The following is a 72,089-nucleotide window of genomic DNA, read 5'->3' as shown; positions in this document are numbered from 1 at the left end:
TTCCATATTCATACAGATCGCGGTGTAGATATTTCCATGTTCATCTAGATGGCTGAGTAGACATATCCATGTTCATACAGAGGGCGGTGAAGGTATTTCCATGTTCATACAGATAGCGGTGTAGATATTTCCATGTTCAAACCGATAGTGGTGTAGATATTTCCATGTTCATTCAGATAGAGGAGTAGATATTTCCATGTTCATACAGATAGCGGTGTAGATATTTCCATGTTCATACAGATAGCGGTGTAGATATTTCCAAGTTTATACAGACAGCGGTGAAGATGTATGAATATTTCAACAGATAGCGTTGTGGAGATTTCCAAGTTCATCCAGAGGGCTGTGTAGATATATCCATGTTCATACAGATAGCGGTGTAGATGTTTCCATGTTCATACAGATAGCGGTGTAGTTATTTCCATGTGCAAAGAGATAGCTGTGTAGATATTTACATGTATATGCAGATAGCTGTGTAGATATTTCCATTGTCATGCAGATAGCTGTTTAGATATTTCCATGTTTATACAGATAGCGGTGAAGATATTTCCTTGTTTATACAGATAGCGGTGTAGATATTTCCATGTTTATGCAGATAGCGGTGTAGATATCTCCATCTCAATACAGATGGCGGTGTAGATTTTTATATGTTCATACAGATGGCGGTGCAGATATTTCCATGTTCATACAGATGGCGGTGTAGATATTTCCATGTTCTTACAGATAGCGGTGTAGTTATTTCCATGTGTAAAGAGATAGCTGTGTAGATATTTCCATGTATATGCAGATAGCAGTGTAGATAATTCCATTTTCAAGCAGATAGCGGTGTAGATACTTCCATGTTCAAACAGATAGCGGTGTAGATATTTCCATGTTCATACAGATAGCGGTATAGATATCTCCATGTTCATACAGATAGCGGTGTAGATATTTCCATGTTTATACAGACTGCGGTGAAGATGTATGCATGTTTACCCAGATAGCGGTGTAGATATTTCCATGTTCATACAGGTAGCGGTGAAGATATTTCCATGTTCATACAGATAGCGGTGCTGATATTTCCATGTTTATACAGGCAGCGGTGTAGATATTTCCATGTTTATACAGATAGCGGTGTAGATATCTCCATCTTAATTCAGATGGCGGTGTAGATATTTATATGTTCATACATATGGCGTTGCGGATATTTCCATGTTCATACAGATGGCAGTGTAGATATTTCCATGTTTATAGATATAGCGGTGTAGTTATTTCCATGTGTAAAGAGATGGCTGTGTAGATATTTCCATGTATATGCAGATAGCTTTGTAGATATTTCCATTTTCATGCAGATAGCGTTGTAGATATTTACATGTTCAAACAGATAGCGGTGTAGAAATTTCCATGTTCATTCAGATATCTTTGTAGATATTTCCATGTTCATACAGATAGCGGTGTAGATATTTCCATGTTCATACAGATAGCGGTGTAGATATTTCCATGTTCATACAGATAGCGGTGTTGATATTTCCAAGTTTATACAGGTAGCGGTGTAGATATTTCCATGTTTATACAGATAGTGGTGTAGATATTTCCATGTTTATACGGATAGTAGTGTAGACATTTATATGTTTTTTCAGATAGCGGTGTAGATATCTCCATCTTAATACAGATGGCGGTGTAGATATTTATATGTTCATACAGATGGCGGTGCAGATAATTCCATGTTCATACAGATAGCGGTGTAGATATTTCAATGTTTATAAAGATAGCGGTGAGGTTATATCCATGTGTAAAGACATAGCTGTGTAGATATTTCCATGTATATGCAGATAGCTGTTTAGATATTTCCATTTTCATGCAGACAGCGGTGTAGATATTTCGATGTTCAAACAGATAGCGGTGTAGATATTTCCATGTTCATACATATAGCGGTGTAGATATTTCCATGTTCATACAGATAGCGGTGTAGATATTTCCATGTTCATACAGATAGCGGTGTAGATATTTCCATGTTCATACAGATAGCGGTGCTGTTATTTCCCTGTTTATACAGGTAGCGGTGTAGATATTTCCATGTTTATACAGATAGAGGTGTAGATATGTCCATGTTTATACAGATAGCGGTGTAGATATTTCCATGTTTATACAGATAGCGGTGTAGAAATCTCCATGTTAATACAGATGGCGGAGTAGATATTTATATGTTTATACAGATGGCGGTGCAGATATTTCCATGTTCCTACAGATAGCGGTGTAGCTATTTCCATGTTCATACAGATAGCGGTGTAGATATTTCCATGTTCATCCAGATGGCTGCGTAGACATATCCATGTTCATACAGATGGCAGTGAAGATAATTCCACGTTTATACATCTAGCGGTGTAGCTATTTCCATGTTCATACAGATAGTGGTGTAGATATATCCATGTTCATACAGATAGTGGTGCTGATATTTCCATGTTTATACAGGTAGCGGTGCTGTTATTTCCATGTTTATACAGATAGCGGTGTAGATATTTCCATGTTTCTACAGATAGCGGTGTAGATATTTCCATGTTTATACAGGTAGCGCTGTAGATATTTCCATGTTTATACAGATAGCGGTGTAGATATCTCCATCTTAATACAGATGGCGGTGGAGATATTTATATGTTCATACAGATTGCCGTGCAGATATTTCCATGTTCATACAGATAGCGGTGTAGTTATTTCCATGTGTAAAGGGATAGCTGTGTAGATATTTCCATGTATATGCAGATAGCTGTGTAGATATTTCCATTTTCATGCAGATAGCGGTTTAGATATTTCCATGTTCAAACAGATAGCGGTGTAGATATTTCCATGTTCATACAGATAGTGGTGTAGATATTTCCATGTTCATACAGATAGCGGTATAGCTATTTCCATGTTCATACAGATAGCGGTGTAGATATTTCCATGTTCATCCAGATGGCTGTGTAGATATATCCACGTTCAAACAGATGGCGTTGTAGATATTTCCATGTTCATACGGATAGCGGTGTAGATATTTCCAGGTTCATACAGATAGCGGTGTAGGTATTTCCATGTTCATACAGATAGAGGGGCTGATATTTCCATGTTCATACAGATAGCGGTGGTGATATTTCCATGTTTATACAGGTAGCGGTGTAGATATTTCCATGTTTATACAGATAGCGGTGTAGTTATTTCCATGTTTATACAGATAGCGGTGTAGACATTTCCATGTTTATACTGATAGCGGTGTAGATATCTCCATCTTAATACAGATGGCCGTGTAGATATTTATATGTTCATAAAGATGGCGGTGCAGATATTTCCATGTTCATACAGATGGCGGTGTAGATATTTCCATGTTCATACAGATAGCGGTGTAGTTATTTCCATGTGTAAAGAGATAGCTGTGTAGATATTTCCATGTATATGCAGATAGCTCTGTAGATATTTCCATTTTCATGCAGATAGCGGTGTAGATATTTCCATGTTCAAACAGATAGCGGTGTAGATATTTCCATGTTCATACAGATAGCGGTGAAGATGTATGCATGTTTACACACATAGTGGTGTAGATATTTCCATGTTCATACAGATAGCGGTGTAGATATTTCCATGTTCATCCAGATGGCTGTGTAGATATATCCATGTTCATACAGATAGCGGTGTAGATATTTCCATGTTCATACAGATAGTGGTGTAGATATTTCCATGTTCATACAGATAGCGGTGTAGCTATTTCCATGTTCATACAGATAGCGGTGTAGATATTTCCATCTTCGTACACATAGCGGTGTAGATATTTCCATGTTCATACAGATAGCGGTGTAGATATTTGCATGTTCATACAGATGGCTGTGTAGATATATCCATGTTCATACAGATGGCGGTGAATATATTTCCATGTTCATACAGATAGCGGTGTAGATATTTCCATGTTCATACAGATAGCGGTGCAGATATTTCCATGTTCATACAGATAGCGGTGCTGATATTTCCATGTTTATACAGATAGCGATGTAGATATTTCCATGTTTATACAGATAGCGGTGTAGATATCTCCTTCTTAATACAGATGGCGGTGTACATATTTATATGTTCATACAGATGGCTGTGAAGATATTTCCATGTTCATTCAGATGGCGGTGTAGATATTTCCATGTTTATAGAGATAGCGGTGTAGTTATTTCCATGTGTAAAGAGATAGCTGTGTAGATATTTCCATGTATATGCAGATAGCTGTGTAGATATTTCCATTTTCATGCAGACAGCGGTGTAGATATTTCCATGTTCAAACAGATAGCGGTGTAGATATTTCCATGTTCATACAGATTGTGGTGTATATATATCCATGTTCATACAGATAGCGGTGTAGATATTTCCATGTTAATACAGATTGCGGTGTAGATATTTCCATGTTCATACAGATAGCGGTGCTGATATTTCCAAGTTTATACAGGTAGCGGTGTAGATATTTCCATGTTTATACAAATAGCGGTGTAGATTTTCCATGTTTATACAGATAGCGTTGTAGATATGTCCATGTTTATACAGATAGCGGTGTAGATATCTCCATCTTAATACAGATGGCGGAGTAGATATTTCTATGTACTTACAGATGGCGGTGCAGATATTTCCATGTTCATACAGATAGCGGTGTAGTTATTTCCATGTGTAAAGAGATAGCTGTGTAGATATTTCCATGTATATGCAGATAGCTGTGTAGATATTTCCATTTTCATGCAGATAGCGGTTTAGATATTTCCATGTTCAAACAGATATCGGTGTAGATATTTCCATGTTCATACAGATAGCGGTGTAGATATTTCCATGTTTATACAGGTAGCGCTGAAGATGTATGCATGTTTACACAGATAGCGGTGTAGATATTTCCATGTTCATACAGATAGCGGTGTAGATATTTCCATGTTCATCCAGATGGCTGTGTAGATATATCCATGTTCATACAGATAGCGGTGTAGTTATTTCCATATTCGTACAGATAGTGGTGTAGATATTTCCATGTTCATACAGATAGCGGTGTAGCTATTTCCATGTTCATACAGATAGCAGTGTAGATATTTCCATGTTCGTACAGATAGCGGTGTATATATTTCCATGTTCATACAGATAGCTGTGCTGATATTTCCATGTTTATACAGGTAGCGGTGTAGATATTTCCATCTTTATACAGATAGCGGTGTAGATATTTCCATGTTTATACAGATAGCGGTGTAGATATTTCCAGGTTTATACAGATAGAGGTGTAGATATCTGCTTCTTAATACAGATGGCGGTGTAGATATTTATATGTTCATACAGATGGCGGTGCAGATATTTCCATGTTCATACAGATAGCGGTGTAGATATTTCCATGTTTATAGAGATAGCGGTGAGGTTATATCCATGTGTAAAGAGATAGCTGTGTAGATATTTCCATGTATATGCAGATAGCTGTGTAGATATTTCCATTTTCATGCAGACAGCGATGTAGATATTTCCATGTTCATACAGATGGCGGTGAAGATGTATGCATGTTTACACACATAGTGGTGTAGGTATTTCCATGTTCATACAGATAGCGGTGTAGATATTTCCATGTTCATCCAGATGGCTGTGTAGATATATCCATGTTCATACAGATAGCGGTGTAGATATATCCATGTTCGTACAGATAGTGGTGTAGATATTTCCATGTTCAAACAGATAGCGGTGTAGCTATTTCCATGTTCATACAGATAGCGGTGTAGATATTTCCATCTTCGTACACATAGCGGTGTAGATATTTCCATGTTCATACAGATAGCTGTGCTGATATTTCCAGGTCTATACAGGTAGCGGTGTAGATATTTCCATGTTCATACAGATAGCTGTGTAGCTATTTCCATGTTCATACAGATAGTGGTGTAGATATTTCCATGTTCATTCAGATGGCTGTACAGATATATCCATGTTCATACAGATGGCGGTGAAGATAATTCCATGTTCATACAGATAGCGGTGTAGATATTTCCATGTTCATACAGATAGTGGTGTAGATATTTCCATGTTCATACAGATAGCGGTGTAGCTATTTCCATGTTCATACAGATAGTGGTGTAGATATTTCCATGTTCATCCAGAAGGCTGTGTAGATATATCCATGTTCAAACAGATGGTTTTGTAGATATTTCCATGTTCATACGTATAGCAGTGTAGATATTTCCATGTTCATACATATAGCGGTGTAGGTATTTCCATGTTCATACAGATAGAGGGGCTGATATTTCCATGTTCATACAGATAGCGGTGCTGATATTTCCATGTTTATACAGGTAGCGGTGTAGATATTTCCATGTTAATACAGATAGCGGTGTATTTATTTCCATGTTTATGCAGATAGCGGTGTAGATATTTCCATGTTTATACTGATAGCGGTGTAGATATCTCCATCTTAATACAGATGGCGGTGTAGATATTTATATGTTCATACAGATGGCGGTGCAGATATTTCCATGTTCATACAGATGGCGGTGTAGATATTTCCATGTTCATACAGATAGCGGTGTAGTTATTTCCATGTGTAAAGAGATATCTGTGTAGATATTTCCATGTATATGCAGATAGCTCTGTAGATATTTCCATTTTCATGCAGATAGCGGTGTATATATTTCCATGTTCAAACAGATAGCGGTGTAGACATTTCCATGTTCATTCAGATAGCGGTGAAGATATTTCCATGTTTATACAGATTGCGGTGAAGATGTATGCATATTTACACAGATAGCGGTGTAGATATTTCCATGTTCATACAGATAGCGTTGTAGATATTTCCATGTTCATCCAGATGGCTGTGTAGACATATCCATGTTCATACAGATAGCGCTGTAGATATTTCCATGTTCATACAGATAGAGGTGTAGATATTTCCATGTTCGTACAGATAGCGGTGTGGCTATTTCCATGTTCATGCAGATAGCGGTGTAGATAATTCCATGTTCATAGAGATAGCGGTGTAGATATTTCCATGTTCATACAGATAGCGGTGCTGATATTTCCATGTTTATACAGGTAGCGGTGTAGATATTTCCATGTTTATACAGATAGCGGTTTAGATATTTCCAGGTTTATAAAGATAGCGGTGTAGATATTTCCAAGTTTATACAGATAGCAGTGAAGATATCTCCATCTTAATACAGATGGCGGTGTAGATATTTATATGTTCATACAGATGGCAGTGCAGATATTTCCATGTTTATACAGATGGCGGTGTACATATTTCCATGTTTATAGAGATAGCGGTGTAGTTATTTCCATGTGTAAAGAGATAGGTTTGTAGATATTTCCATGTATATGCTGATAGCTGTGTAGATATTTCTATTTTCATGCATTTAGTGGTTTAGATATTTCCATGTTCAAACAGATAGCGGTGTAGATATTTCCATGTTCATACAGATAGCGGTGTAGATATTTCCATGTTTATACAGATAGCGGTGAAACGTATGCATGTTTACACAGATAGCGGTGTAGATTTTTCCATGTTCATCCAGATGACTGTGTAGACATATCCATGTTCATACAGATGGCGGTGAAGGTATTTCCATGTTCATACAGATAGCGGTGTAGATATTTCCATGTTCATACAGATAGCGGTGTAGATATTTCCATGTTCATCCAGATGGCTGTGTAGATATATCCATGTTCATACAGATGGCGGTGAAGAAATTTCCATGTCCATACAGATAGCAGTGTAGCTATTTCCATGTCCATACAGACAGCGGTGTATGTATTTCCAAGTTCATACAGATAGCGGTGTAGATATTTCCATGTTCATACAGATAGCGGTGTAGATATTTCCATGTTCATCCAGATGGCTGTGTAGATATATCCATGTTCATACAGATGGCGGTGTAGATATTTCCATGTTCATAGAGATAGCGGTGTAGATATTTCCATGTTCATACAGATAGAGGGGCTGATATTTCCATGTTCATACAGATAGCGGTGCTGATATTTCCATGTTTATACAGGTAGTGGTGTAGATATTTCCATGTTTATACATGTAGCCGTGTAGATATTTCCATGTTTATACAGATAGCGGTGTGGATATTTCCATGTTTATACAGATAGCGGTGTAGATATCTCCATCTTAATACAGAAGGCGGTGTAGATAATTATATGTTCATTCAGATGGCGGTGCAGATATTTCCATGTTCATACAGATGGCGGTGTAGATATTTCCATGTTCATACAGATAGCGGTGTAGTTATTTCCATGTGTAAAGAGATAGCTGTGTAGGTATTTCCATGTATATGCAGATAGCTGTGTAGATATTTCTATTTTCATGCTGATAGCGGTTTAGATATTTCCATGTTAAAACATATAGCAGTGTAGATATTTCCATGTTCATACAGATAACGTTGTAGATATTTCCATGCTTATACAGATTGCAGTGAAGATGTATGCATGTTTACACAGATAGCGGTGTAGATATTTCCATGTTCAGGCAGATAGCGCTGTAGATATTTCCATGTTCCTCCAGATGGCTGTGTAGATATATCCATGTTCATACAGATAGCGGTGTAGATATTTCCATGTTCATACAGATAGAAGTGTAGATATTTCCATGTTCGTACAGATAGCGGTGTAGCTATTTCCATGTTCATGGAGATAGCGGTGTAGATACTTCCATGTTCATAGAGATAGCGGTGTAGATATTTCCATGTTCATACAGATAGCGGTGCTGATATTTCCATGTTTATACAGGTAGCGGTGTAGATATTTCCATGTTTATGCAGATAGCGGTGTAGATATTTCCAGGTTTATAAAGATAGCGGTGTAGATATTTCCAAGTTTATACAGATAGCAGTGAAGATATCTCCATCTTAATACAGATGGCGGTGTAGATATTTATATGCTCATACAGATGGCAGTGCAGATATTTCCATGTTCATACAGATGGCGGTGCAGATATTTCCATGTCTATAGAGATAGCGGTTTAGTTATTTCCATGTGTAAAGAGATAGGTTTGTAGATATTTCCATGTATATGCAGATAGCTGTGTAGATATTTCTATTTTCATGCAGATAGCGGTTTAGATATTTCCATGTTCATACAGATAGCGGTGTAGATATTTCCATGTTTATACAGATAGCGGTGAAACGTATGCAAGTTTACACAGATAGCGGTGTAGATATTTCCATGTTCATACAGATCGCGGTGTAGATATTTCCATGTTCATCCAGATGGCTGTGTAGACATATCCATGTTCATACAGATGGCGGTGAAGATATTTCCATGATCATACAGATAGCGGTGTAGATATTTCCTTGTTCATACAGATAGCGGTGTAGATATTTCCATGTTCATACAGATGGCTGTGTAGATATATCCATGTTAACACAGATGGCGGTGAATATATTTCCATGTTCATACAGGTAGCGTTGTAGATATTTCCATGTTCATACAGATAGCGGTGCAGATATTTCCATGTTCATACAGATAGCGGTGCTGATATTTCCATGTTTATACAGATAGCGCTGTAGATATTTCAATGTTTATACAGATAGCGGTGTAGATATCTCCTTAATACAGATGGCGGTGTACATATTTATATGTTCATACAGATGGCTCTGAAGATATTTCCATTTTCATACAGATGGCGGTGTAGATATTTCCATGTTCATACAGATAGCGGTGTAGTTATTTCCATGTGTAAAGAGATAGCTGTGTAGATATTTCCATGTATATGCAGATAGCTGTGTAGATATTTCCATTTTCATGCAGACAGCGGTGTAGATATTTCCATGTTCAAACAGATAGCGGTGTAGATATTTCCATGTTCATACAGATCGTGGTGTATATATATCCATGTTCATACAGATAGCGGTGTAGATATTTCCATGTTAATACAGATTGCGGTGTAGATATTTCCATGTTCATACAGATAGCGGTGCTGATATTTCCAAGTTTATACAGGTAGCGGTGTAGATATTTCCATGTTTATACAAATAGCGGTGTAGATATTTCCATGTTTATACAGATAGCGTTGTAGATATTTCCATGTTTATACAGATAGCGGTGTAGATATCTCCATCTTAATACAGATGGCGGAGTAGATATTTCTATGTACTTACAGATGGCGGTGCAGATATTTCATTGTTCATACAGATAGCGGTGTAGTTATTTCCATGTGTAAAGTGATAGCTGTGTAGATATTTCCATGTATATGCAGATAGCTGTGTAGATATTTCCATTTTCATGCAGATAGCGGTTTAGATATTTCCATGTTCATACAGATAGTGGTGTAGATATTTCCATGTTCATACAGATAGCCGTGTAGCTATTTCTATGTTCAAACAGATAGCGGTGTAGATATTTCCATGTTCATACAGATAGCGGTGTAGATATTTCCATGTTTATACAGGTAGCGCTGAAGATGTATGCATGTTTACACAGATAGCGGTGTAGATATTTCCATGTTCATACAGATAGCGGTGTAGATATTTCCATGTTCATACAGATAGTGGTGTAGATATTTCCATGTTCATACAGATAGCCGTGTAGCTATTTCTATGTTCAAACAGATAGCGGTGTAGATATTTCTATCTTCATACACATAGCGGTGTAGATATTTCCATGTTCATACAGATAGCTGTGCTGATATTTCCATGTTTATACAGGTAGCGGTGTAGATATTTCCATGTTCATACAGATAGCTGTGTAGCTATTTCCATGTTCATACAGATAGTGGTGTAGATATTTCCATGTTCATCCAGATGGCTGTACAGATATATCCTTGTTCATACAGATGGCGGTGAAGATAATTCCATGTTCATACAGATAGCGGTGTAGATATTTCCATGTTCATACAGATAGTGGTGTAGATATTTCCATGTTCATACAGATAGCGGTGTAGCTATTTCCATGTTCATACAGATAGTGGTGTAGATATTTCCATGTTCATCCAGATGGCTGTGTAGATATATCCATGTTCAAACAGATGGCGTTGTAGATATTTCCATGTTCATACGGATAGCGGTGTAGATATTTCCATGTTCATACATATAGCGGTGTAGGTATTTCCATGTTCATACAGATAGAGGGGCTGATATTTCCATGTTCATACAGATAGCGGTGCTGATATTTCCATGTTTATACAGGTAGCGGTGTAGATATTTCCATGTTTATACAGATAGCGGTGTAGTTATTTCCATGTTTATACAGATAGCGGTGTAGATATTTCCACGTTTATACTGATAGCGGTGTAGATATCTCCATCTTAATACAGATGGCCGTGTAGATATTTATATGTTCATACAGATGGCGGTGCAGATATTTCCATGTTCATACAGATGGCGGTGTAGATATTTCCATGTTCATACAGATAGCGGTGTAGTTATTTCCATGTGTAAAGAGATAGCTGTGTAGATATTTCCATGTATATGCAGATAGCTCTGTAGATATTTCCATTTTCATGCAGATAGTGGTGTAGATATTTCCATGTTCAAGCACATAGCGGTGTAGACATTTCCATGTTCATTCAGATAGCGGTGAAGATATTTCCATGTTTATACAGATTGCGGTGAAGATGTATGCATATTTACACAGATAGCGGTGTAGATATTTCCATGTTCATACAGATAGCGGTGTAGATATTTCCATGGTCATCCAGATGGCTGTGTAGATATATCCATGTTCATACAGATAGCGGTGTAGATATCTCCATGTTCATACAGGTAGTGGTGTAGATATTTCCATGTTCATACAGATAGCGGTGTAGCTATTTCCATGTTCATACAGATAGCGGTGTAGATATTTCCATGTTCATAGAGATAGCGGTGTAGATATTTCCGTGTTCATACAGATAGCGGTGCTGATATTTCCGTGTTTATACAGGTAGCGGTGTAGATATTTCCATGTTTATACAGATAGCGGTGTAGATATTTCCATGTTTATACAGATAGCGGTGTAGATATTTCTATGTTTACACATATAGCGGTGTAGATATCTCCATCTTAATATAGATTGGAGTGTAGATATTTATATCTTCATACAGATGTCGGTGCAGATATTTCAATGTTCATACAGATGGCAGTGTAGATATTTGCATGTATATAGAGATAGCGCTGTAGTTATTTCCATGTGTAAAGAGATAGCTTTGTAGATATTTCCATGTATATGCAGATCGCTGTGTAGATATTTCCATTTTCATGCAGATAGCAGTGTAGATATTTCCATGTTCAGATAGCGGTGTAGATATTTCCATGTTCATTCAGGTAGCAGTGTAGATATTTCCATGTTTATACAGATAGCGGTGAAGATGTATGCATGTTTATACAGATAGCGGTGTAGATATTTCCATGTTCATCCAGATGGCTGTGTTGATATATCCATGTTCATACAGATGGCGGTGAAGATATTTCCATGTTCATACATATAGCGGTGTAGTTATTTCCGTGTGTAAAGAGATAGCTGTGTAGATATTTCCATGTATATGCAGATTGCTGTGTAGATATTTCCATTTTCATGCAGATAGCGTTTTAGATATTTCCATGTTCAAACAGATAGCGGTGTAGATATTTCCATGTTCATAGAGAGAGCGGTGTAGATATTTCCATGTTCATAGAGATAGCGCTGTAGATATTTCCATGTTTATACAGATAGTGGTGAAGATGTATGCATGTTTACACAGATAGCGGTGTAGATATTTCCATGTTCATACAGATAGCGGTGTAGATATTTCCATGTTCATCCAGATGGCTGTGTAGACATATCCATGTTCATACAGATGGCGGTGAAGATATGTCCATGTTCATACAGATAGCGGTGTAGATATTTCCATGTTCATCCAGATGGCTGTGTAGTTATATCCATGTTCATACAGATAGCGGTGTAGATATTTCCATGTTCATACAGATAGCGGTGTAGATATTTCCATGTTCATACAGATAGCGGTGTAGATAATTCCATGTTCATACAGATAGCGGTGTAGATATTTCCATGTTCATACAGGAAGCGGTGTATATATTTCCATGTTCATACAGATAGCGGTGCTGATATTTCCATGTTTATACAGGCAGCGGTGTAGATATTTCCATGATTATACAGATAGCAGTGTAGATATCTCCTTCTTAATACAGATGGCGGTGTAGATATTTATATGTTAATACAGATGGCGGTGCAGATACTTCCATGTTCATACAGATGGTGGTGTAGATATTTCCATGTTTATAAATATAGCGGTGTAGTTATTTCCGTGTGTAAAGAGATAGCTGTGTATATATTTCCATGTATATGCAGATAGCTTTGTAGATATTTCCATTTTCATGCAGTTAGCGGTGTAGATATTTACATGTTTAAACAGATAGCGGTGTAGGTATTTCCATGTTCATTCAGATAGCTTTGTAGATATTTCCATGTTCATACAGATAGCGGTGTAGATATTTCCATGTTCATACAGATATCGGTGTAGATATTTCCATGTTCATACAGATAGCGGTGCTGATATTTCCATGTTTATACAGGTAGCGGTGTAGATATTTCCATGTTTATACAGATAGCGGAGTAGATATTTCCATGTTTATACAGATAGCGGTGTAGATATTTCCATGTTTATTCAGATAGCGGTATAGATATCTCCATCTTAATGCAGATGTTGGTGTAGATATTTATATGTTCATACAGATGGCGGTGCAGATATTTCCATGTTCATACAGATGGCGGTGTAGGTATTTCCATGTTCAGATAGCGGTGTAGATATTTCCATGTTCATACAGATAGCGGTGTAGATATTTCCATGTTCATACAGGTAGCGGTGTAGATTTTTCTATGTTCATACAGATAGCGGTGTAGATATTTCCCTGTTCATACAGATAGCGGTGTAGTTATTTCCATGTGTAAAGAGATAGCTGTGCAGATATTTCCATGTATATGCAGATAGCTGTGTGGATATTTCCATTTTCATGCAGATAGCGGTTTAGATATTTCCATGTTCAAACAGATAGCGGTGTAGATATTTCCATGTTCATAGAGATAGCGGTGTAGATATTTCCATGTTCATACAGATAGAGGGGCTGATATTTCCATGTTCATACAGATAGCGGTGCAATTTCCATGTTTATACAGGTAGCGGTTTAGATATTTCCATGTTTATACAGGTAGCAGTGTAGATATTTCCATGTTTATACAGAGAGCGGTGTAGATATATCCATGTTTATACAGATAGCGGTGAAGATATCTCCTTCTTAATACAGATGGCGGTGTAGATATTTATATGTTCATACAGATGGCGGTGCAGGTATTTCCATGTTCATACAGATGGCTGTGTTGATATTTCCATGTTCATACAGATAGCGGTGTAGTTATTTCCATGTGTAAAGAGATAACTGTGTAGATATTTCCATGTATATGCAGATAGCGGTGTAGATATTTCCATTTTCATGCTGATAGCGGTTTAGATATTTCCATGATCAAACAGATAGCGGTGTAGATATTTCCATGTTCATTCAGATAGCGGTGTAGCTATTTCCATGCTTTTGCAGATTGCGGTGAAGATGTATGCATGTTTACACAAATAGCGGTGTAGATATTTCCATGTTCATGCAGATAGCGGTGTAGATATTTCCATGTTCATCCAGATGGCTTTGTAGATATATCCATGTTCATACAGATAGCGGTGTGGATATTTCCATGTTCATTGAGATTGCGGTGTAGATATTTCCATGTTCATACAGATAGCAGTGCTGATATTTCCATGTTTATACAGGTAGCGGTGTAGGTATTTCCATGTTTATACAGATAGCGGTGTAGATATTTCCAAGTTTATACAGATAGCGGGGAAGATATCTCCATCTTAATACAGATGGCGGTGTAGATATTTACATGTTCATACAGATGGCAGTGCAGATATTTCCATGTTCATACAGATGGCGGTGTAGATATTTCCATGTTCATACAGATGGCTGTGTAGACATATCCATGTTCATACAGATGGCGGTGAAGATATTTCCATGTTCATACAGATAGCGGTGTAGATATTTCCATGTTCATACATATAGCGGTGTAGATATTTCCATGATCATATAGATGGCTGTGTAGATATATCCATGTTCATACAGAGGGCGGTGAAGTTATTTCCATGTTCATACAGATAGCGGTGTAGATATTTCCATGTTCATACAGATAGCGGTGTAGATATTTCCATGTTCATACTGATAGCGGTGCTGTTATTTCCATGTTTATACAGGTAGCGGTGTAGATATTTCCATGTTTATACAGATAGCGGTGTAGATATTTCCATGTTTATACAGATAGCGGTGTAGATATTTCCATGTTTATACAGATAGCGGTGTAGATATCTCCTTCTTAATACAGATGGCGGTGCAGATATTTATATGTTCATACACATGGCGGTGCAGATATTTCCATGTTCATACAGATGGCGGTGTAGATATTTCCATGTTCATACAGATAGCGGTGTAGATATCTCCATGTTCACACAGATAGCGGTGTAGATATTTCCATGTTCATCCAGATGGCGGTGCAGAAATTTCCATGTTCATACTGATAGCGGTGCTGATATTTCCATTTTTATACAGATAGGGGTGTAGATATTTCCATGTTTATACAGATAGCGGTGTAGATATTTCCATGTTTATACAGATAGCGGTGTAGATATCTCCTTAATACAGATGGCGGTGTAGATATTTATATGTTCATACAGATGGCAGTGAAGATATTTCCATGTTAATACAGATGGCGGTGTAGATATTTCCATGTTTATAGATATAGCGGTGTAGCTATTTCCATGTGTAAAGAGATAGCTGTGTAGATATTTCCATGTATATGCAGATAGCTTTGTAGATATTTCCATTTTCATACAGATAGCGGTGTAGATATTTACATGTTCAAACAGATAGCGGTGTAGATATTTTCTTGTTCATACAGATAGCGGTGTAGATATTTCCATGTTCATACAGATAGCGGTGTAGATATTTCCATGTTCATACAGATAGCGGTGTAGATAATTCCATGTTCATACAGATAGCGGTGCTGATATTTCCATGTTTATGCAGATAGCGGTGCTGATGTTTCCATGTTTATACAGGTAGCAGTGTAGATATTTCCATGTTTATTCAGATAGCAGTGTAGATATCTCCATCTTAATACAGATGGCGGTGTAGATATTTATATGTTCATACAGATGGCGGTGCAGATATTTTCCATGTTCATACAGATGGCGGTGTAGATATTTCCATGTTCATACAGATAGCGGTGTAGTTATTTCCATGTGTAAAGAGATAGCTGTGTAGATATTTCCATGTATATGCAGATAGCTGTGTAGATATTTCTATTTTCATGCAGATAGTGGTGTATATATTTCCATCTTCAAACAGATAGCGGTGTAGATATTTCCATGTTCATACAGATAGCGGTGTAGATATTTCCAAGTGTATACAGACAGCGGTGAAGATGTATGCATGTTTACACAGATAGCGGTGTGGAGATTTCCATGTTCATACAGAGGGCTGTGTGGATATATCCATGTTCATACAGATAGCGGTGTAGATATTTCCATGCTCATACAGATATCGGTGTAGATATTTCCATGTTCATCCAGATGGCTGCGTAGATATATCCATGTTCATACCGATGGTGGTGAAGATATTTCCATGTCCATAGAGATAGCGCTGTAGATATTTCCATGTTCATACAGATAGCGGTGTAGCTATTTCCATGTTCATACAGATAGCGGTGTATGTATTTCCATGTTCATAAAGATAGCAGTGCAGATATTTCCATGTTCATACAGATAGCAGTGTAGATATTTCCATGTTCATCCAGGAGGCTGTGAAGATATATCCATGTTCATACAGATGGCGGTGAAGATATTTCCATGTTCATACAGATAGCAGTGTAGATATTTCCATGTTCATCCAGGAGGCTGTGAAGATATATCCATGTTCATACAGATGGCGGTGAAGGTATTTCCATGTTCATACAGATAGCGGTGTAGATATTTCCAAGTTCATGCAGATAGCAGTGTAGATATTTCCATGTTTATACAGATGGCGGTGAAGATGTATGCATGTTTACATAGATAGCGGAGTAGATATTTCCATGTTAATACAGATAGCGGTGTAGATATTACCATGTTCATCCAGATGGCTGTGTATATATATCCATGTTCATACAGATGGCGGTGAAGATATTTCCATGTTCATACATATAGCGGTGTAGTTATTTCCATGTGTAAAGAGATAGCTGTGTAGATATTTCCATATATATGCAGTTAGCTGTGTACATATTTCCATTTTCATGCAGATAGCGGTTTAGATATTTCCATGTTAATACAGATAGCGGTGTAGATATTTTCATGTTCATACAGATAGTGGTGTAGATATTTCCATATTCATACAGATAGCGGTGTAGCTATTTCCATGTTCATACAGATAGCGGTGTAGATATTTCCATGTTCACGCAGATGGCTGTGTAGATATATCCATGTTCATACAGATGGCGGTGAAGATATTTCCATGTTCATACGGATAACGGTGTAGATATTTCCATGTTCATACAGATAGCGGTGTAGATATTTCCATGTACATACAGATAGAGGAGCTGATATTTCCATGTTCATACAGGTAGCGGTGCAGATATTTCCATGTTTATACAGGTAGTGGTGTAGATATTTCCATGTTTATACAGGTAGCGGTGTAGATATTTCCATGTTTATACAGATAGCGGTGTAGATATTTCCATGTTTATACAGATAGCGGTGTAGATATCTCTATCTTAATACAGATGGCCGTGTAGTTATTTATAGGTTCATACAGATGGCGGTGCAGATATATCCATGTTCATACAGATGGCTGTGTAGATATTTCCATGTTCATACAGATAGCGGTGTAGTTATTTCCATGTGTAAAGACATAGCTGTGTAGATATTTAAATGTATATGCAGATAGCAGTGTAGATATTAACATTTTCATGCAGATAGCGGTGTAGATATTTCCATGTTCAAACAGATAGCGGTGTAGATATTTCCATGTTCATACAGATAGCGGTGTAGATATTTCCATGTTTATACAGATAGCGGTGTAGATATTTTCATGTTTATACAGATAGCAGTGTAGATATTTCCATGTTCATACAGATAGCGGTGTAGATATTTCCATGTTCATACAGATAGCGGTGCTGAAATTTCCATGTTTATGTAGGCAGCGGTGTAGATATTTCCATGTTTATACAGATAGCGGTTTAGATATTTCCTTCTTAATCCAGATGGCGGTGTAGATATTTATATGTTCATACAGATGGCGATGCAGATACTTCCATGTTCATACAGATGGCGGTGTAGATATTTCCATGTTTATAGATATAGCGGTGTAGTTATTTCCATCTGTAAGTAGATAGCTTTGTAGATATTTCCATGTATATGCAGATAGCTTTGTAGATAATTCCACCTTCATGCAGATAGCGGTGTAGATATTTACATGTTCAAACAGATAGCGGTGTAGATATTTCCATGTTCTTCCAGATGGCTGTGTAGGTATATCCAAGTTCATAGAGATAGAGGTGTAGATATTTCCATGTTAATACAGGTAGTGGTGTAGATGTTTCCATGTTCATACAGATAGCGGTGTAGCTATTTCCATGTTCATACAGATAGTGGTGTTGATATTTCCATGTTCATAGAGATAGCGGTGTAGATATTTCCATGTTCATACAGATAGCGGTGCTGATATTTAAATGTTTATACAGATAGCGGTGTAGATATTTCCATTTTCATACAGGTAGTGGTGTAGATATTTTCATGTTCATACAGATGGTTGTGTAGATATATCCATGTTCATACAGATAGCGGTGTAGATATTTCCATGTTCATACAGATAGCGGTGTAGATATTTCCATGTTCATACAGATAGCGGTGTAGATATTTCCATGTTTATACAGATAGCGGTGAAGATGTATGCATGTTTAAACAGATAGCGGTGTATATATTTCCATGTTCATACAGATAGCTGTGTAGATATTTCCATGTTCATACAGATGGCGGTGAAGATATTTCCATGTTCATACAGATAGCTGTGTAGATATTTCCATGTTCATACAGATGGCGGTGAAGATATTTCAATGTTTATACAGATAGCGGTGTAGATATTTCCATGTTTATACAGATAGCGGTGTAGATATTTCCATGTTTATACAGATAGCGGTGTAGATATTTCCATGTTTATACAAATACCGTTGTAGATATCTCCATCTTACTACAGATGGCGGTGTAGATATTTATATGTCCATACAGATGGCGGTGCAGATATTTCCATGTTCACACAGATGGCGGTGTAGATATTTCCATGTTCATACAGATAGCAGTGTAGATATTTCCATGTTTATACAGATAGCGGTGAAGATGTATGCATGTTTACACAGATAACGGTGTAGATATTTCCATGTTCAAACAGCGGTGTAGATATTTCCATGTTCATACAGATAGCGGTGTAGATATTTCCATGTTTATACAGATTGCGGTGAAGACGTATGCATATTTACAGAGATAGCGGTATAGATATTTCCATTTTCATACAGGTAGTGGTGTAGATATTTCCATGTTCAATCAGATGGTTGTGTAGATATATCCATGTTCATACAGATAGCGGTGTAGATATTTCCATGTTCATACAGATAGCGGTGTAGATATTTCCATGTTTATACAGATAGCGGTGAAGATGTATGCATGTTTACACAGATAGCGGTGTAGATATTTCCATGTTCATACAGATAGCTGTGTAGATATTTCCATGTTCCTCCAGATGGCTGTGTAGATATATCCATGTTCATACAGATGGCTGTGAAGATATTTCCATATTCATACAGATAGCAGTGTAGATATTTCCATGTTCATACAGATAGCGGTGTAGATATTTCCATGTTCATACAGATAGCTGTGTAGCTATTTCCATGTTCATACAGACAGCGGTTTAGATATTTCCATGTTCATCCAGATGGCTGTGTAGATATATCCATGTTCATACAGATGGCGGTGAAGATAATTCCATGTTCATACAGATAGCGGTGTAGATATTTCCATGTTCATACAGATAGTGGTGTAGATATTTCCATGTTCATACAGATTGCGGTGTAGCTATTTCCATGTTAATACAGATAGCGGTGTAGGTATTTCCATGTTCATCCAGAAGGCTGTGTAGATATATCCATGTTCATACAGATGGCGGTGAAGATATTTCCATGTTCATACAGATAGCCGTGTAGATATTGCCATGTTCATACCGATAGCGGTGCTGATACTTCCATGTTTATACAGGTAGCAGTGTACATATTTCCGTGTTTATACAGAGAGCGGTGTAGATATTTCCATGTTCATACAGATAGCGGTGTATATATTTCCATGTTTATACACATAGCGGTGTAGATACCTCCTTCTTTATACAGATGGCGGTGTAGATATTTCCACGTTCATACAGATGGCGGTGTAGATATTTCCATGTTTATAGAGATAGCGGTGTAGCTATTTCCATGTGCAAAGAGATAGCTGTGTAGATATTTCCATTTATATGCAGATAGTTGTGTATATATTTCCATTTTCATGCAGATAGCGGTGTAGGTATTTCCATGTTCAAACAGATAGCGGTGTAGATATTTCCATGTTCATACAGATAGCGGTGTAGATATTTCCATGTTTATACAGATAGCGGTGAAGATGTATGCATGTTTACACAGATAGCGGTGTAGATATTTCCATGTTCATACAGACGGCTGTGTAGACATATCCATGTTCATACAGATGGCGGTGAAGATATTTCCATGTTCATACAGATTGCTGTGTAGATATATCCATGTTCATACAGATGGCGGTGACGATATTTCCATGTTCATACAGACGGCGGTGTAGATATTTCCATGTTCATACAGATAGCGGTGCTGATAATTCCATGTTTATAAAGGTATTGGTGTAGATATTTCCATGTTTATACAGATAGCGGTGTAGATATTTCCATGTCCATCCAGATGGCTGTGTAGATATATCCATGCTCATACAGATGGCGGTGAAGACATTTCCATGTTCATACAGATAGCGGTGTAGATATTTCCATGTTCATACAGATAACCGTGTAGATATTGCATTGTTCCTACCGATAGCGGTGCTGATACTTCCATGTTTATACATGTAGCGGTGTAGATATTTCCATGTTTATACACATAGCGGTGTAGATATTTCCATGTTTATATAGATAGCGGTGTAGATATCTCCATCTTAATACAGATGGCGGTGTAGATATTTATATGCTCATACAGATGGCGGTGCAGATATTTCCATGTTCATACGGATGGCGGTGAAGATATTTCTATGTTCATACAGATGGCGGTGTAGAAACTTCCATGTTCATACTGATAGCGGTGCTGATATTTCCATGTTTATACAGGTAGCGGTGTAGATATTTCCATGTTTATACAGATAGCAGTGTAGATATTTCCATGTTTATACACATAGCGGTGTAGATATTTCCATGTTTATACAGATAGCGGTGTAGATATTTCCATGTTTATGCAGATAGTGGTGTAGATATCTCCATCTTAATACAGATGGCGGTGTAGATATTTAAATGTTCATACAGATGGCGGTGTAGTTATTTCCATGTGTAAAGAGATAGCTGTGTAGGTATTTCCATGTATAAGCAGATAGCTCTGTAGATATTTCCGTTTTCATTCAGATAGCGGTGTATATATTTCCCTCTTCAAACAGTTAGCGGTGTAGATATTTCCATGGTCATAAAGATAGCGGTGTAGATATTTCCATGTTTATACATATAGCGGTGTAGATATTTCCATGTTCATACAGATAGACGTGTAGATATTGCCATGTTCATACCGATAGCGGTGCTGATACTTCCATGTTTATACAGGTAGCGGTGTACATATTTCCGTGTTTATACAGATAGCGGTGTAGATATTTCCATGTTCATACAGATAGCGGTGTAGATATTTCCATGTTTATACAGATATCGGTGTAGATATCTCCTTCTTAGTTCTGATGGCGGTGTAGATATTTCCATGTTCATACAGATGGCGGTGTAGATATTTCCATGTTTATAGAGATAGCGGTGTAGTTATTTCCATGTGCAAAGTGATAGCTGAGTAGATATTCCCATTTATATGCAGTTAGTTGTGTAGATATTTCCTTTTTCATGCAGATAGCAGTGTAGATATTTCCATGTTCAAACAGATAGCGGTGTAGATATTTCCATGTTCATACAGATAGCGGTGTAGATATTTCCATGTTTAGACAGATAGCGGTGCAGATGTATGCATGTTTACACAGATAGCGTTGTAGATATTTCCATGTTCATCCAGACGGGTGTGTAGACATATCCATGTTCATACAGATGGCGGTGAAGATATTTCCATGTTCATACAGATGGCTGTGTAGATATATCCATGTTCATACAGATGGCGGTGACGATATTTCCATGTTCATACTGACGGCGGTGTAGATATTTCCAAGTTCATACAGATAGCTGTGTAGATATTTCCATGTTTATACAGGTAGCGGTGTAGATATTTCCATGTTTATACAGATAGCGGTGTAGATATTTCCATGTTTATACACATAGCAGTGTAGATATTTCCATGTTTATACAGATAGCGGTGTAGATATTTCCATGTTTATGAAGATAGTTGTGTAGATATATCCATCTTAATACAGATGGCGGTGTTGATATTTAAATGTTCATACAGATGGCTGTGTAGACATATCCATGTTCATACAGATGGCGGTGAAGGTATTTCCATGTTCATACAGATAGCGGTGTAGATATTTCCATGTTCACGCAGATGGCTGTGTAGATATATCCATGTTCATACAGATGGCGGTGAAGATATTTCCATGTTCATACAGATAGCGGTGTAGATATTTCCATGTACATACAGATAGAGGGGCTGATATTTCCATGTTCATACAGGTAGCGGTGCAGATATTTCCATGTTTATACAGGTAGTGGTGTAGATATTTCCATGTTTATACAGGTAGCGGTGTAGATATTTCCATGTTTATACAGATAGCGGTGTAGATATTTCCATGTTTATACAGATAGCGGTGTAGATATCTCTATCTTAATAAAGATGGCCGTGTAGTTATTTATAGGTTCATACAGATGGCGGTGCAGATATTTCCATGTTCATACAGATGGCTGTGTAGATATTTCCATGTTCATACAGATAGCGGTGTAGTTATTTCCATGTGTAAAGACATAGCTGTGTAGATATTTAAATGTATATGCAGATAGCAATGTAGATATTAACATTTTCATGCAGATAGCGGTGTAGATATTTCCATGTTCAAACAGATAGCGGTGTAGATATTTCCATGTTCATACAGATAGCGGTGTAGATATTTCCATGTTTATACAGATAGCGGTGTAGATATTTTCATGTTTATACAGATAGCAGTGTAGATATTTCCATGTTCATACAGATAGCGGTGTAGATATTTCCATGTTCATACAGATAGCGGTGCTGAAATTTCCATGTTTATGTAGGCAGCGGTGTAGATATTTCCATGTTTATACAGATAGCGGTTTAGATATTTCCTTCTTAATCCAGATGGCGGTGTAGATATTTATATGTTCATACATATGGCGATGCAGATACTTCCATGTTCATACAGATGGCGGTGTAGATATTTCCATGTTTATAGATATAGCGGTGTAGTTATTTCCATGTGTAAGTAGATAGCTTTGTAGATATTTCCATGTATATGCAGATAGCTTTGTAGATATTTCCACCTTCATGCAGATAGCGGTGTAGATATTTACATGTTCAAACAGATAGCGGTGTAGATATTTCCATGTTCTTCCAGATGGCTGTGTAGGTATATCCAAGTTCATAGAGATAGAGGTGTAGATATTTCCATGTTAATACAGGTAGTGATGTAGATGTTTCCATGTTCATACAGATAGCGGTGTAGCTATTTCCATGTTCATACAGATAGTGGTGTTGATATTTCCATGTTCATAGAGATAGCGGTGTAGATATTTCCATGTTCATACAGATAGCGGGGCTGATATTTAAATGTTTATACAGATAGCGGTGTAGATATTTCCATTTTCATACAGGTAGTGGTGTAGATATTTCCATGTTCATACAGATGGTTGTGTAGATATATCCATGTTCATACAGATAGCGGTGTAGATATTTCCATGTTCATACAGATAGCGGTGTAGATATTTCCATGTTCATACAGATAGCGGTGTAGATATTTCCATGTTTATACAGATAGCGGTGAAGATGTATGCATGTTTAAACAGATAGCGGTGTATATATTTCCATGTTCATACAGATAGCTGTGTAGATATTTCCATGTTCATACAGATGGCGGTGAAGATATTTCCATGTTCATACAGATAGCAGTGTAGATATTTCCATGTTCATACAGATAGCGGTGTAGATATTTCCATGTTCATACAGACAGCTGTGCAGCTATTTCCATGTTCATACAGATAGCGGTGTAGATATTTCCATGTTCATCCAGATGGCTGTGTAGATATATCCATGTTCATACAGATGGCGGTGAAGATAATTCCATGTTCATACAGATAGCGGTGTAGATATTTCCATGTTCATGCAGATAGTGGTGTAGATATTTCCATGTTCATACAGATAGCGGTGCTGATATTTCCATGTTTATACAGGTATCGGGGTAGATGTTTCCATGTTTATACAGATAGCGGTGTAGATATTTCCATGTTTATACAAATAGCGTTGTAGATATCTCCATCTTAATACAGATGGCGGTGTAGATATTTATATGTCCATACAGATGGCGGTGCAGATATTTCCATGTTCACACAGATGGCGGTGTAGATATTTCCATGTTCATACAGATAGCAGTGTAGATATTTCCATGTTTATACAGATAGCGGTGAAGATGTATGCATGTTTACACAGATAACGGTGTAGATATTTCCATGTTCAAACAGCTGTGTAGATATTTCCATGTTCATACAGATAGCGGTGTAGATATTTCCATGTTTATACAGATTGCGGTGAAGACGTATGCATATTTACAGAGATAGCGGTATAGATATTTCCATGTTCATACAGATAGTGGTGTAGATATTTCCATGTTCATCCAGATGGCTGTGTAGATATATCCATGTTCATACAGATAGCGGTGTAGATATTTCCATTTTCATACAGGTAGTGGTGTAGATATTTCCATGTTCAATCAGATGGTTGTGTACATATATCCATGTTCATACAGATAGCGGTGTAGATATTTCCATGTTCATACAGATAGCGGTGTAGATATTTCCATGTTTATACAGATAGCGGTGAAGATGTATGCATGTTTACACAGAGAGCGGTGTAGATATTTCCATGTTCATACAGATAGCTGTGTAGATATTTCCATGTTCCTCCAGATGGCTGTGTAGATATATCCATGTTCATACAGATGGCGGTGAAGATATTTCCATATTCATACAGATAGCAGTGTAGATATTTCCATGTTCATAGAGATAGCGGTGTAGATATTTCCATGTTCATACAGATAGCTGTGTAGCTATTTCCATGTTCATACAGACAGCGGTTTAGATATTTCCATGTTCATCCAGATGGCTGTGTAGATATATCCATGTTCATACAGATGGCGGTGAAGATAATTCCATGTTCATACAGATAGCGGTGTAGATATTTCCATGTTCATACAGATAGTGGTGTAGATATTTCCATGTTCATACAGATTGCGGTGTAGCTATTTCCATGTTAATACAGATAGCGGTGTAGGTATTTCCATGTTCATCCAGATGGCTGTGTAGATATATCCATGTTCATACAGATGGCGGTGAAGATATTTCCATGTTCATACAGATAGCCGTGTAGATATTGCCATGTTCATACTGATAGCGGTGCTGATACTTCCATGTTTATACAGGTAGCAGTGTACATATTTCCGTGTTTATACAGAGAGCGGTGTAGATATTTCCATGTTCATACAGATAGCGGTGTATATATTTCCATGTTTATACAGATAGCGGGGTAGATACCTCCTTCTTTATACAGATGGCGGTGTAGATATTTCCACGTTCATACAGACGGCGGTGTAGATATTTCCATGTTTATAGAGATAGCGGTGTAGCTATTTCCATGTGCAAAGAGATAGCTGTGTAGATATTTCCATTTATATGCAGATAGTTGTGTATATATTTCCATTTTCATGCAGATAGCGGTGTAGGTATTTCCATGTTCAAACAGATAGCGGTGTAGATATTTCCATGTTCATACAGATAGCGGTGTAGATATTTCCATGTTTATACAGATAGCGGTGAAGATGTATGCATGTTTACACAGATAGCGGTGTAGATATTTCCATGTTCATACAGACGGCTGTGTAGACATATCCATGTTCATACAGATGGCGGTGAAGATATTTCCATGTTCATACAGATTGCTGTGTAGATATATCCATGTTCATACAGATGGCGGTGACGATATTTCCATGTTCATACAGACGGCGGTGTAGATATTTCCATGTTCAAACAGATAGCGGTGCTGATAATTCCATGTTTATAAAGGTATTGGTGTAGATATTTCCATGTTTATACAGATAGCGGTGTAGATATCTCCATGTCCATCCAGATGGCTGTGTAGATATATCCATGCTCATACAGATGGCGGTGAAGACATTTCCATGTTCATACAGATAGCTGTGTTGATATTTCCATGTTCATACAGATAACCGTGTAGATATTGCATTGTTCCTACCGATAGCGGTGCTGATACTTCCATGTTTATACAGGTAGCGGTGTAGATATTTCCATGTTTATACACATAGCGGTGTAGATATTTCCATGTTTATACAGATAGCGGTGTAGATATCTCCATCTTAATACAGATGGCGGTGTAGATATTTATATGCTCATACAGATGGCGGTGCAGATATATCCATGTTCATACGGATGGCGGTGAAGATATTTCCATGTTCATACAGATGGCGGTGTAGAAACTTCCATGTTCATACTGATAGCGGTGCTGATATTTCCATGTTTATACAGGTAGCGGTGTAGATATTTCCATGTTTATACAGATAGCAGTGTAGATATTTCCATGTTTATACACATAGCGGTGTAGATATTTCCATGTTTATACAGATAGCGGTGTAGATATTTCCATGTTTATGCAGATAGTGGTGTAGATATCTCCATCTTAATACAGATGGCGGTGTAGATATTTAAATGTTCATACAGATGGCGGTGCAGATATTTCCATGTTCATACAGATGGCGGTGTAGTTATTTCCATGTGTAAAGAGATAGCTGTGTAGGTATTTCCATGTATAAGCAGATAGCTCTGTAGATATTTCCGTTTTCATGCAGATAGCGGTGTATATATTTCCCTCTTCAAACAGTTAGCGGTGTAGATATTTCCATGGTCATAAAGATAGCGGTGTAGATATTTCTATGTTTATACATATAGCGGTGTAGATATTTCCATGTTCATACAGATAGACGTGTAGATATTGCCATGTTCATACCGATAGCGGTGCTGATACTTCCATGTTTATACAGGTAGCGGTGTGCATATTTCCGTGTTTATACAGATAGCGGTGTAGATATTTCCATGTTCATACAGATAGCGGTGTAGATATTTCCATGTTTATACAGATAGCGGTGTAGATATCTCCTTCTTAATTCTGATGGCGGTGTAGATATTTCCATGTTCATACAGATGGCGGTGTAGATATTTCCATGTTTATAGAGATAGCGGTGTAGTTATTTCCATGTGCAAAAAGATAGCTGAGTAGATATTCCCATTTATATGCAGTTAGTTGTGTAGATATTTCCTTTTTCATGCAGATAGCAGTGTAGATATTTCCATGTTCAAACAGATAGCGGTGTAGATATTTCCATGTTCATACAGATAGCGGTGTAGATATTTCCATGTTTATACAGATAGCGGTGCAGATGTATGCATGTTTACACAGATAGCGGTGTAGATATTTCCATGTTCATCCAGACGGGTGTGTAGACATATCCATGTTCATACAGATGGCGGTGAAGATATTTCCATGTTCATACAGATGGCTGTGTAGATATATCCATGTTCATACAGATGGCGGTGACGATATTTCCATGTTCATACTGACGGCGGTGTAGATATTTCCAAGTTCATACAGATTGCGGTGTACATATTTCCATGTTCATACAGATGGCTGTGTAGATATATCCATGTTCCTACAGATGGCGGTGAAGATATTTCCATGTTCATACAGATGGCGGTGTAGATATTTCCATGTTCATCCAGATGTCTGTGTAGATATATCCATGTTCATACAGATAGCGCTGTAGATATTTCCATCTTCATACAGATAGTGGTGCAGATATTTCCATGTTCATCCAGATGGCTGTGTAGATATATCCATGTTCATACAGATGGCGGTGAAGATATTTCCATGTTCATACAGATAGCGGTGTAGATATTTCCATGTTCATACAGATAGCGGTGTAGAAACTTCCATGTTGATACTGATAGCGGTGGTGATATTTCCATGTTTATACAGGTAGCTGTGTAGATATTTCCATGTTTATACAGGTAGCGGTGTAGATATTTCCATGTTTATACAGATAGCGGTGTAGATATTTCCATGTTTATACACATAGCAGTGTAGATATTTCCATGTTTATACAGATAGCGGAGTAGATATTTCCATGTTTATGCAGATAGTTGTGTAGATATATCCATCTTAATACAGATGGCGGTGTAGATATTTAAATGTTCATACAGATGGCTGTGTAGACATATCCATGTTCATACAGATGGCGGTGAAGGTATTTCCATGTTCATACAGATAGCGGTGTAGATATTTCCATGTTCATACAGATAGCGGTGTAGATATTTCCATGTTCATCCAGATGGCTGTGTAGATATATCCATGTTCCTACAGATGGCGGTGAAGATATTTCCATGTTCATACAGATGGCGGTGTAGATATTTCCATGTTCATCCAGATTGCTGTGTAGATATATCCATGTTCATACAGATAGCGCTGTAGATATTTCCATCTTCATACAGATAGCGGTGCAGATATTTCCATGTTCATCCAGATGGCTGTGTAGATATATCCATGTTCATACAGATGGCGGTGAAGATATTTCCATGTTCATACAGATAGCGGTGTAGATATTTCCATGTTCATGCAGATAGCGGTGTAGATATTTCCATGTTCATAAAGATAGCGGTGTAGATATTTCCATGTTTATACAGATAGCGGTGAAAATGTATGCATGTTTACACAGATAGCGGTGTAGATATTTCCATGTTCATCCAGATGGCTGTGTAGATATATCCATGTTCATACAGATGGCGGTGAAGATATTTCCATGTACATACAGATAGCGGTGTAGATATTTCCATGTTCATACAGATAGCGGTGCATTTATTTCCATGTTCATACAGATAGCGGTGTAGATATTTCCGTGTTCATCCAGATGTCTGTGTAGATCTTTCCATGTTCATACAGATAGCGGTGTAGATATTTCCATGTTCATACAGATAGCGCTGTAGATATTTCCATGTTCATCCAGATGGCTGTGTAGACATATCCATGTTCATACAGATGGCGGTGAAGATATTTCCATGTTCATACAGATGGCTGTGTAGATATATCCATGTTCATACAGATGGCGGTGACGATATTTCCATGTTCATACAGACGGCGGTGTAGATATTTCCATGTTTATACACATAGCGGTGTAGATATTTCCATGTTCATACAGATAGCGGTGTAGATATTTCCATGTTTATGCAGATAGTTGTGTAGATATCTCCATCTTAATACAGATGGCGGTGTAGATATTTAAATGTTCATACAGATGGCTGTGTAGACATATCCATGTTCATACAGATGGCGGTGAAGGTATTTCCATGTTCATACAGATAGCGGTGTAGATATTTCCATGTTCATACAGATAGCGGTGTAGATATTTCCATGTTCATACAGATGGCTGTGTAGATATATCCATGTTCCTACAGATGGCGGTGAAGATATTTCCATGTTCATACAGATGGCGGTGTAGATATTTCCATGTTCATCCAGATGGCTGTGTAGATATATCCATGTTCATACAGATAGCGCTGTAGATATTTCCATCTTCATACAGATAGTGGTGCAGATATTTCCATGTTCATCCAGATGGCTGTGTAGATATATCCATGTTCATACAGATGGAGGTGAAGATATTTCCATGTTCATACAGATAGCGGTGTAGATATTTCCATGTTCATACAGATAGCGGTGTAGATATTTCCATGTTCATAAAGATAGCGGTGTAGATATTTCCATGTTTATACAGATAGCGGTGAAAATGTATGCATGTTTACACAGATAGCGGTGTAGATATTTCCATGTTCATCCAGATGGCTGTGTAGATATATCCATGTTCATACAGATAGCGGTGTAGATATTTCCATCTTCATACAGATATCCGTGCAGATATTTCCATGTTCATCCAGATGGCTGTGTAGATATATCCATGTTCATACAGATGGCGGTGAAGATATTTCCATGTTCATACAGATAGCGGTGTAGATATTTCCATGTTCATACAGAAAGCGGTGTAGATATTTCCTTGTTCATTCAGATAGCGGTGTATGTATTTCCATGTTCGTACAGATAGCAGTGTAGATATTTCCATTTTCAAGCAGATAGCACTGTATATATCTCCATTTTCAAACAGATAGCGGTGTAGATATTTCCATGTTCATAAAGATAGCGGTGTAGATATTTCCATGTTTATACAGATAGCGGTGAAAATGTATGCATGTTTACACAGATATCGGTGTAGATATTTCCATGTTCATCCAGATGGCTGTGTAGATATGTCCATGTTCATACAGACAGCGGTGTAGATATTTCCATGTTCATACAGATAGGGGTGTATGTATTTCCATGTTCATTCAGATAGTGGTTTAGATATTTCCATTTTCATGCAGATAGCGTTGTATATATTTCCCTGTTCAAACAGTTAGCGGTGTAGATATTTCCATGTTCATAAAGATAGCGGTGTAGATATTTCCATGTTTATACAGATAGCGGTGAAGATGTATGCATGTTTTCACAGATATCGGTGTAGATATTTCCATGTTCATCCACATGGCTGTGTAGATATATCCATGTTCATACAGATGGCGGTGAAGATATTTCCATGTTCATACAAATAGCGTTGTATGTATTTCCATGTTCATACAGATAGCGGTGTAGATATTTCCATGTTCATCCTGATGGCTGTGTAGATATTTCCATGTTCATACAGATAGCGGTGTAAATATTTCCATGTTCATACAGATAGCGGTGTAGATATTTCCATGTTCATCCAGATGGCTGTGTAGATATATCCATGTTCATACAGATGGCGGTGAAGTTATTTCCATGTTCATACAGATGGCGTTGTAGGTATTTCCATGTTCATACAGATAGCCGTGTAGATATTGCGATGTTCATACCGATAGCGGTGCTGATACTTCCATGTTTATACATGTAGCGGTGTACATATTTCCGTGTTTATACAGGTAACGGTGTAGATATTTCCATGTTCATACAGATAGCGGTGTAGATATTTCCATGTTTATACAGATAGCGGTGTAGATATCTCCTTCTTAATACAGATGGCGGTGTAGATATTTATATGTTCATACAGATGGCGGTGCAGATATTTCCATGTTCATACAGATGGTGGTGTAGATATTTCCATGTTTATAGAGATAGCGGTGTAGTTATTTCCATGTGCAAAGAGATAGCTGTGTAGATATTTCCATGTATATGCAGATAGCTGTGTAGATATTTCCATTTTCATGCAGATAGCGATGTAGATATTTCCATGTTCATACAGATAGCGGTGTGGATATTTCCATGTTTATACAGGTAGCGGTGAAGATGTATGCATGTTTACACAGGTAGAGGTGTAGATATTTCCATGTTCATACAGATAGCGGTGTAGATATGTCCATGTTCATCCAGACGGCTGTGTAGACATATCCATGTTCATACAGATGGCGGTGAAGATATTTCCATGTTCATACAGATGGCTGTGTAGATATATCCATGTTCATACAGATGACGGTGAAGATTTTTCCATGTTCATACAGATGGCGGTGTAGATATTTCCATGTTCATACAGATAGCGGTGCTGATATTTCCATGTTTATACAGGTAGCAGTGTAGATATTTCCATGTTTATGCAGATAGCGGTTTAGATATTTCCATGTTTATACACATATCAGTGTAGATATTTCCATGTTTATACAGATAGCGGTGTAGATATCTCCATCTTAATACAGATGGCGGTGTAGATATTTATATGATCATAGAGATGGCGGTGCAGATATTTCCATGTTCATACAGATGGCGGTGTAGATATTTCCATGTTCATACAGAGAGCGGTGTAGTTATTTCCACTTGTAAAGAGATAGCTGTGTAGATATTCCCATGTATATGCAGATAGCTGTGTAGATATTTCCATTTTCAAGCAGATAGCGGTGTATATACTTCCCTGTTCAAACAGATAGCGGTGTAGATATTTCCATGTTCATACAGATAGTGCTGTAGATATTTCCATGTTCATACAGATAGCGGTGTAACTATTTCCATGTTCATACAGATAGCGGTGTGGATATTTCCATGTTCATGGAGATAGCGGTGTAGATATTTCCATGTTTATCCAGGTAGCGGTGTAGATATTTCCATGTTTATACAGATAGCGGTGAAAATGTTTGCATGTTTACACAGATAGCGGTGTAGATATTTCCATGTTCATCCAGATGGCTGTGTAGATATATCCATGTTCATACAGATAGCGGTGTAGATATTTCCATCTTCATACAGATAGCGGTGCAGATATTTCCATGTTCATCCAGATGGCTGTGTAGATATATCCATGTTCATACAGATGGCGGTGAAGATATTTCCATGTTCATACAGATAGCGGTGTAGATATTTCCATGTTCATACAGAAAGCGGTGTAGATATTTCCTTGTTCATTCAGATAGCGGTGTATGTATTTCCATGTTCGTACAGATAGCAGTGTAGATATTTCCATTTTCAAGCAGATAGCGCTGTATATATCTCCATTTTCAAACAGATAGCGGTGTAGATATTTCCATGTTCATAAAGATAGCGGTGTAGATATTTCCATGTTTATACAGATAGCGGTGAAAATGTATGCATGTTTACACAGATATCGGTGTAGATATTTCCATGTTCATCCAGATGGCTGTGTAGATATATCCATGTTCATACAGATGGCGGTGAAGATATTTCCATGTACATACAGATAGCGGTGTAGATATTTCCATGTTCATACAGATAGCGGTGCATTTATTTCCATGTTCATACAGATAGCGGTGTAGATATTTCCGTGTTCATCCAGATGTCTGTGTAGATATTTCCATGTTCATACAGATAGCGGTGTAGATATTTCCATGTTCATGCAGATAGCGGTGTAGATATTTCCATGTTCATAAAGATAGCGGTGTAGATATTTCCATGTTTATACAGATAGCGGTGAAAATGTATGCATGTTTACACAGATAGCGGTGTAGATATTTCCATGTTCATCCAGATGGCTGTGTAGATATATCCATGTTCATACAGATGGCGGTGAAGATATTTCCATGTACATACAGATAGCGTTGTAGATATTTCCATGTTCATACAGATAGCGGTGCATTTATTTCCATGTTCATACAGATAGCGGTGTAGATATTTCCGTGTTCATCCAGATGTCTGTGTAGATATTTCCATGTTCATACAGATAGCGGTGTAGATATTTCCATGTTCATACAGATAGCGGTGTAGATATTTCCATGTTCATCCAGAAGGCTGTGTAGACATATCCATGTTCATACAGATGGCGGTGAAGATATTTCCATGTTCATACAGATGGCTGTGTAGATATATCCATGTTCATACAGATGGCGGTGACGATATTTCCATGTTCATACAGACGGCGGTGTAGATATTTCCATGTTTATACACATAGCGGTGTAGATATTTCCATGTTCATACAGATAGCGGTGTAGATATTTCCATGTTTCTGCAGATAGTTGTGTAGATATCTCCATCTTAATACAGATGGCGGTGTAGATATTTAAATGTTCATACAGATGGCTGTGTAGACATATCCATGTTCATACAGATGGCGGTGAAGGTATTTCCATGTTCATACAGATAGCGGTGTAGATATTTCCATGTTCATACAGATAGCGGTGTAGATATTTCCATGTTCATACAGATGGCTGTGTAGATATATCCATGTTCCTACAGATGGCGGTGAAGGTATTTCCATGTTCATACAGATGGCGGTGTAGATATTTCCATGTTCATCCAGATGGCTGTGTAGATATATCCATGTTCATACAGATAGCGCTGTAGATATTTCCATCTTCATACAGATAGTGGTGCAGATATTTCCATGTTCATCCAGATGGCTGTGTAGATATATCCATGTTCATACAGATGGCGGTGAAGATATTTCCATGTTCATACAGATAGCGGTGTAGATATTTCCATGTTCATACAGATAGCGGTGTAGATATTTCCATGTTCATAAAGATAGCGGTGTAGATATTTCCATGTTTATACAGATAGCGGTGAAAATGTATGCATGTTTACACAGATAGCGGTGTAGATATTTCCATGTTCATCCAGATGGCTGTGTAGATATATCCATGTTCATACAGATAGCGGTGTAGATATTTCCATCTTCATACAGATAGCGGTGCAGATATTTCCATGTTCATCCAGATGGCTGTGTAGATATATCCATGTTCATACAGATGGCGGTGAAGATATTTCCATGTTCATACAGATAGCGGTGTAGATATTTCCATGTTCATACAGAAAGCGGTGTAGATATTTCCTTGTTCATTCAGATAGCGGTGTATGTATTTCCATGTTCGTACAGATAGCAGTGTAGATATTTCCATTTTCAAGCAGATAGCGCTGTATATATCTCCATTTTCAAACAGATAGCGGTGTAGATATTTCCATGTTCATAAAGATAGCGGTGTAGATATTTCCATGTTTATACAGATAGCGGTGAAAATGTATGCATGTTTACACAGATATCGGTGTAGATATTTCCATGTTCATCCAGATGGCTGTGTAGATATGTCCATGTTCATACAGACAGCGGTGTAGATATTTCCATGTTCATACAGATAGGGGTGTATGTATTTCCATGTTCATTCAGATAGTGGTTTAGATATTTCCATTTTCATGCAGATAGCGGTGTATATATTTCCCTGTTCAAACAGTTAGCGGTGTAGATATTTCCATGTTCATAAAGATAGCGGTGTAGATATTTCCATGTTTATACAGATAGCGGTGAAGATGTATGCATGTTTTCACAGATATCGGTGTAGATATTTCCATGTTCATCCACATGGCTGTGTAGATATATCCATGTTCATACAGATGGCGGTGAAGATATTTCCATGTTCATACAGATAGCGGTGTAGATATTTCCATGTTCATACAGATAGCGGTGTAGATATTTCCATGTTCATACAAATAGCGTTGTATGTATTTCCATGTTCATACAGATAGCGGTGTAGATATTTCCATGTTCATCCTGATGGCTGTGTAGATATTTCCATGTTCATAAAGATAGCGGTGTAAATATTTTCATGTTCATACAGATAGCGGTGTAGATATTTCCATGTTCATCCAGATGGCTGTGTAGATATATCCATGTTCATACAGATGGCGGTGAAGTTATTTCCATGTTCATACAGATGGCGTTGTAGGTATTTCCATGTTCATACAGATAGCCGTGTAGATATTGCCATGTTCATACCGATAGCGGTGCTGATACTTCCATGTTTATACATGTAGCGGTGTACATATTTCCGTGTTTATACAGGTAACGGTGTAGATATTTCCATGTTCATACAGATAGCGGTGTAGATATTTCCATGTTTATACAGATAGCGGTGTAGATATCTCCTTCTTAATACAGATGGCGGTGTAGATATTTATATGTTCATACAGATGGCGGTGCAGATATTTCCATGTTCATACAGATGGTGGTGTAGATATTTCCATGTTTATAGAGATAGCGGTGTAGTTATTTCCATGTGCAAAGAGATAGCTGTGTAGATATTTCCATGTATATGCAGATAGCTGTGTAGATATTTCCATTTTCATGCAGATAGCGATGTAGATATTTCCATTTTCATACAGATAGCGGTGTGGATATTTCCATGTTTATACAGGTAGCGGTGAAGATGTATGCATGTTTACACAGGTAGAGGTGTAGATATTTCCATGTTCATACAGATAGCGGTGTAGATATGTCCATGTTCATCCAGACGGCTGTGTAGACATATCCATGTTCATACAGATGGCGGTGAAGATATTTCCATGTTCATACAGATGGCTGTGTAGATATATCCATGTTCATACAGATGACGGTGAAGATTTTTCCATGTTCATACAGATGGCGGTGTAGATATTTCCATGTTCATACAGATAGCGGTGCTGATATTTCCATGTTTATACAGGTAGCAGTGTAGATATTTCCATGTTTATGCAGATAGCGGTGTAGATATTTCCATGTTTATACACATATCAGTGTAGATATTTCCATGTTTATACAGATAGCGGTGTAGATATCTCCATCTTAATACAGATGGCGGTGTAGATATTTATATGATCATAGAGATGGCGGTGCAGATATTTCCATGTTCATACAGATGGCGGTGTAGATATTTCCATGTTCATACAGAGAGCGGTGTAGTTATTTCCACTTGTAAAGAGATAGCTGTGTAGATATTCCCATGTATATGCAGATAGCTGTGTAGATATTTCCATTTTCAAGCAGATAGCGGTGTATATACTTCCCTGTTCAAACAGATAGCGGTGTAGATATTTCCATGTTCATACAGATAGTGCTGTAGATATTTCCATGTTCATACAGATAGCGGTGTAACTATTTCCATGTTCATACAGATAGCGGTGTGGATATTTCCATGTTCATGGAGATAGCGGTGTAGATATTTCCATGTTTATCCAGGTAGCGGTGTAGATATTTCCATGTTTATACAGATAGCGGTGAAGATGTATGCATGTTTCACAGATAGCGGTGTAGATATTTCCATGTTCATACAGATAGCAGTGTAGCTATTTCCATGTTCCTACAGACTGCGGTGTAGATATTTCCATGTACATCCAGATGGCTGTGTAGATATATCCATGTTCATACAGATGGCGGTGAAGATATTTCCATATTCATACAGATAGCGGTGTAGATATATCCATTTTCATACAGATAGTGGTGTAGATATTTCCATGTTCATACAGATAGCGGTGCAGATATTTCCATGTTCATACAGATAGCGGTGTACATATTTCCATGTTCATACAGATAGTGGTGTATGTATTTCCATGTTCATACAGATAGTGGTGTAGATATTTCCATTTTCATGCAGATAGCGGTGTATATATTTCCCTGTTCAAACAGTTAGCAGTGTAGATATTTCCATGTTCATAAAGATAGCGCTGTAGATATTTCCATGTTTATAAAGATAGCGGTGAAGATGTATGCATGTTTACACAGATAGCGGTGTAGATATTTCCATGTTCATCCACATGGCTGTGTAGATATATCCATGTTCAAACAGATGGCGGTGAAGATATTTCCATGTTCATACAGATAGCGGTGTAGATATTTCCATGTTCATAAAGATAGCGGTGTAGATATTTCCATGTTCATTCAGATAGCGGTGTATGTATTTCCATGTTCATACAGATAGCGTTGTAGATATTTCCATGTTCATCCTGATGGCTGTGTACATATTTCCATGTTCATACAGATAGCGGTGTAGATATTTCCATGTTTATACAGATAGCGGGGTAGATATTTCCATGTTTATACAGATAGCGGTGTAGATATTTCCAGGTTTATACAGATAGCGGTGTAGATATCTCCTTCTTAATACTGACGGCAGTGTAGATATTTATATGTTCATACAGATGGCGGTGCAGATATTTCCATTTTCATACAGATGGTGGTGTAGATATTTCCATGTTTATAGAGATAGCGGTGTAGTTATTTCCATGTGCAAAGAGATAGCTGTGTAGATATTTCCATGTATATGCAGATAGCTGTGTAGATATTTCCATTTTCATGCAGATAGCGGTGTAGATATTTCCATGTTCAAACAGATAGGGGTGTAGGTATTTCCATGTTCATACTGATAGCGGAGTGGATATTTCCATGTTTATACAGATAGCGGTGAAGATGTATGCATGTTTACACAAATAGTGGTGTAGATATTTCCATGTTCATACAGATAGCTGTGTAGATATTTCCATGTTCATCCAGACGGGTGTGTAGACATATCCATGTTCATACAGATGGCGGTGAAGATATTTCCATGTTCATACAGATGGCTGTGTAGATATATCCATGTTCATACAGGTGACGGTGAAGATTTTTCCGTGTTCATACAGATGGCGGTGTAGATATTTCCATGTTCATACAGATAGCGGTGCTGATATTTCCATGTTTATACAGGTAGCAGTGTAGATATTGACATGTTTATACAGATAGCGGTGTAGATATTTCCATGTTTATACACATAGCGGTGTAGGTATTTCCTTGTTCATACTGATAGCGGTGTAGATATCTGCATCTTAATACAGATGGCGGTGAAGATATTTATATGTTCATACAGATGGCGGTGCAGATATTTCCATGTTCATACAGATGGCGGTGAAGATATTTCCATGTTCATTCAGATGGCGGTGTAGATACTTCCATGTTCATAATGATAGCGGTGCTGATATTTCCATGTTTATACAGGTAGCGGTGTAGATATTTCCATGTTTATACAGATAGCGGTGTAGATATTTCCATGTTTGTACACATAGCGGTGTAGATATTTCCATCTTTATACAGATAGCGGTGTAGATATCTCTTTCTTAATACAGATGGCGGTGTAGATATTTATATGTTCATTCAGATGGCGGTGCAGATATTTCCATGTTCATACAGATGGCGGTGTAGATATTTCCATGTTCATACAGATAGCGGTGTAGTTATTTCCATGTGTAACGAGATAGCTGTGTAGATATTCCCATGTATATGCAGATAGCTGTGTAGATATTTCCATTTTCAAGCAGATAGCGGTTTATATACTTCCCTGTTCAAACAGATAGCGGTGTAGATATTTCCATGTTCATACAGATAGTGGTGTAGATATTTCCATGTTTGTACAGATAGCCGTGTAGATATCTCCATCTTAATACAGATGGCGGTGTAGATATTTATATGTTCATACAGATGGCGGTGCAGATATTTCCATGTTCATGCAGACGGCGGTGTAGATATTTCCATGTTCATACTGATAGTGGTGCAGTTATTTCCATGTGTAAAGAGATATCTGTGTAGATATTACCATGTATATGCAGATAGCTGTGTAGATATTTCCATTTTCATGCAGATAGCGGTGTATATATTTCCCTGTTCAAACAGTTAGCAGTGTAGATATTTCCATGTTCAGAAAGATAGCGGTGTAGATATTTCCATGTTTATACAGATAGCGGTGAAGATGTATGCATGTTTACACAGATAGCGGTGTAGATATTTCCATGTTCATCCAGATGGCTGTGTAGATATATCCATGTTCATACAGATAGCGTTGTAGATATTTCCATCTTCATACAGATAGCGGTGCAGATATTTCCATGTTAATCCAGATGGCTGTGTGGATATATCCATGTTCATACAGATGGCGGTGAAGATATTTCCATGTTCATACAGATAGCGGTGTAGATATTTCCATGTTCATACAGAAAGCGGTGTAGATATTTCCTTGTTCATTCAGATAGCGGTGAAAATGTATGCATGTTTACACAGATAGCGGTGTAGATATTTCCATTTTCATCCAGATGGCTGTGTAGATATATCCATGTTCATACAGATGGCGGTGAAGATATTTCCATGTTCATACAGATAGCGGTGTAGATATTTCCATGTTCATACAGATAGCGGTGTAGATATTTCCATGTTCATACAGATAGAGGTGCATGTATTTCCATGTTCATACAGATAGCGGTGTAGATATTTCCGTGTTCATCCAGATGTCTGTGTAGATATTTCCATGTTCATACAGATAGCGGTGTAGATATTTCCATGTTCATACAGATAGCGTTGTAGATATTTCCATGTTTATACAGATAGCGGTGAAGATGTATGCATGTTTACACAGATAGCGGTGTAGATATTTCCATGTTCATACAGACGGCTGTGTAGACATATCCATGTTCATACAGATGGCGGTGAAGATATTTCCATGTTCATACAGATTGCTGTGTAGATATATCCATGTTCATACAGATGGCGGTGACGATATTTCCATGTTCATACAGACGGCGGTGTAGATATTTCCATGTTCATACAGATAGCGGTGCTGATATTTCCATGTTTATAAAGGTAGTGGTGTAGATATTTCCATGTTTATACAGATAGCGGTGTAGATATTTCCATGTTCATCCAGATGGCTGTGTAGATATATCCATGCTCATACAGATGGCGGTGAAGACGTTTCCATGTTCATACAGATAGCGGTGTAGATATTTCCATGTTCATACAGATAACCGTGTAGATATTGCATTGTTCCTACCGATAGCGGTGCTGATACTTCCATGTTTATACAGGTAGCGGTGTAGATATTTCCATGTTTATACACATAGCGGTGTAGATATTTCCATGTTCATACAGATATCGGTGTAGATATTTCCATGTTCATCCAGATGGCTGTGTAGTCATATCCATGTTCATACAGATGGCGGTGAAGATATTTCCATGTTCATACAGATGGCTGTGTAGATATATCCATGTTCATACAGATGGCGGTGACGATATTTCCATGTTCATACAGACGGCGGTGTAGATATTTAAATGTTCATACAGATAGCGGTGCTGATATTTCCATGTTTATACAGGTAGCGGTGTACATATTTCCGTGTTTATACAGAGAGCGGTGTAGATATTTCCATGTTCATACAGATAGCGGTGTATATATTTCCATGTTTATACAGATAGCGGTGTAGATATCTCCTTCTTAATACAGATGGCGGTGTAGATATTTCCATGTTCATACAGATGACGGTGTAGATATTTCCATGTTTATAGAGATAGTGGTGTAGCTATTTCCATGTGCAAAGAGATAGCTGTGTAGATATTTCCATTTATATGCAGATAGTTGTGTATATATTTCCATTTTCATGCAGATAGCGGTGTAGGTATTTCCATGTTCAAACAGATAGCGGTGTAGATATTTCCATGCTCATACAGATAGCGGTGTAGATATTTCCATGTTTATACAGATAGCGGTGAAGATGTATGCATGTTTACACAGATAGCGGTGTAGATATTTCCATGTTCATACAGACGGCTGTGTAGACATATCCATGTTCATACAGATGGCGGTGAAGATATTTCCATGTTCATACAGATTGCTGTGTAGATATATCCATGTTCATACAGATGGCGGTGACGATATTTCCATGTTCATACAGACGGCTGTGTAGATATTTCCATGTTCATACAGATAGCGGTGCTGATATTTCCATGTTTATAAAGGTAGTGGTGTAGATATTTCCATGTTTATACAGATAGCGTTGTAGATATTTCCATGTCCATCCAGATGGCTGTGTAGATATATCCATGCTCATACAGATGGCGGTGAAGACATTTCCATGTTCATACAGATAGCGGTGTAGATATTTCCATGTTCATACAGATAACCGTGTAGATATTGCATTGATCCTACCGATAGCGGTGCTGATACTTCCATGTTTATACAGGTAGCGGTGTAGATATTTCCATGTTTATACACATAGCGGTGCAGATATTTCCATGTTTATACAGATAGCGGTGTTAATATCTCCATCTTAATACAGATGGCGGTGTAGATATTTATATGCTCATACAGATGGCGGTGCAGATATTTCCATGTTCATACGGATGGCGGTGAAGATATTTCCATGTTCATACAGATGGCGGTGTAGAAACTTCCATGTTCATACTGATAGCGGTGCTGATATTTCCATGTTTATACAGGTAGCGGGGTAGATATTTCCATGTTTATACAGATAGCAGTGTAGATATTTCCATGTTTATACACATAGCGGTGTAGATATTTCCATGTTTATACAGATAGCGGTGTAGATATTTCCATGTTTATGCAGATAGTGGTGTAGATAACTCCATCTTAATACTGATGGCGGTGTAGATATTTAAATGTTCATACAGATGGCGGTGCAGATATTTCCATCTTCATACAGATGGCGGTGTGGTTATTTCCATGTGTAAAGAGATAGCTGTGTAGGTATTTCCATGTATAAGCAGATAGCTCTGTAAATATTTCCGTTTTCATGCAGATAGCGGTGTATATATTTCCCTCTTCAAACACTTAGCGGTGTAGATATTTCCATGGTCATAAAGATAGCGGTGTAGATATTTCCATGTTTATACAGATAGCGGTGTAGATATTTCCATGTTCATACCGATAGACGTGTAGATATTGCCATGTTCATACCGATAGCGGTGCTGATACTTCCATGTTTATACAGGTAGCGGTGTACATATTTCCGTGTTTATACAGATAGCGGTGTAGATATTTCCATGTTCATACAGATAGCGGTGTAGATATTTCCATGTTTATACAGATAGCGGTGTAGATATCTCCTTCTTAATTCTGATGGCGGTGTAGATATTTCCATGTTCATACAGATGGCGGTGTAGATATTTCCATGTTTATAGAGATAGCGGTGTAGTTATTTCCATGTGCAAAGAGATAGCTGTGTAGGTATTTCCATTTATATGCAGATAGTTGTGTAGGTATTTCCTTTTTCATGCAGATAGCGGTGTAGATATTTCCATGTTCAAACAGATAGCGGTGTAGATATTTCCATGTTCATACAGATAGCGGTGTAGATATTTCCATGTTTATACAGATAGCGGTGAAGATGTATGCATGTTTACACAGATAGCGGTGTAGATATTTCCATGTTCATCCAGACGGGTGTGTAGACATATCCATGTTCATACAGATGGCGGTGAAGATATTTCCATGTTCATACAGATGGCTGTGTAGATATATCCATGTTCATACAGATGGTGGTGACGATATTTCCATGTTCATACAGACGGCGGTGTAGATATTTCCATGTTCATACAGATAGCGGTGCTGATATTTCCATGTTTATACAGGTAGCGGTGTAGATATTTCCATGTTTATACAGATAGCGGTGTAGATATTTCCATGTTTATACAGATAGCGGTGTAGATATTTCCATGTTTATACAGATAGCGGTAGATATCTCCATCTTAATACAGATGGCGGTGTAGATATTTATATGTTCATACAGATGGCAGTGCAGATATTTCCATGTTCATACAGATGGCGGTGAAGATATTTCCATGTTCATACAGATGGCGGTGTAGAAACTTCCATGTTCACACTGATAGCGGTGGTGATATTTCCATGTTTATACAGGTAGCGGTGTAGATATTTCCATGTTTATACAGATAGCGGTGTAAATATTTCCATGTTTATACACATAGCGGTGTAGATATTTCCATGTTTATACAGATAGAGGTGTAGATATTTCCATGTTTATGCAGATAGTTGTGTAGATATCTCCATCTTAATACAGATGGCAGTGTAGATATTTAAATGTTCATACAGATGGCTGTGTAGACATATCCATGTTCATACAGTTGGCGGTGAAGGTATATCCATGTTCATACAGATAGCGGTGTAGATATTTCCATGTTTATACAGATAGCGGTGAAAATGTATGCATGTTTACACAGATAGCGGTGTAGATATTTCCATGTTCATCCAGATGGCTGTGTAGATATATCCATGTTCATACAGACGGCGGTGAAGGTATTTCCATGTTCATACAGATAGCGGTGTAGATATTTCCATGTTCATACAGATAGCGGTGCATGTATTTCCATGTTCATACAGATAGCGGAGTAGATATTTCCGTGATCATCCAGATGTCTGTGTAGATATTTCCATGTTCATACAGATAGCGGTGTAGATATTTCCATGTTCATACAGATAGCGGTGTAGATATTTCCATGTTCATCCAGATGGCTGTGTAGACATATCCATGTTCATACAGATGGCGGTGAAGATATTTCCATGTTCATACAGATGGCTGTGTAGATATATCCATGTTCATACAGATGGCGGTGACGATATTTCCATGTTCATACAGACGGCGGTGTAGATATTTCCATGTTTATACACATAGCGGTGTAGATAATTGCATGTTTATACAGATAGCGGTGTAGATATTTCCATGTTTATACAGATAGCGGTGTAGATATTTCCATGTTTATACAGATAGCGGTAGATATCTCCATCTTAATACAGATGGCGGTGTAGATATTTATATGTTCATACAGATGGCAGTGCAGATATTTCCATGTTCATACAGATGGCGGAGTAGATATTTCCATGTTTATAGAGATAGCGGTGAAGTTATTTCCATGTGTAAAGAGACAGCTGTGTAGATATTTACATGTATATGCAGATAGCTGTGTAGATATTTCCATTTTCATGCAGACAGCGGTGTAGATATTTCCATGTTCAGATATCGGTGTAGATATTTCCATGTTCATACAGATAGCGGTGTATATATTTCTATGTTCATACAGATAGCTGTGTAGATATTTCCATGTTCATACAGATAGCGGTGTAGATATTTCCATGTTCATACAGATAGCGGTGTAGATATTTCCATGTTCATACAGATAGCGGTGTAGATATTTCCATGTTCATACAGATAGCGGTGTAGATATTTCCATGTTCATACAGATAGCGGTGAAAAGGTATGCATGTTTACACAGATAGCGGTGTAGATATTTCCATGTTCTTCCAGATGGCTGTGTAGATATATCCATGTTCATACAGATGGCGGTGAAGATATTTCCATGTTCATACAGATAGCGGTGTAGATATTTCCATGTTCATACAGATAGCGGTGCATGTATTTCCATGTTCATACAGATAGCGGTGTAGATATTTCCGTGTTCATCCAGATGTCTGTGTACATATTTCCATGTTCATACAGATGGCTGTGTAGATATATCCATGTTCCTACAGATGGCGGTGAAGATATTTCCATGTTCATACAGATGGCGGTGTAGATATTTCCATGTTCATCCAGATGGCTGTGTAGATATATCCATGTTCATACAGATAGCGGTGTAGATATTTCCATCTTCATACAGATAGCGGTGCAGATATTTCCATGTTCATCCAGATGGCTGTGTAGATATATCCATGTTCATACAGATGGCGGTGAAGATATTTCCATGTTCATACAGATAGCGGTGTAGATATTTCCATGTTCATACAGATAGCGGTGTAGATATTTCCATGTTCATAAAGATAGCGGTGTAGATATTTCCATGTTTATACAGATAGCGGTGAAAAGGTATGCATGTTTACACAGATAGCGGTGTAGATATTTCCATGTTCATCCAGATGGCTGTGTAGATATATCCATGTTCATACAGATGGCGGTGAAGATATTTCCATGTTCATACAGATAGCGGTGTAGATATTTCCATGTTCATACAGATAGCGGTGCATGTATTTCCATGTTCATACAGATAGCGGTGTAGATATTTCCGTGTTCATCCAGATGTCTGTGTAGATATTTCCATGTTCATACAGATAGCGGTGTAGATATTTCCATGTTCATACAGATAGCGGTGTAGATATTTCCATGTTCATCCAGATGGCTGTGTAGACATATCCATGTTCATACAGATGGCGGTGAAGATATTTCCATGTTCATACAGATGGCTGTGTAGATATATCCATGTTCATACAGATGGCGGTGACGATATTTCCATGTTCATACAGACGGCGGTGTAGATATTTCCATGTTCATACAGATAGCGGTGCTGATATTTCCATGTTTATACAGGTAGCGGTGTACATATTTCCGTGTTTATACAGAGAGCGGTGTAGATATTTCCATGTTCATTCAGATAGCGGTGTATATATTTCCATGTTTATACAGATAGCGGTGTAGATATCTCCTTCTTAATACAGATGGCGGTGTAGATATTTCCATGTTCATACAGATGGCGGTGTAGATATTTCCATGTTTATAGAGATAGCGTTGTAGCTATTTCCATGTGCAAAGAGATAGCAGTGTAGATATTTCCATTTATATGCAGATAGTTGTGTATATATTTCCATTTTCATGCAGATAGCGGTGTAGGTATTTCCATGTTCAAACAGATAGCGGTGTAGATATTTCCATGTTCATACAGATAGCGGTGTAGATATTTCCATGTTTATACAGATAGCGGTGAAGATGTATGCATGTTTACACAGATAGCGGTGTAGATATTTCCATGTTCATACAGACGGCTGTGTAGACATATCCATGTTCATACAGATGGCGGTGAAGATATTTCCATGTTCATACAGATTGCTGTGTAGATATATCCATGTTCATACAGATGGCGGTGACGATATTTCCATGTTCATACAGACGGCGGTGTAGATATTTCCATGTTCATACAGATAGCGGTGCTGATATTTCCATGTTTATAAAGGTAGTGGTGTAGATATTTCCATGTTTATACAGATAGCGTTGTAGATATTTCCATGTCCATCCAGATGGCTGTGTAGATATATCCATGCTCATACAGATGGCGGTGAAGACATTTCCATGTTCATACAGATAGCGGTGTAGATATTTCCATGTTCATACAGATAACCGTGTAGATATTGCGTTGTTCCTACCGATAGCGGTGCTGATACTTCCATGTTTATACAGGTAGCGGTGTAGATATTTCCATGTTTATACACATAGCGGTGTAGATATTTCCATGTTTATACAGATAGCGGTGTAGATATCTCCATCTTAATACAGATGGCGGTGTAGATATTTATATGCTCATACAGATGGCGGTGCAGATATTTCCATGTTCATACGGATGGCGGTGAAGATATTTCCATGTTCATACAGATGGCGGTGCAGAAACTTCCATGTTCATACTGATAGCGGTGCTGATATTTCCATGTTTATACAGGTAGCGGTGTAGACATTTCCATGTTTATACAGATAGCAGTGTAGATATTTCCATGTTTATACACATAGCGGTGTAGATATTTACATGTTTATACAGATAGCGGTGTAGATATTTCCATGTTTATGCAGATAGTGGTGTAGATATCTCCATCTTAATACAGATGGCGGTGTAGATATTTAAATGTTCATACAGATGGCGGTGCAGATATTTCCATGTTCATACAGATGGCGGTGTGGTTATTTCCATGTGTAAAGAGATAGCTGTGTAGGTATTTCCATGTATAAGCAGATAGCTCTGTAGATATTTCCGTTTTCATGCAGATAGCGGTGTATATATTTCCCTCTTCAAACACTTAGCGGTGTAGATATTTCCATGGTCATAAAGATAGCGGTGTAGATATTTCCATGTTTATACAGATAGCGGTGTAGATATTTCCATGTTCATACAGATAGACGTGTAGATATTGCCATGTTCATACCGAAAGCGGTGCTGATACTTCCATGTTTATACAGGTAGCGGTGTACATATTTCCGTGTTTATACAGATAGCGGTGTAGATATTTCCATGTTCATACAGATAGCGGTGTAGATATTTCCATGTTTATGCAGATAGCGGTGTAGATATCTCCTTCTTAATTCTGATGGCGGTGTAGATATTTCCATGTTCATACAGATGGCGGTGTAGATATTTCCATGTTTATAGAGATAGCGGTGTAGTTATTTCCATGTGCAAAGAGATAGCTGTGTAGATATTTCCATTTATATGCAGATAGTTGTGTAGTTATTTCCTTTTTCATGCAGATAGCGGTGTAGATATTTCCATGTTCAAACAGATAGCGGTGTAGATATTTCCATGTTCATACAGATAGCGGTGTAGATATTTCCATGTTTATACAGATAGCGGTGAAGATGTATGCATGTTTACACAGATAGCGGTGTAGATATTTCCATGTTCATCCAGACGGGTGTGTAGACATATCCATGTTCATACAGATGGCGTTGAATATATTTCCATGTTCATACAGATGGCTGTGTAGATATATCCATGTTCATACAGATGGTGGTGACGATATTTCCATGTTCATACAGACGGCGGTGTAGATATTTCCATGTTCATACAGATAGCGGTGCTGATATTTCCATGTTTATACAGGTAGCGGTGTAGATATTTCCATGTTTATACAGATAGCGGTGTAGATATTTCCATGTTTATACAGATAGCGGTGTAGATATTTCCATGTTTATACAGATAGCGGTAGATATCTCCATCTTAATACAGATGGCGGTGTAGATATTTATATGTTCATACAGATGGCAGTGCAGATATTTCCATGTTCATACAGATGGCGGTGAAGATATTTCCATGTTCATACAGATGGCGGTGTAGAAACTTCCATGTTCATACTGATAGCGGTGGTGATATTTCCATGTTTATACAGGTAGCGGTGTAGATATTTCCATGTTTATACAGATAGCGGTGTAAATATTTCCATGTTTATACACATAGCGGTGTAGATATTTCCATGTTTATACAGATAGCGGTGTAGATATTTCCATGTTTATGCAGATAGTTGTGTAGATATCTCCATCTTAATACAGATGGCAGTGTAGATATTTAAATGTTCATACAGATGGCTGTGTAGACATATCCATGTTCATACAGTTGGCGGTGAAGGTATTTCCATGTTCATACAGAAAGCGGTGTAGATATTCCCATGTTCATACAGAAAGCGGTGTAGATATTTCCATGTTCATCCAGATGGCTGTGTAGATATATCCATGTTCATACAGATAGCGGTGTAGATATTTCCATTTTCATACAGGTAGTGGTGTAGATATTTCCATGTTCATACAGATAGCGGTGTAGCTATTTCCATGTTCATACAGATAGCGGTGTAGATATTTCCATGTTCAGAGATAGCGGTGTAGATATTCCCATGTTCATACAGATAGCGGTTCTGATATTTCCATGTTCATACAGGTAGAGGTGTAGATATTTCCATGTTTATACAGATAGCGGTGTAGATATTTCCATGTTTATACAGATAGCGGTGTAGATATCTCCATCTTAATAAAGATGGCGGTGTAGATATTTATATGTTCATACAGTTGGCGGTGCAGATATTTCCATGTTCATACAGATGGCGGTGTAGATATTTCCATGTTCATACAGATAGCGGTGTAGTTATCTCCATGTGTAAAGAGATAGCTGAGTAGATATTTCCATGTATATGCAGATAGCAGTGTAGATATTTCCATTTTCATGCAGATAGCGGTGTAGATATTTCCATGTTCAAACAGATAGCAGTGTAGATATTTCCATGTTCATACAGATAGCGGTGTAGATATTTCCATGTTCATACAGATAGCGGTGTAGATATTTCCATGTTTATACAGATAGCGGTGAAGATATATGCATGTTTACACAGATAGCGGTGTAGATATTTCCATGTTCATACAGATAACGGTGTAGATATTTCCATGTTCATACAGATAGCGGTGTAGATATTTCCATGTTCATCCAGATGGCTGTGTAGATATTTCCATGTTCATACAGATAGCGGTGTAGATATTTCCATGTTCATCCAGATGGCTGTGTAGATATTTCCATGTTCATACAGATAGCGGTGTAGATATTTCCATGTTCACAGATAGCGGTGAAGATATATGCATGTTTACACAGATAGCGGTGTAGATATTTCCATGTTCATCCAGATGGCTGTATAGATATATCCATGTTCATACAGATAGCGGTGTAGCTATTTCCATGTTCTTACAGATAGCGGTGTAGCTATTTCCATGTTCATACAGATAGAGGTGAAGGTATTTCCATGTTTATACAGATAGCAGTGAAGATGTATGCATGTTTACACAGATAGCGGTGTAGATATTTCCAGGTTCATACAGATAGCGGTGTAGATATTTCCATGTTCATCCAGATGGCTTTGTAGATATATCCATGTTCATACAGATAGCGGTGTAGATATTTCCATGTTCATACAGATAGTGGTGTAGATATTTCCATGTTGATACAGATAGCGGTGTAGCTATTTCCATGTTCATACAGATAGCGGTGTAGATATTTCCAGGTTTATACAGATAGCGGTGTAGATATCTCCATCTTAATACAGATGGCAGTGTAGATATTTATATGTTCATACAGATGGCGGTGCAGATATTTCCATGTTCATACAGATGGCGGTGTAGATATTTCCATGTTTATAGAGATAGCGGTGTAGTTATTTCCATATGTAAAGAGATAGCTTTGTAGATATTTCCAGGTATATGCAGATAGCTGTGTAGATATTTCCATTTTCATGCAAATAGCGGTGAAGATATTTCCATGTTCAAACAGATAGCGGTGTAGATATTTCCATGTTCATACAGATAGCGGTGTAGATATTTCCAGGTTCATACAGATAGCGGTGAAGATGTATGCATGTTTACACAGATAGCGGTGTATATATTTCCATGTTCATACAGATAGCGGTGAAGATATTTCCATGTTCATCCAGATGGCTCTGTAGATATATCCATGTTCATACAGATGGCGGTGAAGATATTTCCATGTTCATACAGACAGCGGTGTAGATATTTCCATGTTCATACAGATAGCTGTGTAGATATTTCCAAGTTCATACAGATAGCGGTGTAGCTATTTCCATGTTCATACAGATAGCGGTGTAGATATTTTCATGTTCATCCAGATGGCTGTGTAGATATATCCATTTTCATACAGATAGCGGTGAAGATATTTCCATGTTCATACAGATAGCGGTGTATATATTTCCATGTTCATTCAGATAGTGTTGTAGATATTTCCATGTTCATACAGATAGCTGTGTAGCTATTTCCATGCTCATACAGATAGCGGTGTAGAGATTTCCATGTTCATCCAGATGGCTGTGTAGATATATCCATGTTCATACAGATGGCGGTGAAGATATTTCCATGTTCATACAGATAGCGGTGTAGATATTTCCACGTTCTTACAGATAGCGGTGTAGATATCTCCACATTCATACAGATAGAGGGGCTGATATTGCCATGTTCATGCAGATAGCGGTGCTGATATTTCCACGTTTATACAGGTGGCGGTGTAGATATTTCCATGTTTATACAGATAGCGGTGTAGATATTTCCATGTTCAAACAGATAGCTTTGTAGATATTTCCATGTTCATACAGATAGCGGTGTAGATATTTCCATGTTTATACAGATAGCGGTGAAATGTATGCATGTTTACACAGATAGTGGTGTAGATATTTCCATGTTCATACAGATCGCGGTGTAGATATTTCCATGTTCATCCAGATGTCTGTGTAGACATATCCATGATCATACAGATGGCGGTGAAGATATTTCCATATTCATATAGATAGCGGTGTACATATTTCCATGTTCATACAGATAGCGGTGTAGATATTTCCATGTTCATACAGATGGCTGTGTAGATATATCCATGTTCATACAGATGGCGGTGAAGATATTTCCATGTTCATACAGACAGCGGTGTAGACATTTCCATGTTCATACAGATAGCGGTGTAGATATTTCCATGTTCATACTGATGCGGTGCTGATATTTCCATGTTTATACAGATAGCGGTGTAGATATTACCAAGTTTATATAGATAGCGGTGTAGATATTTCCATGTTTATACAGATAGCGGTGTAGATATCTCCTTCTTAATACAGATGGCTGTGTAGATATTTATATGTTAATACACATGGCGGTGCAGATATTTCCATGTTCATAGAGATGGCGGAGTAGATATTTCCATGTTTATAGAGATAGCGGTGTAGTTATTTCCATGTGTAAAGAGATAGCTGTGTAGATATTTCCATGTTTATGCAGATAGTTGTGTAGATATTTCCATTTTCATGCTGACAGCGGTGTAGATATTTCCATGTTCAAACAGATAGCGGTGTAGATATTTCCATGTTCATACAGATAGCGGTGTGGATATTTCCATGTTCATACAGATAGCGGTGTAGATATTTCCATATTCATGCAGATAGTGGTGTTGATATTTCCATGTTCATACAGATAGCGGTGCTGATATTTCCATGTTTATACAGGTAGCGGTGTAGATATTTCCATGTTTATACAGATAGCGGTGTAGATATTTCCATGTTTATACACATGGCGGTGTACATATTTCCAGGTTTATACAGATAGCGGTGTAGATATTTCAATCTTAATACAGTTGGCGGTGTAGATATTTATATCTTCATAAAGATGGCGGTGCAGATATTTCCATGTTCATACAGATGGCGGTGTAGATATTTCCATGTTTATAGAGATAGCGGTGTAGTTATTTCCATGTGTAAAGAGATAGCTTTGTAGATATTTCCATGTATATGCAGATACCTGTGCAGTTATTTCCATTTTCATGCAGATAGCAGTTTAGATATTTCCATGTTCAAACAGATAGTGGTGTAGATATTTCCATGTTCATACAGATAGCGGTGGAGATATTTCCATGTTCATACAGATAGCGGTGAAGATGTATGCATGTTTACACAGATAGCGGTGTATATATTTCCATGTTCATACAGATAACGGTGTATATAATTCCATGTTCATCCAGATGGCTCTGTAGATATATCCATGTTCATACAGATGGCGGTGAAGATATTTCCATGTTCATACAGATAGCGGTGTAGCTATTTCCATGTTCATACAGATAGCGGTGTAGATATTTCCATGTTCATACAGATAGCGGTGTAGCTATTTCCATGTTCATACAGATTGCGGTGTAGGTATTTCCATGTTCATCCAGATGGCTTTGTAGATGTATCCATGTTCATACAGATGGCGGTGAAGATATTTCCATGTTCATACAGATAGCGGTGTAGATATTTCCATGTTCATACACATAGCGTTGTAGATATCTCCATGTTCGTACAGATAGAGGGGCTATGTCCATGTTCATGCAGATAACGGTGCTGATATTTCCATGTTTATACAGGTAGCGTTGTAGATATTTCCATATTTATACAGATAGCGGTGAAGATATTTCCATGTTTATACAGATAGCGGTGTAGATATTTCCATGTTTATAGAGATAGCGGTGTAGATATCTCCATCTTAATACAGATGGCCGTGTAGATATGTATATGTTCATACAGATGTCGGTGCAGATATTTCCATGTTCATACAGATGGCGGTGTAAATATTTACATGTTCATACAGATGGCGGTGTAGTTATTTCCATGTGTAAAGAGATAGCTGTGTAGATATTTATATGTATATGCAGATAGCTCTGTAGATATTTCCATTTTCATGCAGATAGCGGTTTAGATATTTCCATGTTCAAACAGATAGCGGTGTAGATATTTCCATGTTCATAAAGACAGCGGTGTAGATATTTCCATGTTCATACAGACAGCGGTGTAGTTATTTCCATGTTTATACAGATTGCAGTGATGATGTATGCATGTTTACACAGATAGCGGTGTAGATATTTCCATGTTCGTACTGATCGCGGTGTAGATATTTCCATGTTCATCTAGATGGCTGTGTAGACATATCCATGTTCATACAGATGGCGGTGAAGGTATTTCCATGTTCATACAGATAGCGGAGTAGATATTTCCATGTTCATACAGATAGCGGTGTAGATATTTCCATGTTCAAACAGATAGCGGTGTAGATATCTCCATCTTAATACAGATGGCGGTGTAGATATTTATATGTTCATACAGATGGCAGTGCAGATATTTCCATGTTCATACAGATGGCGGTGTAGATATTTCCATGTTTATAGAGATAGCGGTGTAGTTATTTCCATGTGTAAAGAGATAGGTTTGTAGTTATTTCCATGTTTATACAGATAGCGGTGAAGTGTATGCATGTTTACACAGATAGCGGTGTAGATATTTCCATGTTCATACAGATCACGGTGTAGATATTTCCATGTTCATACAGATGGCGGTGTAGTAATTTCCATGTTTATAGAGATAGCGGTGCAGTTATTTCCCCGTGTAAAGAGATAGCTGTATAGATATTTCCATGTATATGCAGACAGCTGTGTAGATATTTCCATTTTCATGCAGACAGTGGTGTAGATATTTCCATGTTCAAACAGATAGCGGTGTAGATATTTCCATGTTCATACAGATAGCGGTGTATATATTTCCATGTTCATACAGATAGCGGTGTAGATATTTCCATGTTCATACAGATAGCGGTGTAGATATTTCCATGTTCATACAGATAGCGGTGTAGATATTTCCATGTTCATGCAGATAGCGGTGTAGACATTTCCATGTTCATACAGATAGCGGTGTAGATATTTCCATGTTCATACAGATAGCGGTGCTGATATTTCCATGATTATACAGGTAGCGGAGTAGTTATTTCCATGTTTATACAAATAGCGGTGTAGATATTTCCATGTTTATACAGATAGCGGTGTAGATATCTCCATCTTAATACAGATGGCGGAGTAGATATTTATATGTACATACAGATGGCGGTGCAGATATTTCCATGTTCATACAGATAGCGGTGTAGCTATTTCCATGTTCATACAGAGAGCGGTGTAGATATTTCCATGTTCATCCAGATGGCTGTGTAGACATATCCATGTTCATACAGATGGCGGTGAAGATAATTCCATGTCCATACAGATAGTGGTGTAGATATTTCCATGTTCATACAGATAGTGGTGCAGATATTTCCATGTTCACACAGATAGAGGGGCTGATATTTCCATGTTCATACAGATAGCGGCGCTGATATTTCCATGTTTTTACAGGTCGCGGTGTAGATATTTCCATGTTTATACAGATAACGGTGTAGATATTTCCATGTTTATACAGATAGCGGTGTAGATATTTCCATGTTTATACAGATAGCGGTGTAGATATCTCCATCTTAATACAGATGGCGGTGTAGATATTTATATGTTCATACAGATGGAAGTGCAGATATTTCCATGTTCATACAGATAGCGGTGTAGTTATTTCCATGTGTAAAGAGATAGCTGTGTAGATATTTCCACGTATATGCAGATAGTTCTGTAGATATTTCCATTTTCATGCAGATAGCGGTTTAGATATTTCCAAGTTCAAACAGCGGTGTAGATATTTCCATGTTCATACAGATAGCGGTGTAGATATTTCCATGTTCATACAGATAGCGGTGTAGATATTTCCATGTTCATACAGATAGCGGTGTAGATATTTCCATGTCCATCCAGATGGCTGTGTAGATATATCCATGTTCATACAGATAGCGGTGTAGTTATTTCCATGTTCATAGAGATAGCGGTGTAGATATTTCCATGTTCATACAGATAGCGGTGTAGCTATTTCCATGTTTATACAGGTAGCGGTGTAGATATTTCCAGGTTTATACAGATAGCGGGGTAGATATTTCCATGTTTATACAGATAGCGGTGTAGATATTTCCAGGTTTATACAGATAGCGGCGCAGATATCTCCTTCTTAATACAGATGGCGGTGTAGATATTTATATGTTCATACAGATGGCGGTGCAGATATTTCCATGTTCAAACAGATGGCGGTGTAGATATTTCCATGTTTTTAGAGATAGCGGTGTAGTTATTTCCGTGTGTATAGAGATAGCTGTGTAGATATTTCCATGTATATGCAGATATCTGTGTAGATATTTACATTTTCATGCTGACAGCGGTGTAGATATTTCCATGTTCAAACAGGTAGCGGTGTAGATATTTCCATGTTCATACATATAGCGGTGCAGATATTTCCATGTTCATACACATAGCAGAGCAGCTATTTCCATGTTCATTCAGATAGCGGAGCAGCTATTTCCATGTTCATACAGATAGCGGTGTAGATAATTCCATGTTCCTCCAGATGGCTGTGTAGACATATCCATGTTCACACAGATGGCGTTGTAGATAATTCCATGTTCATACATCTAGCGGTGTAGATATTGCCATGTTCATACAGATAGCGTTGTAGATATTTCCATGTTCATACAGATAGAGGGGCTGATATTTCCATGTTCATACAGATAGCGGTGCTGATATTTCCATGTTTATACAGGTAGCGGTGTAGATATTATCATGTTTATACAGATAGCGGTGTAGATATTTCCATGTTTATACAGATAGTGGTGTAGTTATTTCCATGTGTAAAGAGATAGCTTTGTAGATATTTCCATGTATATGCAGATACCTGTGCAGTTATTTCCATTTTCATGCAGATAGCAGTTTAGATATTTCCATGTTCAAACAGATAGTGGTGTAGATATTTCCATGTTCATACAGATAGCGGTGGAGATATTTCCATGTTCATACAGACAGCGGTGCTGATATTTCCATGATTATACAGGTAGCGGTGTAGATATTTCCATGTTTATACAGATAGCGGTGTAGATATTTCCATGTTTATACACATGGCGGTGTACATATTTCCAGGTTTATACAGATAGCGGTGTAGATATTTCAATCTTAATACAGTTGGCGGTGTAGATATTTATATCTTCATAAAGATGGCGGTGCAGATATTTCCATGTTCATACAGATGGCGGTGTAGATATTTCCATGTTTATAGAGATAGCGGTGTAGTTATTTCCATGTGTAAAGAGATAGCTTTGTAGATATTTCCATGTATATGCAGATACCTGTGCAGTTATTTCCATTTTCATGCAGATAGCAGTTTAGATATTTCCATGTTCAAACAGATAGTGGTGTAGATATTTCCATGTTCATACAGATAGCGGTGGAGATATTTCCATGTTCATACAGATAGCGCTGAAGATGTATGCATGTTTACACAGATAGCGGTGTATATATTTCCATGTTCATACAGATAACGGTGTATATAATTCCATGTTCATCCAGATGGCTCTGTAGATATATCCATGTTCATACAGATGGCGGTGAAGATATTTCCATGTTCATACAGATAGCGGTGTAGCTATTTCCATGTTCATACAGATAGCGGTGTAGATATTTCCATGTTCATACAGATAGCGGTGTAGCTATTTCCATGTTCATACAGATTGCGGTGTAGGTATTTCCATGTTCATCCAGATGGCTTTGTAGATGTATCCATGTTCATACAGATGGCGGTGAAGATATTTCCATGTTCATACAGATAGCGGTGTAGATATTTCCATGTTCATACACATAGCGTTGTAGATATCTCCATGTTCGTACAGATAGAGGGGCTATGTCCATGTTCATGCCGATAGCGGTGCTGATATTTCCATGTTTATACAGGTAGCGTTGTAGATATTTCCATATTTATACAGATAGCGGTGAAGATATTTCCATGTTTATACAGATAGCGGTGTAGATATTTCCATGTTTATAGAGATAGCGGTGTAGATATCTCCATCTTAATACAGATGGCCGTGTAGATATGTATATGTTCATACAGATGTCGGTGCAGATATTTCCATGTTCATACAGATGGCGGTGTAAATATTTACATGTTCATACAGATGGCGGTGTAGTTATTTCCATGTGTAAAGAGATAGCTGTGTAGATATTTATATGTATATGCAGATAGCTCTGTAGATATTTCCATTTTCATGCATATAGCGGTTTAGATATTTCCATGTTCAAACAGATAGCGGTGTAGATATTTCCATGTTCATAAAGACAGCGGTGTAGATATTTCCATGTTCATACAGACAGCGGTGTAGTTATTTCCATGTTTATACAGATTGCAGTGATGATGTATGCATGTTTACACAGATAGCGGTGTAGATATTTCCATGTTCGTACTGATCGCGGTGTAGATATTTCCATGTTCATCTAGATGGCTGTGTAGACATATCCATGTTCATACAGATGGCGGTGAAGGTATTTCCATGTTCATACAGATAGCGGAGTAGATATTTCCATGTTCATACAGATAGCGGTGTAGATATTTCCATGTTCAAACAGATAGCGGTGTAGATATCTCCATCTTAATACAGATGGCGGTGTAGATATTTATATGTTCATACAGATGGCAGTGCAGATATTTCCATGTTCATACAGATGGCGGTGTAGATATTTCCATGTTTATAGAGATAGCGGTGTAGTTATTTCCATGTGTAAAGAGATAGGTTTGTAGTTATTTCCATGTTTATACAGATAGCGGTGAAGTGTATGCATGTTTACACAGATAGCGGTGTAGATATTTCCATGTTCATACAGATCACGGTGTAGATATTTCCATGTTCATACAGATGGCGGTGTAGTAATTTCCATGTTTATAGAGATAGCGGTGCAGTTATTTCCCCGTGTAAAGAGATAGCTGTATAGATATTTCCATGTATATGCAGACAGCTGTGTAGATATTTCCATTTTCATGCAGACAGTGGTGTAGATATTTCCATGTTCAAACAGATAGCGGTGTAGATATTTCCATGTTCATACAGATAGCGGTGTATATATTTCCATGTTCATACAGATAGCGGTGTAGATATTTCCATGTTCATACAGATAGCGGTGTAGATATTTCCATGTTCATACAGATAGCGGTGTAGATATTTCCATGTTCATGCAGATAGCGGTGTAGATATTTCCATGTTCATACAGATAGCGGTGTAGATATTTCCATGTTCATACAGATAGCGGTGCTGATATTTCCATGATTATACAGGTAGCGGAGTAGTTATTTCCATGTTTATACAAATAGCGGTGTAGATATTTCCATGTTTATACAGATAGTGGTGTAGATATCTCCATCTTAATACAGATGGCGGAGTAGATATTTATATGTACATACAGATGGCGGTGCAGATATTTCCATGTTCATACAGATAGCGGTGTAGCTATTTCCATGTTCATACAGAGAGCGGTGTAGATATTTCCATGTTCATCCAGATGGCTGTGTAGACATATCCATGTTCATACAGATGGCGGTGAAGATAATTCCATGTCCATACAGATAGTGGTGTAGATATTTCCATGTTCATACAGATAGTGGTGCAGATATTTCCATGTTCACACAGATAGAGGGGCTGATATTTCCATGTTCATACAGATAGCGGCGCTGATATTTCCATGTTTTTACAGGTCGCGGTGTAGATATTTCCATGTTTATACAGATAACGGTGTAGATATTTCCATGTTTATACAGATAGCGGTGTAGATATTTCCATGTTTATACAGATAGCGGTGTAGATATCTCCATCTTAATACAGATGGCGGTGTAGATATTTATATGTTCATACAGATGGAAGTGCAGATATTTCCATGTTCATACAGATAGCGGTGTAGTTATTTCCATGTGTAAAGAGATAGCTGTGTAGATATTTCCACGTATATGCAGATAGTTCTGTAGATATTTCCATTTTCATGCAGATAGCGGTTTAGATATTTCCAAGTTCAAACAGCGGTGTAGATATTTCCATGTTCATACAGATAGCGGTGTAGATATTTCCATGTTCATACAGATAGCGGTGTAGATATTTCCATGTTCATACAGATAGCGGTGTAGATATTTCCATGTCCATCCAGATGGCTGTGTAGATATATCCATGTTCATACAGATAGCGGTGTAGTTATTTCCATGTTCATAGAGATAGCGGTGTAGATATTTCCATGTTCATACAGATAGCGGTGTAGCTATTTCCATGTTTATACAGGTAGCGGTGTAGATATTTCCAGGTTTATACAGATAGCGGGGTAGATATTTCCATGTTTATACAGATAGCGGTGTAGATATTTCCAGGTTTATACAGATAGCGGCGCAGATATCTCCTTCTTAATACAGATGGCGGTGTAGATATTTATATGTTCATACAGATGGCGGTGCAGATATTTCCATGTTCAAACAGATGGCGGTGTAGATATTTCCATGTTTTTAGAGATAGCGGTGTAGTTATTTCCGTGTGTATAGAGATAGCTGTGTAGATATTTCCATGTATATGCAGATATCTGTGTAGATATTTACATTTTCATGCTGACAGCGGTGTAGATATTTCCATGTTCAAACAGGTAGCGGTGTAGATATTTCCATGTTCATACATATAGCGGTGCAGATATTTCCATGTTCATACACATAGCAGAGCAGCTATTTCCATGTTCATTCAGATAGCGGAGCAGCTATTTCCATGTTCATACAGATAGCGGTGTAGATAATTCCATGTTCCTCCAGATGGCTGTGTAGACATATCCATGTTCACACAGATGGCGTTGTAGATAATTCCATGTTCATACATCTAGCGGTGTAGATATTGCCATGTTCATACAGATAGCGTTGTAGATATTTCCATGTTCATACAGATAGAGGGGCTGATATTTCCATGTTCATACAGATAGCGGTGCTGATATTTCCATGTTTATACAGGTAGCGGTGTAGATATTATCATGTTTATACAGATAGCGGTGTAGATATTTCCATGTTTATACAGATAGCGGTGTAGGTATTTCCATGTTTATACAGATAGCGGTGTAGGTATCTCCATCTTAATACAGATGGCGGTGTAGATATTTATATGTTCATACAGATGGCCGTGCAGATATTTCCATGTTCATACAGATAGCGGTGTAGTTATTTCCATGTGTAAAGATATAGCTGTGCAGATATTTCCATGAATATGCAGATAGCTGTGTAGATATTTCCATTTTCATGCAGATAGCGGTTTAGATATTTCCATGTTCAAACAGATAGCGGTGTAGCTATTTCCATGTTCATACAGATGGCGGTGTAGATATTTCCATGTTCATCCAGATGGTTGTGTAGATATATCCATGTTAATACAGATAGCGGTGTGGATATTTCCATGTTCATACAGACAGCAGTGTAGATATTTCCAAGTTTATACAGATAGCGGTGAAGATGTATGCATGTTTACACAGATAGCGGTGTATATATTTCCATGTTCATACAGATAGCTGTGTAGGTATTTCCATGTTCATCCAGATGGCTGTGTAGATATATCCATGTTCATACAGATGGCGGTGAAGATATTTCCATGTTCATACAGATAACGGTGTAGATATTTCCATGTTCATACCGATATCGGTGTAGATATTTCCATGTTCATACAGATGGCTGTGTAGATATATCCATGTTCATACAGATGACGGTGAAGATATTTCCAGGTTCATACAGATAGCGGTGTAGATATTTCCATGTTTATACAGATAGCGGTGTAGGTATCTCCTTCTTAATACAGATGGCAGTGTAGATATTTATAAGTTCATACAGATGGCGGTGCAGATATTTCCATGTTCATACAGATGGCGAAGTAGATATTTCCATGCTTATAGAGATAGCGGTGTAGTTATTTCCATATGTAAAGAGATAGCTGTGTAGATATTTCCATGTATATGCAGATAGCTCTGTAGATATTTCCATTTTCATGCAGACAGCGGTGTAGATATTTCCTTGTTCAAACAGATAGCGGTGTAGATATTTCCATGTTCATACAGATAGCGGTGTAGATATTTCCATGTTCATACTGATAGCGGTGTAGATATTTCCATGTTCATACAGATAGCGGTGGAGATATTTCCATGTTCATACAGATAGCGGTGAAGATGTATGCATGTTTACACAGATAGCGGTGTATATATTTCCATGTTCATACAGATAACGGTGTATATAATTCCATGTTCATCCAGATGGCTCTGTAGATATATCCATGTTCATACAGATGGCGGTGAAGATATTTCCATGTTCATACAGATAGCGGTGTAGCTATTTCCATGTTCATACAGATAGCGGTGTAGATATTTCCATGTTCATACAGATAGCGGTGTAGCTATTTCCATGTTCATACAGATTGCGGTGTAGATATTTCCATGTTCATCCAGATGGCTTTGTAGATGTATCCATGTTCATACAGATGGCGGTGAAGATATTTCCATGTTCATACAGATAGCGGTGTAGATATTTCCATGTTCATACAAATAGCGTTGTAGATATCTCCATGTTCGTACAGATAGAGGGGCTATGTCCATGTTCATGCAGATAACGGTGCTGATATTTCCATGTTTATACAGGTAGCGTTGTAGATATTTCCATATTTATACAGATAGCGGTGAAGATATTTCCATGTTTATACAGATAGCGGTGTAGATATTTCCATGTTTATAGAGATAGCGGTGTAGATATCTCCATCTTAATACAGATGGCCGTGTAGATATGTATATGTTCATACAGATGTCGGTGCAGATATTTCCATGTTCATACAGATGGCGGTGTAAATATTTACATGTTCATACAGATGGCGGTGTAGTTATTTCCATGTGTAAAGAGATAGCTGTGTAGATATTTATATGTATATGCAGATAGCTCTGTAGATATTTCCATTTTCATGCATATAGCGGTTTAGATATTTCCATGTTCAAACAGATAGCGGTGTAGATATTTCCATGTTCATAAAGACAGCGGTGTAGATATTTCCATGTTCATACAGACAGCGGTGTAGTTATTTCCATGTTTATACAGATTGCAGTGATGATGTATGCATGTTTACACAGATAGCGGTGTAGATATTTCCATGTTCGTACTGATCGCGGTGTAGATATTTCCATGTTCATCTAGATGGCTGTGTAGACATATCCATGTTCATACAGATGGCGGTGAAGGTATTTCCATGTTCATACAGATAGCGGAGTAGATATTTCCATGTTCATACAGATAGCGGTGTAGATATTTCCATGTTCAAACAGATAGCGGTGTAGATATCTCCATCTTAATACAGATGGCGGTGTAGATATTTATATGTTCATACAGATGGCAGTGCAGATATTTCCATGTTCATACAGATGGCAGTGTAGATATTTCCATGTTTATAGAGATAGCGGTGTAGTTATTTCCATGTGTAAAGAGATAGGTTTGTAGTTATTTCCATGTTTATACAGATAGCGGTGAAGTGTATGCATGTTTACACAGATAGCGGTGTAGATATTTCCATGTTCATACAGATCACGGTGTAGATATTTCCATGTTCATACAGATGGCGGTGTAGTAATTTCCATGTTTATAGAGATAGCGGTGCAGTTATTTCCCCATGTAAAGAGATAGCTGTATAGATATTTCCATGTATATGCAGACAGCTGTGTAGATATTTCCATTTTCATGCAGACAGTGGTGTAGATATTTCCATGTTCAAACAGATAGCGGTGTAGATATTTCCATGTTCATACAGATAGCGGTGTATATATTTCCATGTTCATACAGATAGCGGTGTAGATATTTCCATGTTCATACAGATAGCGGTGTAGATATTTCCATGTTCATACAGATAGCGGTGTAGATATTTCCATGTTCATGCAGATAGCGGTGTAGATATTTCCATGTTCATACAGATAGCGGTGCTGATATTTCCATGATTATACAGGTAGCGGTGTAGTTATTTCCATGTTTATACAAATAGCGGTGTAGATATTTCCATGTTTATACAGATAGCGGTGTAGATATCTCCATCTTAATACAGATGGCGGAGTAGATATTTATATGTACATACAGATGGCGGTGCAGATATTTCCATGTTCATACAGATAGCGGTGTAGCTATTTCCATGTTCATACAGAGAGCGGTGTAGATATTTCCATGTTCATCCAGATGGCTGTGTAGACATATCCATGTTCATACAGATGGCGGTGAAGATAATTCCATGTCCATACAGATAGTGGTGTAGATATTTCCATGTTCATACAGATAGTGGTGCAGATATTTCCATGTTCACACAGATAGAGGGGCTGATATTTCCATGTTCATACAGATAGCGGCGCTGATATTTCCATGTTTTTACAGGTCGCGGTGTAGATATTTCCATGTTTATACAGATAACGGTGTAGATATTTCCATGTTTATACAGATAGCGTTGTAGATATTTCCATGTTTATACAGATAGCGGTGTAGATATCTCCATCTTAATACAGATGGCGGTGTAGATATTTATAAGTTCATACAGATGGAAGTGCAGATATTTCCATGTTCATACAGATAGCGGTCTAGTTATTTCCATGTGTAAAGAGATAGCTGTGTAGATATTTCCACGTATATGCAGATAGTTCTGTAGATATTTCCATTTTCATGCAGATAGCGGTTTAGATATTTCCAAGTTCAAACAGCGGTGTAGATATTTCCATGTTCATACAGATAGCGGTGTAGATATTTCCATGTTCATACAGATAGCGGGGTAGATATTTCCATGTTCATACAGATAGCGGTGTAGATATTTCCATGTCCATCCAGATGGCTGTGTAGATATATCCATGTTCATACAGATAGCGGTGTAGTTATTTCCATGTTCATACAGATAGTGGTGTAGATATTTCCATGTTCATACAGATAGCGGTGTAGCTATTTCCATGTTTATACAGGTAGCGGTGTAGATATTTCCAGGTTTATACAGATAGCGGGGTAGATATTTCCATGTTTATACAGATAGCGGTGTAGATATTTCCAGGTTTATACAGATAGCGGCGCCGATATCTCCTTCTTAATACAGATGGCGGTGTAGATATTTATATGTTCATACAGATGGCGGTGCAGATATTTCCATGTTCAAACAGATGGCGGTGTAGATATTTCCATGTTTTTAGAGATAGCGGTGTAGTTATTTCCGTGTGTATAGAGATAGCTGTGTAGATATTTCCATGTATATGCAGATATCTGTGTAGATATTTACATTTTCATGCTGACAGCGGTGTAGATATTTCCATGTTCAAACAGATAGCGGTGTAGATATTTCCATGTTCATACATATAGCGGTGCAGATATTTCCATGTTCATACACATAGCAGAGCAGCTATTTCCATGTTCATTCAGATAGCGGAGCAGCTATTTCCATGTTCATACAGATAGTGGTGTAGATAATTCCATGTTCCTCCAGATGGCTGTGTAGACATATCCATGTTCACACAGATGGCGTTGTAGATAATTCCATGTTCATACATCTAGCGGTGTAGATATTGCCATGTTCATACAGATAGCGTTGTAGATATTTCCATGTTCATACAGATAGAGGGGCTGATATTTCCATGTTCATACAGATAGCGGTGCTGATATTTCCATGTTTATACAGGTAGCGGTGTAGATATTATCATGTTTATACAGATAGCGGTGTAGATATTTCCATGTTTATACAGATAGCGGTGTAGGTATTTCCATGTTTATACAGATAGCGGTGTAGGTATCTCCATCTTAATACAGATGGCGGTGTAGATATTTATATGTTCATACAGATGGCCGTGCAGATATTTCCATGTTCATACAGATAGCGGTGTAGTTATTTCCATGTGTAAAGAGATAGCTGTGCAGATATTTCCATGAATATGCAGATAGCTGTGTAGATATTTCCATTTTCATGCAGATAGCGGTTTAGATATTTCCATGTTCAAACAGATAGCGGTGTAGCTATTTCCATGTTCATACAGATGGCGGTGTAGATATTTCCATGTTCATCCAGATGGTTGTGTAGATATATCCATGTTAATACAGATAGCGGTGTAGATATTTCCATGTTCATACAGATAGCAGTGTAGATATTTCCAAGTTTATACAGATAGCGGTGAAGATGTATGCATGTTTACACAGATAGCGGTGTATATATTTCCTTGTTCATACAGATAGCTGTGTAGGTATTTCCATGTTCATCCAGATGGCTGTGTAGATATATCCATGTTCATACAGATGGCGGTGAAGATATTTCCATGTTCATACAGATAACGGTGTAGATATTTCCATGTTCATACCGATATCGGTGTAGATATTTCCATGTTCATACAGATGGCTGTGTAGATATATCCATGTTCAAACAGATGACGGTGAAGATATTTCCAGGTTCATACAGATAGCGGTGTAGATATTTCCATGTTTATACAGATAGCGGTGAAGGTATCTCCTTCTTAATACAGATGGCAGTGTAGATATTTATAAGTTCATACAGATGGCGGTGCAGATATTTCCATGTTCATACAGATGGCGAAGTAGATATTTCCATGCTTATAGAGATAGCGGTGTAGTTATTTCCATGTGTAAAGAGATAGCTGTGTAGATATTTCCATGTATATGCAGATAGCTGTGTAGATATTTCCATTTTCATGCAGACAGCGGTGTAGATATTTCCTTGTTCAAACAGATAGCGGTGTAGATATTTCCATGTTCATACAGATAGCGGTGTAGATATTTCCATGTTCATACTGATAGCGGTGTAGATATTTCCATGTTCATACAGATAGCGGTGTATATATTTCCATGTTCATACAGATAGTGGTGCTGATATATCCATGTTTATACAGGTAGCAGTGTAGATATTTCCATGTTTGTACATATAGCGGTGTAGTTATTTCCATGTTTATACAGATAGCGGTGTAGATATTTCCATGTTTATGAGGATAGCGGTGTCGATATCTCCATCTTAATACAGATGGCGGTGTAGGTATTTATATGTTCATACAGATGGCAGTGCAGATATTTCCATGTTCATCCAGATGGCGGTGTAGATATTTCCATGTTCATACAGATAGCGGTGTAGTTATTTCCATGTGTAAACAGTTAGCTGTGTAGATATTTCCATGTATATGCAGATAGCAGTGTAGATATTTCCGTCTTCAAACAGATAGTGGTGTAGATATTTCCATGTTCATAGAGATAGCGGTGTAGATATTTCCATGTTCATACAGACAGCGGTGTAGATATTTCCATGTTTATACAGACTGCGGTGAAGATATATGCATGTTTACACAGATAGCGGTGTAGATATTTCCATGTTAATCCAGATGGCTGTGTAGATATTTCAATGTTTATACAGATAGCGGTGTAGATATTTTCATTTTCATACAGATAGCGGTGTAGATATTTCCATGTTCATCCAAATGGCTGTGTAGATATATCCATGTTCGTACAGATAGCGGTGTAGATATTTCCATGTTCATACAGATAGCGGTGTAGATATTTCCATGTTCATACAGATAGCAGTGTAGATATTTCCATGTTCAAACAGATAGCGGTGTAGATATCTCCATCTTAATACAGATGGCGGTGTAGATATTTATATGTTCATACAGATGGCAGTGCAGATATTTCCATGTTCATACAGATGGCGGTGTAGATATTTCCATGTTTATAGAGATAGCGGTGTAGTTATTTCCATGTGTAAGGAGATAGGTTTGTAGATATTTCCATGTATATGCAGAGAGCTGTGTAGATATTTCTATTTTCATGCAGATAGCGGTTTAGATATTTCCATGTTCAAAGAGATAGCGGTGTAGATATTTCCATGTTCATCCAGATGGCTGTGTAGATATATCCATGTTCATACAGATAGCGGTGTAGATATTTCCATGTTCATACAGATTACGGTGTAGATATTTCCATGTTTATACAGATAGCGGTGAAATGTATGCATGTTTGCACAGATAGCGGTGTAGATATTTCCATGTTCATACAGATCGCGGTGTAGGTATTTCCATGTTCATCCAGATCGCTGTGTAGACATATCCATATTCATACAGATGGCGGTGAAGATATTTCCATGTTCATACAGATAGCGGTGTAGATATTTCCATGCTCATACAGATAGCGGTGTAGGTATCTCCATGTTCATACAGATAGCGGTGTAGATATTTCCATGTTCACACAGATGGCGGTGCAGATATTTCCATGTTCATACTGATAGCGGTGCTGATATTTCCATTTTTATACAGATAGCGGTGTAGATATTTCCATGTTTATACAGATAGCGGTTTAGATATTTCCATGTTTATACAGATAGCGGTGTAGATATCTCCTTAATACAGATGGCGGTGTAGATATTTATATGTTCATACAGATGGCAGTGAAGATATTTCCATGTTCATACAGATGGCGGAGTAGATATTTCCATGTTTATAGAGATAGCGGTGAAGCTATTTCCATGTGTAAAGAGACAGCTGTGTAGATATTTACATGTATATGCAGATAGCTGTGTAGATATTTCCATTTTCATGCAGACAGCGGTGTAGATATTTCCATGTTCAGATATCGGTGTAGATATTTCCATGTTCATACAGATAGCGGTGTATATATTTCTATGTTCATACAGATAGCTGTGTAGATATTTCCATGTTCATACAGATAGCGGTGTAGATATTTCCATGTTCATACAGATAGCGGTGTAGATATTTCCATGTTCATACAGATAGCGGTGTAGATATTTCCATGTTCATACAGATAGCGGTGTAGATATTTCCATGTTCATACAGATAGCGGTGAAAAGGTATGCATGTTTACACAGATAGCGGTGTAGATATTTCCATGTTCTTCCAGATGGCTGTGTAGATATATCCATGTTCATACAGATGGCGGTGAAGATATTTCCATGTTCATACAGATAGCGGTGTAGATATTTCCATGTTCATACAGATAGCGGTGCATGTATTTCCATGTTCATACAGATAGCGGTGTAGATATTTCCGTGTTCATCCAGATGTCTGTGTAGATATTTCCATGTTCATACAGATGGCTGTGTAGATATATCCATGTTCCTACAGATGTCGGTGAAGATATTTCCATGTTCATACAGATGGCGGTGTAGATATTTCCATGTTCATCCAGATGGCTGTGTAGATATATCCATGTTCATACAGATAGCGGTGTAGATATTTCCATCTTCATACAGATAGCGGTGCAGATATTTCCATGTTCATCCAGATGGCTGTGTAGATATATCCATGTTCATACAGATGGCGGTGAAGATATTTCCATGTTCATACAGATAGCGGTGTAGATATTTCCATGTTCATACAGATAGCGGTGTAGATATTTCCATGTTCATAAAGATAGCGGTGTAGATATTTCCATGTTTATACAGATAACGGTGAAAAGGTATGCATGTTTACACAGATAGCGGTGTAGATATTTCCATGTTCATCCAGATGGCTGTGTAGATATATCCATGTTCATACAGATGGCGGTGAAGATATTTCCATGTTCATACAGATAGCGGTGTAGATATTTCCATGTTCATACAGATAGCGGTGCATGTATTTCCATGTTCATACAGATAGCGGTGTAGATATTTCCGTGTTCATCCAGATGTCTGTGTAGATATTTCCATGTTCATACAGATAGCGGTGTAGATATTTCCATGTTCATACAGATAGCGGTGTAGATATTTCCATGTTCATCCAGATGGCTGTGTAGACATATCCATGTTCATACAGATGGCGGTGAAGATATTTCCATGTTCATACAGATGGCTGTGTAGATATATCCATGTTCATACAGATGGCGGTGACGATATTTCCATGTTCATACAGACGGCGGTGTAGATATTTCCATGTTCATACAGATAGCGGTGCTGATATTTCCATGTTTATACAGGTAGCGGTGTACATATTTCCGTGTTTATACAGAGAGCGGTGTAGATATTTCCATGTTCATACAGATAGCGGTGTATATATTTCCATGTTTATACAGATAGCGGTGTAGATATCTCCTTCTTAATACAGATGGCGGTGTAGATATTTCCATGTTCATACAGATGACGGTGTAGATATTTCCATGTTTATAGAGATAGCGTTGTAGCTATTTCCATGTGCAAAGAGATAGCTGTGTAGATATTTCCATTTATATGCAGATAGTTGTGTATATATTTCCATTTTCATGCAGATAGCGGTGTAGGTATTTCCATGTTCAAACAGATAGCGGTGTAGATATTTCCATGTTCATACAGATAGCGGTGTAGATATTTCCATGTTTATACAGATAGCGGTGAAGATGTATGCATGTTTACACAGATAGCGGTGTAGATATTTCCATGTTCATACAGACGGCTGTGTAGACATATCCATGTTCATACAGATGGCGGTGAAGATATTTCCATGTTCATACAGATTGCTGTGTAGATATATCCATGTTCATACAGATGGCGGTGACGATATTTCCATGTTCATACAGACGGCGGTGTAGATATTTCCATGTTCATACAGATAGCGGTGCTGATATTTCCATGTTTATAAAGGTAGTGGTGTAGATATTTCCATGTTTATACAGATAGCGTTGTAGATATTTCCATGTCCATCCAGATGGCTGTGTAGATATATCCATGCTCATACAGATGGCGGTGAAGACATTTCCATGTTCATACAGATAGCGGTGTAGATATTTCCATGTTCATACAGATAACCGTGTAGATATTGCATTGTTCCTACCGATAGCGGTGCTGATACTTCCATGTTTATACAGGTAGCGGTGTAGATATTTCCATGTTTATACACATAGCGGTGTAGATATTTCCATGTTTATACAGATAGCGGTGTAGATATCTCCATCTTAATACAGATGGCGGTGTAGATATTTATATGCTCATACAGATGGCGGTGCAGATATTTCCATGTTCATACGGATGGCGGTGAAGATATTTCCATGTTCATACAGATGGCGGTGTAGAAACTTCCATGTTCATACTGATAGCGGTGCTTATATTTCCATGTTTATACAGGTAGCGGTGTAGATATTTCCATGTTTATACAGACAGCAGTGTAGATATTTCCATGTTTATACACATAGCGGTGTAGATATTTCCATGTTTATACAGATAGCGGTGTAGATATTTCCATGTTTATGCAGATAGTGGTGTAGATATCTCCATCTTAATACAGATGGCGGTGTAGATATTTAAATGTTCATACAGATGGCGGTGCAGATATTTCCATGTTCATACAGATGGCGGTGTGGTTATTTCCATGTGTAAAGAGATAGCTGTGTAGGTATTTCCATGTATAAGCAGATAGCTCTGTAGATATTTCCGTTTTCATGCAGATAGCGGTGTATATATTTCCCTCTTCAAACACTTAGCGGTGTAGATATTTCCATGGTCATAAAGATAGCGGTGTAGATATTTCCATGTTTATACAGATAGCGGTGTAGATATTTCCATGTTCATACAGATAGACGTGTAGATATTGCCATGTTCATACCGATAGCGGTGCTGATACTTCCATGTTTATACAGGTAGCGGTGTACATATTTCCGTGTTTATACAGATAGCGGTGTAGATATTTCCATGTTCATACAGATAGCGGTGTAGATATTTCCATGTTTATGCAGATAGCGGTGTAGATATCTCCTTCTTAATTCTGATGGCGGTGTAGATATTTCCATGTTCATACAGATGGCGGTGTAGATATTTCCATGTTTATAGAGATAGCGGTGTAGTTATTTCCATGTGCAAAGAGATAGCTGTGTAGATATTTCCATTTATATGCAGATAGTTGTGTAGTTATTTCCTTTTTCATGCAGATAGCGGTGTAGATATTTCCATGTTCAAATAGATAGCGGTGTAGATATTTCCATGTTCATACAGATAGCGGTGTAGATATTTCCATGTTTATACAGATAGCGGTGAAGATGTATGCATGTTTACACAGATAGCGGTGTAGATATTTCCATGTTCATCCAGACGGGTGTGTAGACATATCCATGTTCATACAGATGGCGGTGAATATATTTCCATGTTCATACAGATGGCTGTGTAGATATATCCATGTTCATACAGATGGCGGTGACGATATTTCCATGTTCATACAGACGGCGGTGTAGATATTTCCATGTTCATACAGATAGCGGTGCTGATATTTCCATGTTTATACAGGTAGCGGTGTAGATATTTCCATGTTTATACAGATAGCGGTGTAGATATTTCCATGTTTATACAGATAGCGGTGTAGATATTTCCATGTTTATACAGATAGCGGTAGATATCTCCATCTTAATACCGATGGCGGTGTAGATATTTATATGTTCATACAGATGGCAGTGCAGATATTTCCATGTTCATACAGATGGCGGTGAAGATATTTCCATGTTCATACAGATGGCGGTGTAGAAACTTCCATGTTCATACTGATAGCGGTGGTGATATTTCCATGTTTATAAAGGTAGCGGTGTAGATATTTCCATGTTTATACAGATAGCGGTGTAAATATTTCCATGTTTATACACATAGCGGTGTAGATATTTCCATGTTTATACAGATAGCGGTGTAGATATTTCCATGTTTATGCAGTTAGTTGTGTAGATATCTCCATC

This window comes from Gorilla gorilla, chromosome 6 (genome assembly GCF_029281585.2).
Source record: "Gorilla gorilla gorilla isolate KB3781 chromosome 6, NHGRI_mGorGor1-v2.1_pri, whole genome shotgun sequence".
Lineage (NCBI taxonomy): Eukaryota > Metazoa > Chordata > Mammalia > Primates > Hominidae > Gorilla > Gorilla gorilla.
The sequence above is the reverse complement of the archived record's forward strand: the minus strand, read 5'-3'. Positions refer to the sequence as shown.